Source organism: Rhipicephalus microplus, chromosome 4 (genome assembly GCF_043290135.1).
Source record: "Rhipicephalus microplus isolate Deutch F79 chromosome 4, USDA_Rmic, whole genome shotgun sequence".
Classification (NCBI taxonomy): Eukaryota; Metazoa; Arthropoda; class Arachnida; order Ixodida; family Ixodidae; genus Rhipicephalus; species Rhipicephalus microplus.
The window spans coordinates 160507696-160579784 of NC_134703.1; the positions used below are offsets into that span (position 1 = coordinate 160507696).

Below are 72089 nucleotides of genomic sequence, written 5' to 3' on the forward strand. Positions count from 1 at the left end.
CGGAATAGGATGAACATACATTCGTTATATCATTACTTGTGTACTAGTGTAGACTCATTGCTAGTCTCATGCCTCTTTGGTAGTTGCTTATCCAACGTAACATGCCGACGGCTCCTGCACCCTTTCCAGCGGTGTATTCATTGTGTTGGCGCTAGTTCAGAGATGCATTAAAAATTACCCGAAGATATTTAATCAATTCTATCTGCGGTGTGTCCTCACAATGTTAACATAAAGAAATGTGCATGGGATGTACAGGAGAATACAAGAAGAGCACATTTACTCGGATTTAGTGAAAAGTGATTGTCATCAAGCCAGTACTCTTGGGTGTTAAGATAAGACTACAGGCGGTCGTGTAGCGTCAGAATGGTGTCTGCCGTGGCAAAGAAGGTGGTATCACCTGCATAAACAGAAGTTGTTATGTCCTGGGTACTTGGAATGACGCTCATTATCACATTAAATACCACTGGAGACAGCACTGAGCCTTGCGGTACTCCTCTCGTTTGTGTGTGCACAGTTTATGAAATGTCGCCTTTGAAGCAATAGAACTTCCTGTCCAAAAGAAATTTATGAAGCCACATTACTACGTATGACGGAAAATTAAGGGATTCCAGTGGATATATCAGAATAGCATGGTCTAAAATATCATATGCTTTAGCGATATCTAAAGTAATTAAAGCTGCATATTTGTTGTCCCGTTGGGCTAACTGTATACGACTTTCTAAATCAACATGAACATTCTACATGGAAAACCCAGCTCTGAACCAGATTTGACAGGGGCTTAGAATTGACCCTTTGTCAGTAAATCTATTGATTCGAGTATAGATAATTCTCTGAATCAATTTCATCAGATTTGATGTCAAGGCAATCGGCCTTATGTTGTCCAATGTGGACATGCCATCTTCTTTCTTCAGCAACAGTATAATTTTAGCTAGTTTTCATCCTTGCGGCATCCAAGAGCTCTTCATCAAATAGTTGACAATATTAAAAGAACATTGAGTGATTCTTGAAAGAAAGCTTTTAACATAAAATTAGTAATTCTATCTGGCCCAGGGGCAGTATTTCGTAAACAAAGTACAGTTTCAGTGAATTCAGATACGGTAATTTCGGTGAAATTATGCATAGATATCGGCATGTTGCGAATGGTCGTGAGATCTGTCCTAAAACGACGTTCTAAACCCTTAGCTATCTCTTCCAGAGAGACAGTCACATGCGAGTACAAGACCATCATCATCATCATCATCATCATCAGCCTGACTACGTCCACTGCAGGACAAAGGCCTCTCCCATGTTCCGCCAGTTAACCCGGTCCTGTGCTTGCTGCTGCCAATTTATACCCACAAACTTCTTAATCTCATCTGCCCACCTAACCTTCTGTCTCCCCCTAACCCGCTTCCCTTCTCTGGGAATCCAGTTAGTTACCCTTAATGACCAGCGGTTATCCTGTCTACGCGCTACTTGCCCTGCCCATGTCCATCTCCTCTTCTTTATTTCAACAATGATATCCTTGACCCCCGTTTTTCCCCTAATCCACTCTGCTCTGTTCTTGTCTCTTAAGGTTACACCTACCATTTTTCTTTTCATTGCTCACTGCGTCGTCCTCAATTTACGCTGAACCCTCTTTGTAAGTCTACAGGTTTCTGCTCCGTAGCTAAGTACCGGCAAGATACAGCTGTTATATACCTTCCTCTTGAGGGATAGTGGCAATCTACCTGTCATAATTTGAGAGTGCTGAGAGTGCTTGCCAATTGTGCTCCACCCCATTCTTATTATTTTAGTTACTTCAATCTCGTGGTTCGGCTCCGTGGTTATTACCTGCCCTAAGTAGACATAGTCTTTTACAACTTCAAGTGCACTATTACCTATCTCGAAGCGCTGCTCCTTTCCGAGGTTGTTGTACATTACTTTCGTTTTCTGCAGATTAAATTTAAGACCCACCTTTCTGCTCTCTTTGTCTAACTCCGTAATCATGAGTTGCAATTCGTCCCCTGAGTTACTCAGCAATGCAGTGTCATCGGCGAAGCGCAGGTTACTAAGGTATTCTCAATTAACTCTGATCCCTAACTGTTCTCATTCTAGGCTTCGGAAAACCTCCTGTAAGCATGCGGTAAATAGCATTGGGGAGATTGTGTCCCCCTGCCTTACACCCTTCTTGATTGGTATTCTGTTGCTTTCTTTATGAAGCACTAAGGTAGCAGTTCATCCTCTGTAGATTTCTTCCAGAATGTTTATATATACTTCATCTACGCCTTGATTCCGCAGTGTCTGCATGACGGCTGATATTTCTACTGAATCAAACGCCTTCTCGTAATCTATGAAGGCTATGTATAGTGGTTGGTTATACTCTGAGCATTTCTCTATTACCTGATTGATAGTATGAATGTGTTCAATTGTTGAGTAGCCTGTTTAAAATCCTGCTTGTTCCTTTGGTTGATTGAATTCTAATGTTTTCTTTACTCTGTTAGCAATTGCCTTTGTAAATAGCTTGTATACTACAGAGAGCAAGCTGATCGGACTGTAATTCTTCAAGTCTTTGTCATCTCCTTTCTTATGTATTAGGATGATGTTAGCGTTCTTCCAAGACTCTGGTACCCTTCCCGTCAGGAGACACCTCATAAACAGGGTGGCTAGTTTTTCTAACACAATCTCTCCTCCATCTTTCAGCAGGTCTAATGTTACCTGATCCTCACCAGCAGCTTAACCTCTTTGCATGCTCTCCAAAGCTTTTCTGACTTCTTCTATCATTACTGGTGGGGTGTCATCTGGGTTACTGCTAGTTCTTATAGTATTAAGGTCGTGGTTGTCTCGGCTACTGTACAGATTTCTGTAAAACTTCTCCGATATTTAACTATCCTATCCATATCGGTAGTTCTTTTGCCTTCTTTGTCCCTTAGTGCATACATATGACTTTTGCCTATCCCAAGTTTCCTCTTCACTGCTTTGACGCTTCCTCCGTTTTTCAGAGCGTGTTCAATTCTCTCCATGTTATACCTTCTTACATCGCATACTTTACGTCTATTAATCAACTTCGAAAGCTCTGCCAATTCTAGTTTGTCTGTTGTGCTTGACACTTTCATGATTTGAAGCTTTTTAATTAGATTCTTCGTTTGCTGGGAAAGCTTGCCAGTGTCCTGTCTAGCTACCCTGCCTCCAACTTCCACTGAACACTTCGTAATGATACTCGTCAGATTATCATTCATTGTATCTACGCTAAGGTTGGGTTCCTCACTAAGGGCCGAATACCTGTTCTGCAGCGACACTCTGAATTCCTGCAATTTCCCTCTCAGTGCTAGCTTATTGATTGGCTTCTTGCGTATCAGTTTCTGTCGTTCCTTTTTCAAGCCTAGGCGAATTCGAGACCGTACCATTCTATGGTCACTGCATCGTACCTTGCCAACCACTTCCACATCTTGAACGATTCCTGGGTGTGCAGTCATTATAAAGTCTATTTTGTTCTTATTTTCGCCATTAGGGCTCCTCCATGTCCACTTCGGTTTTCTCGTTTTCGGTAGAAGGTAGTCAAAATCCGCAAATTATTGCGTTCTGCGAATTCTACTAGTAGCTCTCCTCTGGCGTTTCTAGTGCCGATGCCATAATCTTCTACTGCCTGGTCTCCAGCCTGCTTCTTCCCTACCTTTGCATTAAAGTCGCCCATCACTATAGTATACTGTGTTTTTACCTTACTCATTGCCGATTCCACGTCTTCATAGAAGCTTTCAACTGAACCGTCATCATGGCTAGATGTAGGCGCGTAAGCCTGTACTACCTTCATCTTGTATCTTTTATTCAGTTTAATTACAATACCTACCACCCTTTCATTAATGCTATAGTATTCCTCTATGTTGCAAGCTATGTTTCTGTGAATCAGGAACCCCACTCCCAGTTGTCTTCGGTCTGCCAAGCCCCGATAGCAAAGGACGTGCCCATTCTGTAGCACAGTATAGGGCTAATCTGTCCTCCTAATCTCACTGAGCCCTATTATATCCCATTTAACATCCTCTAGCTCCTCGAATAGTACAGCTAGACTTCCCTCACTAGATAAGGTTCTAGCGTTAAACGTTGCCAAGTTCAGGTTCTAATGGCGGCCTGTCCGGATTCAGAGATTCTTAGCACCCTCTGCTGCGTTGCAGATCTGACCGCCGCCGTGGTCAGTTGCTTCGCAGCTGCTGGGGACTGAGGGCTGTGAGTTATTTGACGTGTGCATGTGGGAGGTAGTGGCCAGATACTGCACCAGGGTGGCCAAACCTTCTCTGGTGAGGGAGTGCGTTCCCGGCGGTGGTTACCGGTGAGGCCGCACCTCAGGCCTCTTAATGCGGTTCCATCAACACGCGGATTTTTTTTAATTCAGTTGGGAACTGCGTGGCACCGGGATTTGAACCACCGACCTCTTGCATGCAAGGCGGAAGCTCTAACCACTACGCCATCGCCACACCCGAGTTCAAGATACATGATTCTAAAGTTAAAGGTGTTGGCAGTACCTTCCTAGACCGCAGATAGGCAAACAGAGCACGCTCATTGTTTTATTTGGAAAGATAATTAAAATAAAATTTTGACTGTCATATTCTGTCGCATGTTTAACATTCCTCCTAAATACGCTGGCAAAAAAAACTGACAGTCTTTCCAATTTGTCGGGCATTGATTGAGCAGAAGCTTCTTCCAAGCGGCTCTCCGTTTTTGTATTCGCGCGTACATTCATCAGTCCACTAACGGGAATATGGCCGTTCACTCAATGAAATAACGAACTCTAAATTTTTCCCACATCCATCTAGTATGGAGCGGATCTTATATGCGATTACCTGACCACTGTCATTCTCAAGTTTTGCAATGGCCGAACGCAGACAGGTTTAAAATTTCTTATGGTTGACATATACTCACTGCTGTTGCTCTCAAGTTGTTATTGTACATACAATGTCAAAAACTATCGGGAGATGGTCGCTGTTAGTTGCAGAGTCAACCACTGACCACGACAAGCATTAATCGGACTGTTACAAAAAGTCAAATGTAACACTAATTTAGTCTGACCACGAACAAATGTTACTTGCCCTTTATTTATACATGCGCCGCCGCGGTGGTCTAGTAGCTAAGGTACACGGCACCTGACCCGCAGGTCGTGGGATCAAATCCCGGCTGCAACGGCTGCATTTCCGATAGAGGCGGAAATGTAGGCCCGTGTGCTCAGATTTGGGTGCACGTTAAAGAACCCCAGGTGGTCGAAATTTCCAGAGCCCTCCACTATACGGCATCTCTCATAATCATATAGTGGTTTTGGGACGTTAAACCCCACAAATCAATGAATCAATATTTATACATGAGAAATTTTGGTCAATGGTTCACTCCCACGACTATCTACCACACAGGTCTGTCTTTCTGCTCCAAGACAAATGATGAGAATTGAAGTCACCTGTGAATACCATTTCTTTTTGACAGGCTGCCAAAGTGCTGCTAAGGTGACTTGTACTTTGTACACCAGTGGCGAAATAACAATTTAAAATTGAAAAAGGTGGTATCCTGGAATTTACAAAACTAACGCCATTTTTTCACAATCAGAGTCCAAGATAATTTACTTGATATTAGTATCATTAAACCGCCACCACATGTTTGGAAATCTAATCGAAATCCTGTAAAATAATAATTTTTATTAGCTGTAAGCCAAGTTTCTTGTAGAATTGTAATATCGAGGTTTAGTTGGTTAGAGGCGTAATGAGTGTCAGTTGTGGCTGAGATTATAGAACGGTAGTTCCACTGAAGTAACTTTTGCTGAGCCCTGGTGCTGAACGCACCGCAGAGGCGCATGCCTTGTACTTCTTGGTATCTTTTCTCGGAATAAACATCTATTTTTTTGTTTTTGACTTTAAGTCCTCAGAGATAGGCGATCGTATACGTTTGTTAGCTCGGATCTTAATTTCCGCATCTGATGCTTTACTTGTGCTTCGCTGAGGTGTACAACGGTTTGGCTGCACCTGTGATACAGGTTGCTCAGCATTATGAACATATTCAGACAATTTATCCAGCATCATGCTATGTAGTTCAGTGGCATCAATGGTGTCTTTTTGTTGAGAAACTGTTGGAGCCTGAGCTTGCACTCCTTGCATCATCTGAGTTAAAAGGATTTGCGTTAAACAATCACTGAGGTAAGATAATAACCTACCCATTGCCTTAGCCACTACCTTTCTAATGGCGTATTCAATGGCTTGTGAAAGGTTGGAGTCTAGACTAGACATGTTTCGTACTGCTGCACCAGAATAGCCGAAGGCCCTGTCTTTAACTACATCAATAGCTTCGCTGTGCGAACAGCGGCGGCGATCTAGAATCTCGATGATTTGTATTTCCTGAGAGCGAGCACAGCATTCGGAATGGTCTGCGAAGTGACTCCCTTCACAAAGGCAGCACTTTTCTTATGTTGCTGAGCATTCGCTTAAGGAGTGGCTTTCGCCGCAGACGAGGCAACAAAGATTCGACTTGAATCCTCTCAAACTATGGCAGAATCTGCAGCAGTTTTCACATTGTACTGAACGGGAAGCGAGAGGCTCTACGCGAAAGATAAGAAGCCATAGTTTTATTTCTGATGGTTAAAATGTGCCCACAAATGTAGCAATGACGGATTTGGTTGGTGTGGCCTCTTTATAATCAGGCGACTGCAAGGTAAACGGAAATTACGCCAGCTCCCGGAAGCCTGTCTAGGGTCTCTTTTGGACTCAGCTTGGAATCTACGCCCCTTACGAGGCCTTTAGTACTCGCAAGGTGAGGCAGATTAAAAGCATTTACCGGGGTGGACGCGAGTAAAGTACACTTAAGCAGATCCTGCACACAGGTCCGGTCCGGTGACCTACAAACTACGCCAACTCGCCCAAATTGGCGCACGCTGGTGATGGTCTGAAAGTGGTTCGATGTGGCTTTAAGTTCTTTTTAGACAGCCTGGGAGCTCGTGAGCCTGATGAAACCCCCATTTGTAGGCACCAGTGCGACAGCAATGTTGCTGACCCCACTGCGAAAGAATAACTCTAACGGCAATTCATTAGATTACAGTGACGCTGACCAGATGGTTCACGCTTGGCCAGGAGAATTGGTAGACTCTCGCACAAGAGATTGGGGTAGATTCAAAAGCACAGAAAATCAACTAGAGACTGTAAAAAAACTCAGAAAGAAGACCACTCAACACTTAGCCAACAACCTCACAGTGGAACCCGGCCACAGCAAGAGCAACAGGTGATCACAGTGGCCCAGGGACAGCACCCGATCCTGGCCCAGCCGCTTGAAACGTTCGACCTCCGTGACAGCAAGAGCTTCTTTTCTAGAAAAACTCTCTAGAAACTTTGCTTTGCTTTGCTATCCTAGATACATGGCACGTGCCCACTTTGGGTGATTGACCAAAAATGCAGCGTGGAGACTCCTAAATGTTATTTTAGCTAAACTATGAAATTTAAAACCAAACATAAGAAACTGAAATGGCAATTATACATAAAATATTCTATTTAACTACAGGTAATATGCCTTTGAGCCTGTATTTCTGACTGTCGTAATAACCGGACGGGAATAAATTTGAAAACCTAAATTTTAACCTAATGAAATGATGAAGAATTTTAAATACCGGGTTAAAATGGCACTCGTTGAGTATTTTTAATAAAATTACACTCGGCATCAAAGGCATCCTTGTGGCAGTATCCCAAGCCTGAGGTACCGAAGCTTAACATGTTTTCCTCCTATAAGTACAAGCCTATTTTTGTAGAAGGAGTAATTAGAAATCAAGTTATCATACGAGAATATCTTGCACATGTCAAAAAGTAATGTGCGGTATTTTCCAGTCTCTGCAGAATCGGCAGAGGGGTGATATCGTCAGACCAGCCCTGTACCAGTAAAAGTTTAATGGGGGGCACGTCATCGAAATCTGGTTATCGTCACTTCTGATTGTCGAGAATGGCTTCACTGCGATTTCCGTAGATATTTCAGGTGATTATATTCCGTCCACGTGGTTATTGCTTCCATCCTATCTTTGTGGATAACTGATCTTCTAAACCTGATTGCGGTTAAGTATTCTACCACCAGGAGAACCTGAATTATTGAGAGATCTAGGGATGAGCGAGCTAAGGCATCGGCCATTTCATTTATGTTAACCCACAATGACCTGGTACCCATACAAATTTCAGGTACTTCTTCAGCTTAGACAGAGCTAAAGAGCGTAACGTCGTTATGGCATGAGAGCTGCAAACACGCAAACTATGGCCACAACCCCCAAACCGAGTGCCCGCTTCGGAATAGCACGTGGACGGACCACTCTGCGTTCGAAATCTTCTTCTTCTTACAGAAGGCAGGCACGTCTTCTTCGTCCTTGTCCGGACCAATTTATGATGATGTTGATGCCTCCTCTATGGCTCTTGCCCACTCAGAGAATTGGCCAAGAATTCGTTCGCGAGCTACTTCTTTGTCCTCACTACTGGCACATAAGCACAGCACTATTCCCCTCAAAAAACAAAGCATCTTAAAAATTATTTCCTTAAAAAAGAAAACTATAGTCACTGAAGCAATGGCTTCATTCAAAGCACGTGAACGCTTTCTGGCGAATGTCTTCGGTGCTTTGGACACTGAGGGCTGCCGGGAACCATCTCGTAATTAACCTCACTGATGTGCCAGAGAAGTTTGTAAGGGCTGAATTATCTCCGCAACATTTTTTTTGGAGAGGCCACGACAACGAATAGGTTTCGAGGCCCACACTTCGTCACCCACATTGTATATGACGGGTCTGTGCCGGAGATTGAGTGCCAGGCGTCACCGCCCTGTTGGTCGATTATCCGCAACCAGGCAAGTTGCCGAGCTTCTTCTGCGTGAAAACATTAGCTTCCATCTCATGGGTGTCGATTTCATGGGGTAGCATTGCGTATAGCGTTGTTGTAACATCCCGGCCGTAAACGAGACTAAACTGCATCTTATGAGTGGTCTCATGACGAGCTGTTTGGTATGCGAATGTGACGTAATCACATTCGTGAAGTCAACCCACTTCCTTTATTTTACGTCTACGTACATGCTAATCATGTCAGCTAGGCTGCTGTCAGCCTGGTTAAGATGTTCAGTCAGCCCATTGGTCTGGGGATGGTATGCCAATTTCTTCCTGTGTGCGGTGCAATTTAGTTGCAAAACCATGCCCAAAAGGTCGGCCAAAAAACAGTAACTCCGATGGTGATAATGACTGCGGGAGCTCTATCCATTAATAAGATGGCCTCGACAAAGAATGGTGCCACTTCAGCAATAGTTGCCCGTCGCTGAGCTCCTGTATCGGCGTATTGAGTGAGGCAATCGGTGGCGACGATTATCTTCCTGTTTCCACCGGTAGACGTTGAAAGGGGACCGAGGAAATCCATACCCATTTGGAATAATGGGGTTGTCGGCACATGAACAGGCTGAAACAGACCGGCTGGTTTAACAGGTGGTCGTTTGCGGTGCTGACAGTTCGAACACGTCCACACTCAAGTTTTCACAACCATGGCAATTTTCGGCCAGTTGTAGTTCTGCCTTATCCTTTGCTATGTCCAGGTGTAGCCTAAACAACACGCAATCGGCTTGTTGTGGCAGGCTTAGAGAATTTCGCGTTGAAGCGACGATGAAACAACGAGCAAGTAGGTGCAAGTGCGCAGTTATATCTCTTCGCTCACGCGCTTAAAGATTTTGTTTACTTTGCATACAAGCCGCTTGTATTGAATGAACTTCTGCTAATTAGACTTGAAAAATGCACTCTGGGTGACAAAGGAGCAAATGTTTATTAAAAGTAAGCAGTTTGCTGCTGTGTAATTTGTTTGAAAAGTCATGCGTACGCACATGGAAGCTGGTAGCAACGAAAAAAATTCTAACTTGCTCAGAGAATGGACACACACGCTTGCTTTTACACCGTCGGGGTTGAGGGGAGGGCGGCACATTTTACCTGATGAAACTTTTATGGTATTGCCCGGCACGAGCTGTGCCTCAATGTATTTGAAGCTAAGACCTTTTATGCCGAAGGCCCTGCAGTGTCACTACTGCATGAAGCTTGGTCATGTCGGTAGCGTATGCGAACACAAGCGAGTATGTTCTCGCTGCGCTGAATCGCATTCAGCAAACAGCTTTAAAGGCAGTGTTCTGAATTGTTTCAATTCAGAACACTCGCTTCCCAAATGTATAAGGTTCTCAAAGCGGCGCCCTTTGTGCAGATGCATCGTGGTACAGCTGCCTCGGCTATGAGAAATGTATGCTACTTGTTGTTTGAAGAGTAGCGCGAGTCGACTGAACCAAATCAATGCCGAAAACTGTTTGGAAGCATGGGTGAGGTGGTTGTGTTGGAGTTGACTTGCCTCGTGCAGAAATATCACTGGAGCAAAAGGAGCCCATCCAACCTAGTGGCACAGCCGGCATTAGACGGCGATCAGGCAACCACCTCGAGTCCATCGCTGAATCTACCCCATATGCTGAGTTCTGGATGTGAACGCACCCTTTTCTTGCCCAAGCCATGTTCGAGGCATTGACAAGACACTAGCTTCGTACATAACAGAGAATTTAGATTGCCTTGGAAGCAGTGTTCGGGCTATCTTTGGTGTAGAGTGGTCATTCCTCTTCAAAGTACTCTCTGTGGATGCACCACTCTCCGTACAGGCGCATCCAGACAAGGTGATGGCCAAAAAGCTCTACGAGGCACGTCCAGACTTGTACCTGGACTCTAACCACAAGCCTGAGATTCATATTGCCCTGACGGGCTTCGAGGCCTTCTGCAGCTTCCACCCTCTACAAGAAATCACGTCCGGGTCCCCACTGTTGCGACCGAGGGAAGGAGAGAGACGTGAGAAGACGTCGTGTAGGCGGCCGACGGGGCCGTGCCGATTCTCGCCACTTCATTACCTTCGGGGCAATGTTCAGCAGCGGCAAATTCCAGCGTCCGACACGCCTGGTCGTATTGAGACAACTGGCGAGAGACCACTAAAAGGCACCACGAGGCCGCCCCAACCATCAAAAATCTCTGCAGAATAGCGGAGAGCGGTTACCTAATTTCATTTTGAAGAGTACTCCAAGGTATTTGCCATAAAAGCGGGCAATAACAGATTTCCGTCAACGTATGATGCAACAGCTATAGCTGAGGTACGAATGTTTGTGGACGGCACTTTGTGGCAAGTTACTGCTTCAAACGGTTGTCATGCGGCCCCAAATTGCAAATTTGGTTGCTAGAGATGATGCGGAAATTGGATTTGGTCAATCACATCACTGCACTTCGCTTCGAATCATTGTCATTGTCAACGTGCCACCACAACCTAAGTAGGCGAATAACACCGGCGCCATCATCGGGCACCGGTGACTTCTTTTCACTAGATGAGCTCGGACCAACAAGAAGTCTCTTTCTTTAGCTACTATTTGAGTATATAATGTGGCGTATTTTTAAAGCTCTTCGTCACAAGGTTTGACGCTAGCTGTTTCTTGAATTGCACGTCATGAGAGTGAAACGTAGTTTCAGTCGAACGGCTTCTGCGTATCTGCGTAGGACCGGTAATTTCGAATGCGCCCTTTTCCGTTTTTAGATGTTCTAAGACTAACGCGGCCGTAATATTGCTATTAATGAAAGAGGTCTGCCGCTGGAAATTGGCATAACATAAGTCTGTGAATACACTGAGTGAAGTATAACGGGCCCCTTAATTCTGGTGTTCGCATTCAAGGTCACACAAAAAAGGTAAACCTGTACGTTTCTTGTAGGGTGTTGCATATATATATATATATATATATATATATATATATATATATATATATATATATATATATATATATATATATATATATATATATATATATATATATATATATATATATATATATATATATAAGAGATATAACAGACAGTAATGCCAAGGAATGTACAGGGGAAGTTATTATAACCAATGGACTGTAAATAAGAAGAAAGAAAAGTGGATGAAAAAATTACCAACTGTGAGCTCACAGTTGGTAATTTTTTCATCCACTTTTCTTTCTTCTTATTTACAGTCCATTGGTTATAATAACTTCCCCTGTACATTCCTTGGCATTACTGTCTGTCATATCTCATTAATATTGTGTTAAGACACGGAAAAACGAGCCCTTAGGTATACACTTCTTTCCCTTATATATATATATATATATATATATATATATATATATATATATATATATATATATATATATATATATATATATATATATATATATATATATATATATATATATTGTGGGCATTTAGTATGGTGATCCAAACCAAGACTTCATAATATATATATATATATATATATATATATATATATATATATATATATGTGTGTGTGTGTGTGTGTGTGTGTGTGTGTGTGTGTGTGTGTGTACTCCAACTCCAAGCAGATACAGAAGAAAGTACTGTGACAAAATAGGCTCCGTTTTTTCTCTGCGCCCGCCGGAAAAAAAACAATCTGATGAGTTTTCGGGCCTAGGTAGAGCGATGTTAAATATGTCGCTGGGAGCCTTGGGGTGGGTGGGGTTCGCCATAGTTTTTTTCTGGTCAACATTTAGATTTTGTCCTGCAGTTTACTCCCCCTGGGCATTTTTGTAGCTACCTTAGACAGCATAATATTGGGCTACATGATCGAGTATCAGCAGCAGCTAGAGCCATCCCATGACCCTGTTTTAACACACATTCGTGAAAACCACTGCGTCGAAAACCTGCCTCAAGTTACAACAGCTTTTCTAAAGCCACCGAAGAAGAATCTTTATGCAAGGTATTTGACCTGGCATCCAACCATAGATGACTCATTATCAGAGGTTTTGAACTACTTTCTTCGTGACTACGTGTACAATTGGTATCTCAGCCTATGAAATGATGAGGTCTTCACGAACCACAACTTTTACCTCGTTCATCAAGTCATTGTCAATTTATCAATGAGCGCCAAAAATGTAGATTGGGTCCAGTCGCTCACCACTCAGCTAGCCGCCGATTTTGCGTTTCATCTGCGTCTTTTTCGTCAAGCGCAGTCTAGGCTAAAGCATAAAATACATGATGATCTTGGAACGAAAAGCCAAGATTTGCATACGCTGTTCTTCAGTTTAGAAACCACCATTGAGCGTAGCATGTGCCGTGATGTAGTCTGCATTTTGAAAGAACGGGAATTGGAGTACCTCCAACAAGTCAGAGAAGCGCTTTTTTACATCGTTTTGCCGCCAGAAGACTTCCAAAAGGAAGTCGTGAAGATTTTCCTAAGAGAGCATCTTGTACACGCAGTGCTGCTGCCTGCGAAAGACTTTGTCTCAGACCCTGACTATGTTAATCCAACCGTTGTCTGGATGTGTTCCAACTACATTCCCACAAGTGATGAGTTCCTGACTGTGTTGAAGTGCACTGACAACATTTAGTGAGCTGAAAGCCGTCAAAGAAATCGTCCTCCAGTAAATTGCCATTCAATGCTCAAAATACAATGAAGGCGATGAGATTACTGTGATGAAAAAGAAAATTGACAGATCCCACGTAGAGTGGAAATCGATGATATGCGAATCATGAATCAGGGGCCGAATTCATTAAGCCTCCTCTTGGCTACGCATTTTCTTAGCCCAGAATTCTCTTATCTGGAGGAATTACTATAGCGCAGGTACTAATTTAAATTATTCGGCACTTAGAAGGGCAAGGAGGACACACGATAGCCGATGAAACCACAAGGAAAGAAAAAACTGTGTGCCGATTATATTAAGGTAGCACGCAAAGCTTCTAGCATCGAGAGTATACGATGATAGCCTATGATTTGCTGCATCTAAGTTTTGGTTCCGCGAGCGTCTGCTACAGCGCTTACGGGATTCCGCATACGTTGTAATAGACGTCTTGGTGTGCTGTGCAAAGCCAAGTACTCGCCTTTCATCAACAACGTTAGCTAAAAAAATTGCTTGATGGCCTTAAGCCATCGAGCAATTCATGCCCTATCTCACCAAGTACAAGTAAACAACACTCCAGGTGCACCACATCAATGAAACCACGCATAAATCGGTGCATGCAATGTCTGAAAGTTCGCCTCAAATGTATTCTCCTGTTTAACGTGACCAGTTACCTCCTATTTTAATAATGCTTCGCTGCTACACAACTAATTCGGTGTAATCGAGCATGGTATAGTGGTTAACGTAAGGGTGTTTTGTACTTAGACGTAAGAAGTTGCCTTTCTTACAGTATTCTAGTTACAAGACACAGGATCGACTTTTGTGCCTGAGGACGAATTGTGCAGAAATAGAGAACAGCAGTAATCAAATGAAATTGTGAGCGTAATTTTGCTGGTTCCATGCACCACAGCATCATTATAAAGCCGGAATGCGAGAACGTGCATACGCTTACGCTTAGATATGTGTCTACGTGAAACGAGGGAGACTCGTCGGGAGGTGTCTTATTGCTAATGCTTTTCACGAAACATGGCGCAAGTATTTCGTCCAGCGTTGTTTGGGTAGGCAAACAAAGCAAGGGACGTGTATACGAGTATTGAAGTCGAGAGACGTTATCATACGTGCAAAAAAAGATGAAAAGAGAGAGAAAGAGACTCTCGTTTCGTCTCCGCGAAAGATTGAAGCTGATAGATAATAAAGACAATTTTCTTGCCCAGCAGATAGGGCATTCGCTTCTGGTTCCGTGTGGAAGGAAGTTTTGAGAATTCTCGCTCACAAGAAACTCACGCACCAACAATTATTTGGTTCCCTGCTCACCTTGGCTTGAGGGTCGGAGGCCTTCCCAACGTCAACGAGCTAGCCCACTCCAAGGCACGAGGCTTCACTTACCGCGCCGGGACTTGTGCTTCTCAGACAGAGAAGTCAGCCACCAGCCTTCATTTTAGGGACATTTTGACTACCTTCAACGAGATCACGAAGCATTATCAGTTAGGCCGTAGGTCATTTCCATTGCCACACGAAAAGTTGTCTAGGCCACAGGCAATCTCTCTTCGCATGCTTCAGACGGGAACATACCCTAGCCTCGTAACCCATAGCCATACTCCGAAATTTCAGAACTTTGTCCAGACTGCCAGAAGCGCAGTGTTTTTAACCACATGCTCTGGAGGTGCCCCTCTTTACAAAGAAAAAGTGAAGAATTTTCCGAGAACTCCTTTCATTTAATGCTCACGAGTCCGGTTCTCATACAACCACTCAAGGCTGTCCAGAAGGCCCACGATGCGGCGGTGAGGCTGGGCCTCCCCGTCTCAACGTGGGAGCGACCCGCGATCCTACCCCTATAAAATGGGGGTGGAATCCTTCAGGACCCCAATAAAAGTTTTTCATCCATCCATTCATTCATTGCCCAGCAGACGTATGGGAAAGTTTCCGCAAAGACACGTTGGATGCTTCGGAGAAAAAAAGTGAAGTACACCGTTTATGGGAGCGACAGCCAAACAGAAAACGAGATGAAGTGTGACTGTCTTCAGATGTGAGAATCAATGCTAATTATGATAGTTGTGAGTTAATGAGCCAAATCCTTCCTAAATAACTTTAACGGAAACAAACTGAGTATTCATCTAGTGAAAGTGACACTATAGTGAGAATGAATTCATAATAGTTGATAAGCGTTGTCAGAGGCCGAGTTATACTTTTATTTTATTTTAAATATATATATATATATATATATATATATATATATATATATATATATATATATATATATATATATATATATGTATATATATATATATATATATATATATGGCAAACTATGAGAAGGTAGCGTACGTTAGAGCCAGCTATCCCAACAGCATGACAGTAATGTACAAGATAAATAGTGTACGGCTATACAGCCACACGTGGCGGTTTCTATTTCTAGGAACATCGGGCAAACGCATTCCAACTATTTTTTCTATATTTGGCCAAGTTTCACCGGACGTTTTTGCATTTGGCGTCATTTGAAGCATTGACGATATATCAGCAATAGGGTGAACGCAAGCACTGCTGCAGTCGACGAGCGGTTGCAGCGCTAAGCTATAATCTAGGAGGTACTAGGTTCGATGTGCAGTGTCACTGAGCACTTTTTTTAAGAGGTTGCCCGGCCTGAAATTATGCGTGGCAGCGGGTAATAATTATTTGAGAAGGCGGCTCTCGTGCTTTTTTGTTTCACTCCCCTTTTGACCCAAAAGTGCGGTGCGTTCTCCTTCATAAACTACATAATGCAGGATTCATAATATTTTCCTCCATTCTCTCTTATCGCAGAAGTGCCCAGTGCTGAAATACCAATATATACCTGGTGTATTATTTTTTACGTGTTTGCATATTCGACCAGCAATCAGTCGTCACGTTACTTTGAAGAAAAACTAGACATGCAGTGAAGTAACTGCTTGCGGACAAGTTGGCTGCCCTTGTCGGGACACGTTTTCGTGTTAATTTGGTGGGCATCATTACATGCAGCAAGGCCAAAGAGCACGGACAGTTAGAGAAAACAAAAACAGAGTGATCAGTTTGTGTCTTCTCTCCCGCTATGTGTCATGCTGCGCGCTTCACTGTAATTTCACTAACAAGCGTTCAAATGAACTATAGCACTTAATCAATTTCTGCTGGGAGGGTCCACTATTGTCCCGAGCGGAACAGAACAATGGCAATTTGATTTGTGTCATAGAGAGATACTCTGCTTCTGGTAACTACAATAAATTTTCAAACCGAAGTTTCTTTTTTATTAACAACAATTCCAGTACAGATGAAAGATGCATGGACAAAATTCATGTATTCAGCTTGACTAGGTTTGTGACCTTAATAGTTATTGTCAACCGGTATTACGATATGCATAAATATCACACACATACAAAACAGCGGGTGATAGCTTGTATATTCTGATTAAAATTCATATGTTGAAATCAACATATTCAACCAACGCAATGTGTACAAGATTTGCCATATAGAGTAGGCACGCTCTAAACTAATCTTCACTGGTTGCTTTCATTTTACTCAATTTTTCGCTCACGACCAGTTGGCGAATAAAACAACTCCTGTTAATGCACAAATTTTCTGTAAGGTTAATTTTTTTTTATGCACTAAAAACAAAACGAAATGTGTAATGGCTCAGAAGAAAAAGAACTAGAAACAAATTAAGCCAATTACCAAACCTACTTATCAATGACAAATGGATTCTCATTTAAAAGATACACACACACATACATACAACGAGGTGTAAATAATAAGTAACTTACGAAAGAAATCCAGCAGCACTGTTATGTCAGCACTCGGTGTTTGTCAAACCATCTCAGAAAAGCTTGATGCATAGTTTCTGCTCCTGCCCAGTGACAAGCAGTTTTTATAAAAAACACAAGTATAAAACCCTTGACAAAAGCCCTTGATGCACAGTCCTTATGAAAAGGGCTGTGCATCAATACGTCGTACATGTCTGCAATATCACTCTGTTTATTTACATAGCTTGGCTCATTCACAACACAATAACAAAGCATGTTTGGACACTCGGGCAGAAAGTCGGCACAGCGCCAAAAAATTCTAGACGATGCATGAATAATACAATTATTCTAAGCTACTAAACTCCTTGGTGCAAACAGTGTTTATATTGACAGCTATAGACCCCATTTCCTTTCTCGAAGATACTCCTGAAAAAGACTTCAATGATAGCACATCAACCCAGTTCCCATACAGCTGTCTGTAAGTCTGCATGAAAAAAAATCACTTCACTGGTGGGCAAAGACTGTACACTAATTAGGTGAGGTGATGCTCCAGTGCACTGCATGTATGTCTTGATGCTAGCCTCAACTTCGATGTTGCTCAGCACGTATGTGTAAAATCATTACTAATACTATGCCACTGCAAAGTAGTTATGTGTCATTTGCATGAAACAGAGACGACAATAAATGAACATTTACCTTTACACAGTTAAGAAAATGTAAATACATTTTAATAGAGTTTTCACAGCTTATCCTAGAATAATAATAATGGTTATAAACACATTGTTACTTCCACTAACGAACTATTTTAAGATGCCAGCTTCAATATTAGAGTTTACCAGTACCTTTGTAGGGCTAAACAATTGTACATGCACTTAAAAAAAGATAAGTAAGTGCATGCTATAGCTACATATAAATGAAATAAATACTTTTATTTTTAGTCTGAGTAAAGCTGCGTAAATGATAAGTCTTTTGCATGGTACACAATTACATTATGAACAAACCTATTCGAGCAAAGTATAGAATAAAAAAGTTACACTTGCGCAGTAGAAACAGAGAAGTAGACTGTTGAAGGATGGACAGGCAGTGAGATAACAATACACAAGCACTAAAATTTACTGTTAGATATACTAGGAGCAGTGATGATCCTCCTCCTTCCAAATAAAATAATCCACATAGATTCCCTTCCCAGAGCTTATGCAGACATGGCATCATTTGTGCTACACAAATGAGAGTATACTTAAGGATTATACCGACTAAGTATAAGATTACCGCATCCATGGCTTTACTTCTTGTACACCAAAGAATGCAAACACAGTTACCATTGTCGACGATGAATGCTGTGATTTATGGCAGTTCAATGCAGAGACACGCAGTTACTTTGATTAACTTGCATGTTAAAAACTTCAGCTCAAAATTATTTGCCCACTAATGCTACAGCAGCCTTTAAATTAGTGTCACAGTTTGGTATCTTCCAGGCAAAATTTAAATAATTTAGAATCCAAGCAAAGGAACTGCTGATTATAGCACTGCTAAGAAGTTAAACTGCAGCTGCACAGAATGTTAGTACGTATACACTTCAAACTGCTTCTGACATTGCTCTTTGTGCTGTTGTAAACTTTGAGCAGGAGAACAGTTACTGGCAGTCCCTTTCTACTTGTAAGTCTTCTGTGCTCTGTTCTTGATATATTGTACATGACCGTGGAGCACCAAATTCCTTGTTACTGCTGAAACTTGGCAAAATACATATTATTGTTACAACCATGCTACATGCAAAAGTGTATAGTTGTTAATCATCTGCTCATATTTACAGATGTAGTATTTTCAAAAGCCAATGACAAGCCTCAACACCCACACACACAATGAAGACTGAAAATGTATGTTATCATTATACAAGAGCAAGACTGCAATGTTATAGATGAGAGCATAAAACTTCTGCCACGCATAATAAGCCAATAAAGTTTCTTCTATTTCAACTTTACACTAGATGCAAGAAGCAGACCACGAGTAAGTTCACTAAGAAACGCAAGTTAGACTGCATTACAACACAACAGGTAATGTTTATAACTTCATGGCTGTCTAACGTAGCCAGCTCACCATACCGTGTATAGGAGCAAATGGGCAGTCTAGAAGACACAAAGTATTTGTGGATTATGAGTGTGCTTGTTGCTCACATCTGTTATTCCATATGAAGAAAATCATTCAAAAATTCACTTCATCAGGGGAAAAATCATACGTAACAAACACAACGTGCTCCTACAGGTGCCACCAACACTCACCATTATTGTTGATATCAGAGTCTTGCCAGATGGATATGCTGTGTCCTGCACAGAACACCAAATGAGCGCTCCATGACTTGGCTTGCATGTGTGCTGGCTGCATCGCACTGCTGCTGTGTAGGCTAGCCACAGACAGATGAGAAGCCATGGCTTTGAAACACACTGGACGTCCCCTTTAGAGATCAACAATGCATAATTAGGTCAGGTACAATTTGTAGATAATATATATCAATATGCAATTGTGGTGAACACGTTCGGCTAAAACACAACATGCCCCAGCACTGCGAGAGAAAAAGCTACTACATCTTGTGAAAGATGCAGTTACCGGCCCTATGTCGTCTGAGGCTTGTTCAATAGGTAATTCTCCATTCAAGTTGTAAACAGTCAGGCGATTTTCACCCACTTGCTATCTCCTTCCAGACCACTTGATTCACACAGTGAGTCACAAGCTCGAGAGCTCAATAAAGAATCAAAGTATTTGTGCTCGTTCAAAACGCACGAGCTTTTGAGCCTCAGATGATTGAAGTTTCATTCATAAGCTGCAGGCTTTCAACTTTCAACATTATCAATTATCTCGCAATTTAGTTTTATTAACGTTCAATAAGCATTATGTGTGAGAATAATACAGGTATCCACTGCAAGGAACTATGCTTGGCTTTTCAATTTGTGCACAGTAAGTGATGTTCACTTAATCGTATGTATTAAAGAAAAACTAACCTTGCTGCCAGATGTTAGGCAGTTTTGTGCCCTCGAAGCTCCCAAGCAGATCGTAGTCCTTCCAGATGAGGCTGCGATGCATGCTTCCAGGCCACATGCAGGTCTGCTGAATGATCACAGTCCCAGCGGTGACATAGACTGGCACCGTTAGGGAGCACGTGTCCTTTATATTTTTGTACAGGTGCTCCATGTCATGATGAGGCTTGATGTGCCAGTGTGTGCAATCGACGCATCGCAGGACTTTAACAAACTAATCTCTGCGATCTGTGAAGTGCCAAAAACGAGATATTTAAAAACAATCATTAAGAGCACTCACTTCTAATACTTATTTGACGAAGCTATCACTTCGTGAAAGTGACCAAATCTGCTGTATTCACTTTGAAACAAACTGAAGCCTCACGTAAAATATACGTACCGCATTATATATGTCCTAGTGAAGTATAGTGCTACCACAGTGGTAATCATTTATAGAACTATTTTTTCAAAATAACAAATTCCTCAAGCGCAACCTGGCTTCTGGAAAATAAATTCACATTAACTTTCCAGCTATAAAACGTGGTACTTCAACAGGCCTATCCTAATAATGACACAAGAGCTCACATATATTAAATCACAAAAAACTGATGTATTTGCCCGCCTTTCCATAATATATGTATGTACATACCAGTAGTATTAAAATTTCCACGTTTAACCTAACATAGGAAAACATTACATCTGATCGGCTTAAAAACTTACACACATTATAGTACTGTCTGAATAGGAAAAATTTTGTTCTGAACGGTCAACGCACCGATGGCAGCATTTAGTATCCGTCAGTTTCATGGGGAACCAAGAGTGCTCGAGGGCCAACAGGCAGAGGACATCTGCAGACTGGAACCTGCCGATGACAGCAATGAAGGGCACGCCAGGCATGCACGTCACTTGATATAGTGTAAGACCTGGCCATAACCGGCTGTTGTCAAGGCTCTAGTGCCGTGCAAAATGATGGCCCGACGAACTCCGAAACCTGTAGTTAGCCGGTACAGGCCTACAACTACATCCAAAGCAAGCCACCGGTAAAATCTTTGCTCTTTCTGGGGACTGGAGGGAAGCTTGACGTTCACGGGCTCTCGCCGCCACATAGAACTCTCAAGTTCTTACTGAAGAAAAGTCTAAGTGCGCTGCCAAAGTAACACGATCCACAACAGAATGTAGCATCTCGCAGCTTTGGTTCATCACATCACAGCTCTAGAACTATGGTTACCGCAAAAAGGAGAAGTGACAAGTTAACAAACAAAAGCACCAAGCTCCACCACCGCAACTTCACAGGGCAAATTAGTTATCAACGCTGTCTTTCAATTTTTGGTCACACGAGCACAGCTTCTTCACAAGTCTTGGAAACTTCAACACAGCACCACTGCTCGAAACGAACATCGTTTCACTCCCGAACACTAGATTGCTCACAAGAAAATAGAAGCGTACAGGCTAACCAGTAGCGAAGCAAGAACCGAACAGAGCGCGTAGTTCATACGTTTCGGTACGTACTTGGGGTCACTCAAGTAACGTGCCAAAACGCGGTCAATGCAAAATGTTGCACAGCACCCAAATGAGAGGCTGGAAAGTCAAGCAAACGAACTATTACCAGCCCACAAACACACATTGCAGGCGTCTTGAGTGTTAGTTGCCGTCGATAACGCGGCGCCGATCCCCGCTTGATAAACACCCCGACGCACAGATTTCGCTGCGTTTCAGCGTACACCATTGCACTGCCGCAGCTTTCCGCACTGCTTACACGCACCGAAAGAGCTGCCGTAATCACAACGCGTCCGGTTGAACGCTGAAGTAACTCATGCGAGAAGCGTTTGCTGAAATTCGCACCGACCGATATGCTGTTTATGATGCCATGTTGTTTTCGACGACTGCGCAGCACGTAAGAGAGCTCTTTGAAAGTACTTGCACTTTTTTTCAAGGCTGAAAAAACTTGCTCCTAGGAGCGATGGGGCGATATGACGAACACGACAGGCGTGCCAGATGAAAGAAGTGTTTTGGCAACGTCAAGGAGTGACATGATGTTTAGGGTATTGCTTCACAACCAATCACAAGCTGTGCCTGTCGGCCAAGCCATCGTCTGCTCGCGTCTGTCGTCTGCTTCGATCAGAGCATGCGGCGGGGGATTCGCCTTCGCAACGCAAATATTCGCAGGTCAAGTGGCCGCTGCGTCGCACAAAATATATGTCAGTGGCTCGCTCTATCTTTGAACGATGTTCGTGTGCCAAGTTAAACGGCCGGTAATTGTCGCAAGGACGAATTCATCCAAGGTTTGCTCCAGAATATTGACGGTTTGCGTATTTGCGTATTTGTGGTGTCATTTAAAGTTACTAGGGTCATTTTACCCAACTGCTTGCCTTATTATCACGGTCCATATCAGTTTCTGAACAGTGAAGGTGCAAATGCTTGATTTGTTTGTAGTTCCATGCGTAATCACGCACACCCCTAATATGCTTCGGTTTACAAAGTACGCGCCGTTCCAGATCGTCCCAAAGTCTATCGACAGCTGTATTTCAGAGATCGCACCCAGCCGACAGTTAGAGCCAATCGAAGTCCACTATAGTACAAGCTTTATCAACCACTCAAAAAAAGTTTCTCTCATTTGTATTTCCAATAGCGTGCAAGGATAGCATGCTCTCTTTAACATCTTAGGTGGTAATTGCCACCAATGAGGCAAGGATCTCGAGTCATACGTTTAATTACATGAGATGGGGCGCAACACAACAACATAACAAATAAGGTTGATCCTATGCCGTGCCGCGTTCAAATGCACCGACCATTCACGTAGCACATTTTTTTTTAACCACAAATCTCTACATGCATAATTTCACGCCATTGACGCGACTTTACTGCGACTTAGTGTGACGCGACTTTTTTGCCATTACTGCGACTTCGAACTGCGACTTCGAACTGCGACTTTGAACTTATTGGACGACGGTGGTTGTCAACACCATCCACTGCGTAGAAGTGAAACAACACGCAAAACTCAAAGCACCAAAAGAAATAAAAATGCACCAGCAGTCATGAGGCACCCCTTCATGGGCGTGAATTAACTCAAAACCAGCCAGGGCACCAAAGTATACTGCCGCAGCGGCAGGTTCCAAGTAGCCACACTGTTCCGAAGAGTGTTCTGGACCACTCTTAAAATTTTTTTTTAGCCACGCTATTTTTGCGCAAAATTTTGCTTCGCGAATTTACTTACGATCACTTTTTGGTGACGTAAGCAAATATAGCAACTGCATCACTATCACTGACATGTTCCCGGACGGTCAGAGCACGCTTTATTTCAGCGGCCGATGTCACAACCATGGCCTCTTACGACATTTTTTTCGTTTCGTGAATCGACTTACGCAACAAAATTTCTCTTGCGCAAAATTGTTTTCGTAAGGGAGTTTTGTGAATCCGGTCCCTTAAATGTTAATATGTCATTTTGAGATCAGCACAACGTTACGAGGTGGAGATAAATGATGCGTACATGACTTTTGTTTCATGATTACCATGTTTGGACAAGTTATTTACATCACGTGATAACAAATTAAGTATATGTGGAGCTAGCGAAACGGCCGTGAGCACGCTGTGAGTGTGGTATGTTGTAATGTTCTTACATGACACGCTTGGCAGCAAGATCATGTTTGCACCAGTAATATATTTCATCATCCATTGACGTCACGTAACATCAAACTCGAGATAAGCAGAGCTAGCGAAACGACCGTGAGCGCATCATGAAGGGCCCAATATGTTCCAATGTTGCGTTGATGCGCGTGAATGCTGGGCTCAGTAACGCTACTTTACAAAACGTGAGCACTCAATTGTCTGACACCAGGCATGACCAGCGTCCGTCGGCGTGGCCCAACGGCAACCGGCGCAAAATGCGACATGCTGCATTTCATGCCGATGCCATAAAGTAACATTACTCGATGCTGATGCGTTACCTAGGTAACACTGGGTCTCCCTCTTTTCGTGACAGAGGGATGCTGGACGCGCTGAAACGCGCATGCGTCGAAGCAACGCAGAAAGGCACGCGCCTACGAGTATATGGCAGGACCGGCGCCTGGCGTGGGCTTGATGCAATGAAATGAACGCCGGTGAGAGCACGCACCGCGTCATGTCGAAATGTATTGGCGCCTTGACTGTGGAATGTAGTCATGCTCTCACATGACACGCATCTCATGAATAATATGTTTGTACCAGTCACATACTTTCGTCATACATCGGTCTGACATAATACCAAATCAAGCATATGTGCAGATTGCGAAATGGCCGCGTGCGATTCATGAGTGTGGTACAGTCATGTTGTTACATGACACGCATCTCATGTTTATCATGTTTGCACCAGTATCATACTTTCATCATGAATTCACGTCACGTAATACCAAATTTGGTATAGGTGAAGCGAGCGAAACGGCCGCCAGCGTATTATGAGCGTGGCATGTAGTCATGTTTTTACATCACACGCATTTCATGAATATCATGTTTGTACCAGTCACATACCTTCGTGTTCCATTCATCTACCGTAATACCAACTTTGGTATACGTGACACTACCGAAGCGCCCGTGAGCGCATCATGAGCGTGGCATTTAATTATGTTCGTACATGACACGCATGTCATGATTTTCATGTGAGGGTCTGTCGCTTGTGTGCAATCGTGCAATCATGTCATAGTATACCAGGTTTACAACTGCACATGTGAGCGAAACCACAGCAAGAGCTGCAGGATCATGCAATGTAAATCCAAACATTGATAACAAGCATGTAATGATTTTCATGTTATGACTAGCGAAATATGTTCTTCATACAGTAAAGTTGTGCCATACAAAGTTTGGTATTGATACCATTATCGAAACGTCCGTGAGAGCTAAAAGTCGTAGGCGCCTAGGTAGATAGATAGATATATAGATAGATAGATAGATAGATAGATAGATAGATAGATAAATAATTATAGATAGATAGATAGATAGATAGATAGATAGATAGATAGATAGATAGATAGATAGATAGATAGATAGATAGATAGATAGATAGATAGATAGATAGATACGCTCCAAGTCGCCGAAGCTCCCTAACAAATGCTTTGCATTTAAAAGCCGCTGAACAACTTGCACTACGTAAAAAAGCTTGTCACGAAAAGGCTGCCGTGTCTCGATGGTGGAAGCCTTGACACCGATTCCACGGGTCCGCCTTCGCAAATTGACTGAAATAAGCTGACCACTCCAGGATCGAAGGTACTCCAATCGCCCTTTGCTGTTGTCCTGGCTAATATTGCATTATCAAATTTCATTCACTACATGACCGGTATTGAAGCACAAAAAATGGCAGCATATCCACGAAGTGAATGATGGAGAGTGGGGCGAAGCATTCGTCCGTGAATTCGTTCTTGCTTTCGTCCGTCTATGCGTCCGTCTTTTTTGTGACCGTCCATGCGTTCATCCGCCTGGTCGTGCGTGCGTCTGTTCGTGTGTCCGTCCCTGCATTCTTCCATGCATCCGCCCCTGCGTCCGCTCTTGCGTCCATCCACTGTTCTTGTGTCCGTTTGTCCATCTATTCAAATATCGAAGTACCACCATCTCGCATCCTTTCACCATATAATCCCCATACAGAAGCACCGCCATCCAGCGGATATTCCAAGGACTAAACAAGAGGTGGCACACGCACACTTTCTTATGGCTTGCGCTTTGGGTCTACTTCCCACCTTTAACCTCCTCGAGTTCATGGTATATACTAGTTCGCTGTATTCATGGCACTGTGGCCCAACGCTCGCTAAACCTTTCTAAAACCAAAAAGGTTACGCCCAGCGAGTATAACGTAGCAACTTTTTCCTGTCAGATAGTGTTCAATGTACATGCCAATGACTGCTAATGGGGAATGAGAGACAGAAGAATTCGGCTTTTACTTTCTTACGGCTTGCGCTTCGTATCTACATCCTAAATTTAACCAACACGAGTTCATCCATGGTATAGACTAGTTCACTGTATTCATGGTACTGCGGCTCAATGCTCGCTAAACCTTCCTAAAACTAAGCAGGTTACACCCAGCGAGTATAACGTAGCAACCCTTTCTTGTCAGATAAAGCTCAATGTATATGCCAATGGCTGCTAATGGAGATTCTAGCGTGCGCGTTAACTAAAAGCCGAACGCTCCCTCTCTCAATTCCAATTAGCAGCCATTGGCATGTACATTGAGCACTATTTTTCATTGTTCAACAACGCACAGAAGAAATCTCTCACTGGCACTGCCTTGGAGATCAAAATGTTATACTTGTTACATACTACAACGGCTACGAGGGACGAACAGGTGTCGTTATAAGGAGCTTCGCCCCTAATATACATTTCATTCTACCTCCATGCTGAGGGTTTTAAAGTGTCAGCGTAGCAGCCGCTAAGCCAAACCCATACGGACAATATAAACACATTTTTTTTAGTTTCTCAGGGAGCCCGCTGCGAACATCTACGACACGTACATCTCAGGGACGGCCACAGGCCACATCAAGAATCAACGTTAAAGAAGTACTGGCTAAGAGGCTGCTTGGAAAACTTCGAGTTGAGACACCAGATAAGTTCTGGTTTGATGATATCCAGCAGAAGGTGGCTCAGATCGTGCAGCAGGAGCAACGTTTTCCTAGTTTCATGAAGTCCTAGGGCAACATCAAGTCGCTAGCTGAGCTTGCACTCCTGAGAGATTTTGGGTCCAAGTCAGATGAAGAAGATTCCTTGAGTGGAATCAAGTCCGCAGGGAGTGGGGATGACTGTGGGAGTCTCAACTCCCTCGAACCGAAGGAAGAGCCTAGTGAATTTCTTAACAAGAATATGCCCCCAACAGCACCTGTCCTAGCCGCCAACATCAAAACAGCAGAGTGCCTGCGTTATTGCCAGCATATACAACACAGGAATTTAGCGGCAGTCCAGCACTGTTCATGCTATTCATGCAATATCCGTGACACGCCGGGAACCGCAGATCACAGAAGAGCGTTAATGCGTCTTCAGGAGGTGCAGCTTTTCAGACCACTTTTGTAATCTTGTCTTGGAAAAGTTTCCAAAGTTGTATAAGTTGCCTGTCTCTGGAAAGAATACCTTATCAACCTGAGTCGTCAGGTCTTAGAGCAGAGGCAATCACAGCTGAACGAGTTTTTCCAGCAGATCCTGCAGCCTGATGTCCTAACGGCTAATACAGGTCTTCGCAACTCAGTGTTGCATTTCTTTGAGCCAGACACCTATGAAAATAGAAAGAAGCAGTTCGCAAGAACAATGGGCTCTCTAGTCTAGTCGTTGGCGCGAAGCATGGGCAAGAAGATGAAAAACGCCCCTGAGAACATGCTCGACGGTCTGCGCGACAGCATCATGAATGTTTTGCACAGTCGACCCACCGCTTCACCCATGGAAGCCATACAGCGCAGTGGGAAAGTGGTTGCTGGCATTGACGTTGAGACACAAGACAACATTCCTCTGAGAATCATACAGCTGCTCATGGACGAAGTTGGTGCAGAAGACTGAGGCGCAAAAAACATATCGTGAAGCAGAAAGAGCAAAAGAGAAGAAAGGACAGTGCCATTCTTCTGCTCTTCCTGCTTTATGATATGTTTTTTTGTGCCTCAGTCTTCTGCACCAAGTGTGCACCAACTAACTCAAAAACAAGTCCTCTTAGACGAAGTGTTTGATCTAAAGAGCAAGAACCAATGGCTTAGGTGACGAATTGTGGTCATCCTAAGGGAGATAATCAAAGCCACATTTGAAGACACCATAAACAGAAAAATTGTCTACAATTTGGAATGGATGTCATCTACTGAAAAAATCGCTGAATACATCACACCATTCAAGAACGACCTGTGGCCGAACGGCTTTGCGGCTGAGATAAGACCAGAGAGGGACCAGAACACCAAGATGAAAACGAGGGTGGCAGCCAAGATGATCATGCTGTGCAGCTTCACAGACAAGCTGAAGCACGTAATCAGGAGTGACATGACGCGGAAAGCTATGCTGTGCGTGTTTGAGATGTTCCAGCATGCACGACTCAATGAGAGGCTCACCTATGTCCTGCTGGAGGACTTCCTGGCAACCCTGTTCCCATAAAACCGCTTCACCGAGTTGTTCCGCAAGATGCACGCTGAGTCACCCACAATATCCACTACCTCGCTGTCTTCCACATCCGATCGGGACGTCATCAGCATCGGCGCCAGGCGCATCGAGGTTCAGCGATGTCTATGCAACATTACTGTACGTCGGTCGACGGCATTAGTTGTTACTCTCTACGACCCTCGTTTCCCCTGAATCTCTCTTGGCTTCCACCAATGTCTTTGTTGCTCATTTAATATCACCGTAAAATTCGTTTCTTTGTTTTTTTTTCTTCTCATACGGCGTTGTTGTCGGCAAGCAGAAAAGCCGTGTTTACCCGGCTATGCGCGAGTTTGGATTGAAATATATGATAGCTCACACGCACCTTTTGCAGCGAGCCCTAAATATGAATTCGCCTTGATGTGAGGCCTTGCCTCCATTCTTACGTTGCTCCAGGATGAGAAGCGTGCCTCTCACTTCGTTGTCTCGCAAACATTGGCAATAGTTTAGTCACTGACTTTGCTGGAACTGTGAACTGTCAAGAGTCAACAGTGACGCAGCACCATTAATTATTTTTTTTCTTTGGACACTTAAAGTACAAATCACGGTTCTCTCGTTTATTAGAGGCGAAGCTCCTTAGGGTGTGGGTCTGTCCTTCCTCCGTTGTTTTCGTACGTAACCGCCGGTGGCACGTACCTTCTCTTAAGCGAGTATGTGCCACAGGGGATGCGAAATGGGAGATAGCGGTACTTGAAGTGTTCACTAGGTGGACGCACGGACGGACGCATGGACGGACAGAGAGACCAGCGGACGAACGGACGAACGGACGTATGGGTGGACGCGCGGATCGGCTATGTGCCACAGGGGATGCGAGACGATGGTACTTTGAGTGTCGACTGGATGGACTTACGGACGGATGGACAGACATACTAAAATACGGACGAACAGATGGACGGACGCGTGGACGTTAGGTCGAATGGAAGCAAAAACATATGTATGGACTCGCAGACAGACACATGGACAGACGAACGGACGCATAGATGAACGCACAGATGGTCGCGCGGACAGACGGAAGCAAGAACGAACGGATGGACGGAAGCACGGACGGGCTGATGGACGCTTTGCCCCTCTCATCGTCATTCACTCCGTAGAAATGCTGTGATTTTTTAGGCGTGAAGGTTCTTAGGGTGTGGGTCTATCCTCACTCCGTTATTGTCGTACGTAGCCAACAATGGCACATACCCGCTCTAGAGCATGTATGTGCCCCAGTGGATGCGAGATGGCAGATGGTAGTATTTGCATGGACAGACGCTGGACTGACGGAAAGACAGGCTAGCAGACAGACAGATGTATGGACGGACGCGCGGAGTGGGTATGCGCCACAGGGGATGCGAGATGCGAGATTGCGGTACATTCAGTGTTCACGAGACGGACGCACGGACGGTCCGACAGACATCTAAAAGCCGGACGGACAGATGGACGGACGTGTGGACATACGGACGGATGGACGCACGAACGGACGGACATACGGATGGATGGACTCAAGGATGGACGCACGGACAGACGGACGGACGTACGGACAGACGAATGGATGCATGAATGAACGCACGGATGGTCACGTGGATGGACAGAAGAGCGAACGGGCTGACGCACGCTTCGCCCGACTCATCATCATTTACTCCGTGGATATGCTGTGATTTCTTTTGCTTCTCGTGAATATATAAAACGAACTTGTATCGTGAATGGCTGATGCGCGATGGACCCCAAAACATTTTGGCATGTTCCGGCGCCTGATGGTTTCTACGAGTACAGCGCACACGTTTTTTTTTCTTATAGCAAAGATTGTTTGGCTCTGAGGCAACCTCGGGCTCGGAGTGGTTGTTAGCGTAGCCTAAAAATCAGCAGGTAAAAAGATTTTTAAATGGGAAGGCGTTTCTTACTCAGTCTATGTCAGGCATCTGTCGTGTACCGCGGGGGCGTCCGCGCGCGCTTATCATAGCCCCTAGCAATGGGAGCATGTGGTGCGAGAGTGTTGAGTAGGGTAGGTTGAGTGCTTCACCACTTCTCTTACCGTTTGCTCTCTCTCCTCCCTGCGGCCCACTATCTTGTCCGCTCGCGCCTCACTCTCTACCATTTCCCGGCTGTGCATTTATTATCTGCAGAACGCTCAACGCATGGCAACCATTGTGGCACGCTAATGGCCACACTCTCGAAAGGGCGCCGCCGTGACTTGCGCCTAGCAACGGCCGCCGTGCCTCATGACGAAATACTCTCGTTTTCGGAGTGTGCCCTGAAGGAATCCATAATGGCCGTTGATTTTAGTACAAGATGGGAAAAGCTTGCCTCGTTTTGTTTAATGCACTCGCGCCCCGTGGAATTTTCGTCTCCGCCTGTGCACCGTGGACTGCTCTCGCGTTCACTGAGAAAAAGGTGGTTGGCATGGGGTTCGACAAATTTTTGGTCTTGCATAGTCCCCTTTCCCCCATATGAACTATATGAAGAGTAGGAACTGCAGTGATAAGCTTCGGTCCACAAGACCAACTTTTAACATTGTGCCGATTCTAGGAAGTATCTGAGAGAGTGCCTCTTTACTACCTCCGGTTTGGCTGATACAAAAGCAATTGATTGGCTGAATATTTAGTAAAATTGTCTCACTAACCAATTACTATGCCAGTAAACTAACTGGTTATATCCTCTTTTCTTGGAATTTGGAAAGCCATCGAATTTTCTGCACAAAGTAGGAGCTTAAACAAGTAATAGCTGATGGTCGCTGCTAATCGAAATGCAGAGCTTGTGCAGGCTGTACAACTTTGATCCCTTGTTCAAATTTCAAATGTTGTGGCAAGCCTCTAAGATGAGTCCACGGTAGACAATATAGCTTTGCATCAAGATTGGCATTTTCCGTGATTTATTTATCCTAATGATGTCATTGCAGTCACTGACCAAGTGAAAATAAAAACACACTAGAGACACCCTGAGATCTGTAAGAGCCTTTTGATTACTACTAAGAACCTGTACTAGTCTCGAAGCGTCTCTCATTTGTTTTCGCCTAAACTTGTTGATTAGCTGGAACTTCACTATCATCTTTTCTCGCCACCTGAACTCTCGTCAAACTCTCACCTACAAGCTGACAATGTCATTATAGTGCGTTGGTCATGCATGGAGTTAATTTAATGAGTGCGTTATTAGCAGTTTTGTTGTGTTATTTCTTATAGATTCCACCTATGAAGAACTGTCTGTAAATTCGTCGAATTGCTACAACATGATTTCAAGGCTGTGTATATTCTATTACAGCAACATTAAATTTATATTACATTGATTTTTGTATTTTATAGCAGTTATGGAGATTGAGCTTTCATTAAATATCTTGTTATTCTAAATCCATTCATATTTGATTTTTGTATATATAAAATGAAATATGAGACTAGAAATAAAGTGGAAATCGGCTTCTCATTTTTGACATTAAAAATATATATATTTCGTTGTGGATCCAGTGGAGTACCGCATCTAACGACTCGTCGACATTGGTAGTGCTTCCAGAAAAGTGATTATCTGCAACAGTATGGTCAAAACTGAAGTTAAATGGTACAAGTTTATTAGGAATGAGGTTAATTGTTTCATGTAAACCTCAATGTATCTTTCATTCTTTAAGCCCCTAGTTGACACAACTAGAAAAAACAAGTGATGTACACAGTTGTGTACAAAGCGTCTAAAAGGGTTATACACAATTTAAGAGGATTTGTGCAGGCAACTAGTAAGTGCTCATGTAACTGATCTATTTGTCCTTTGATCACATGGCATTTGCAGGCAGTGCAGATCACTTTCGTTGCTGCTAATGTCACTGAAATTCTAAATTCATACTGCTTTGCAGGATGGTGTTCCACAAAATATGGCACTGCAAAAAGTAAAGCGTGAAAGATCATTTGGTGAGGCTGCAGCACACTGCCCAGCTAAAATTGTTCTCAAGATCTAGAAGGTCAACAGAAGGTCAACATCCAGCGCCGTGCAAGAAGATTGCACTGACCGACCGGCTACGCTTTTGCGCCCGGCACCCTACCACGTGACATGAACCACCCCTGGCCCTTCAAAAAGAGAGCGGCAACGCCTCCCTCGATCACTTGGCAGTAGGGAGAGCATACGACGGGGATGCTCATTGCTGTTGTTTTCCCAGGTTAGGCGTTTGCCCTCCTAATTTGTATAGTTCATTCGCAATCCTAGTGCTGTCTCTGTTGCCTATTTCAAAGTTCGTACTTGTTTGCCCACTGTTGAATCTGTGAACTGGCCTTTTAATCATGGATACTGAGTTCGTGGACTTCAAACGCGACATTAGGAAAGACATCAGAGAGTTAAATAAAAGCCTTGACTACATGAACAAAGACTACAAAAATATAAAACAACAGTGTGCTGAAATTAGAAAGGAAAACGCTGCTCTCAGGGCGTCCCAAGAGGCGATGCAATGTGAGATAGACCGTTTGAGAAAGTTGGTGCAGGAAAATTCCAGGCGCCTAACTGCTCAGAATCAATACTCTCGAAACAAAAATACTGAAATTAAAGGGACACCACGTGCCCCTAATGAAAACCTTGTGCAATGGCTTGCCAAAGTTGGTGACGCCTTGGGGGAGCCAATAAGTGAACAGGACATAGAAATATGCCACCGTTTGCCAGCGAGGAGTGCCGCTTCGCAAAGTAACACGGCACCAGACACAGGTGTTGCAAAGAACAACGAAGTACGCCCTCGTGCAAGCGCTGTTCCCGATCGGGCTAGCAGAGCAGGCACTGACGCCCCCCTGAACGAAAACATTGTGGTTGTTTTCAATCGCCGAGCTAAGAGGGATGTCATCATTAAGAAAGCACAGAGAACTCAATTCACAGCTGAGGAACTGGAATTCATAACTAAACAGTCTGCTTTCGTAATTGAGAACCTTTGTCCCCAACTAAAAAAAATTGCTGGGCATGACAATTTCTCAGAAACAGGAAATGAACATGCGCTTCGCGTGGGCAAGTAGTGGCAAAATATTTGCGCGTAAAACGGAAATATCTCATGCAGTTCAAATCACAAGTGAAGAAAGCTCCATAGCTTTAAGCACCAGTCGCGCCATAGCTTTAAGCATCTATGTCGCATCACCCACCACAAAACTGCAGTTGGCGCATGTACTAAAGATGAAAATTATCTGAACACACTCTATGTTGACGGCGGAGAGTGTTTACACCTGAATTATTTTTTGTATTGTGGTGTGTACTAGGAGAGGAGCACCTACAGAATTTGAAAAGTGCTAGCATTTCAACGTCAACAAAACTGTCCTACGTTTATAGCACTCTCATGTAAGAGATCCCTTTAAAAGAACAGTGAAAAACAAAGGAAACTCTTAGGCAGGTTTGGGTTAAAATGTCAGCCCCCCCACCCCGAATACAAGTGCCTTACCACCAGTCTATATGCGCGCATGCTAGATGAACTTTAATATATGAAACTCAACTATGCGAATTAGTTTTACCCATGGTCCAAAACAACGGTAAACGAACACTTCCTACTAAGACATTACTGAATTTCATGAAAGTGGAAAAAAAGCCTTCTGTATGAAATCATATAAATTCTGCATGGAAAACAGCACACATCAGGAAAATTTAGACTGTAAAAATGTGATTCTGCGAACCTTATTCAGTGCTTCTTGGGGGCACCTTTTAAAAGCCCATTCATGACACTGAAAGGAACATGAAGCAAGATAACAGATGGCATTCTGAGGCTGCCAAAGATAACAATATAGAGAAGGCTGCAACTATGTAACGAAAATCTACGCTTACATATTACATACGCAACTCTTAAAAGCGAGCAGAACTTTTTTAGAGACCGAATAAATGTGTATGTGACTGAATAAATGTGTGAATAGATGATACAAATATATTTTTTACAGGAAAATCAGTGAACGAATTAATAACACATGCAAATCTACTGTTAATAAGATTAGAAAAATGGACAAGAATAAAGAGTCTAAAAATAAATGTTGCAAAGACTAAGGCTATGGTATTTCATGCTAAAATAAAGCGGAAATTGTAAAACAAACGATCTTTTTAAATTCCACCCCTGTCGAGATAGTCCCTTCTCTTAAAATATTAGGAGTAATATTTCAAGAAACATTATCATGGGATCACCACATACACTTCTTAGCTACGAAGGTCTCTCAGGTAGTCGGCCTTGTGTACCGAAACAAGCACTTGCTTCCTCGGAATATTTTGTTGTTAATTTACAATATCTCATTTTTATCAAGAATCAATTACTGCCATCTAGTTTGGCCTCTAACTTCTAAAGAAAACATAAACAAACTTCATATGTTGCAAAAAAGGTTTGTACGGGCGGTAGAGAACCTGCCACGTACTTATCATACGCGTTCCTTATTTGAAAAATACAACCTAATGCCAGTAATAAAAATGTATGATTTTCTTTTGTCCAAGAAATATAAGCAAGACATAAAAAACTCTAACGCGTTTCTAAAGCAGTTGGCAGATTTAATACTCAACCAGCCTAAGTATAATACGCGGAAAAATGAAGTGTGGACTGTTCGAACCTTTAGAACCACATACGGTGTTCAATCGTTGGGAAATAAACTTCCAAGGTTACTAAATGAACTTAGGGATAACGAAATTGACTTAGAAAAAATCACCTTTAAACAACTGCGGAATAATTTCGTCCAGACGTCATGATCACTCGTTTCTGTTACTTGTAATTTTCTAAAGAATGTATTTTTGTATTTTGTTTTTGTTGACGTGTGTTTTGTATACTGCTTTGTGTTTTTTTTCACGATATGTTTCTTGGTTTCTTGTTTGTTTTTTCTGTTTTAGTAATTGAGTATTCATTTGTGGTGTTGCCAAAGGAATAAATTAGGCATATTCTTTTATGATGCTTTTTTCTGTGTTTTGCAAGGCAAATGCGCCTGTATTTCACATTTGCGAAATTATTTGTTTATAGCATTATATGTACCAATATGTTACACCTGTACAGTGTTGATTGCTCATTTTTGTCGTATACTTGTTTGGATGCTTCGCTCGGATGTATTACGCAAATGTTTCCTTTTTTTAAGGCAAATACGCCAACATTTTTTGCATCTTTTGAAATAGATTTTTTGTTGTTGTTGTTTAAGCATTAGACGTTTCGTTTTATCACACACGTACAGGGATGATTTGTTTCTTGTCATACACCTGTTTATTTTACGCGTATGATCCCGAATGTTTTTATGAAAGTGTTACCGCTGCTGCGATGTGTTCGGGGAGGGGGAAGATGGGCCTGCGGCCTTGTCAAGCTGGCATCACGCCAGCTTTTTCTGCAGGTCTCCTGCATCATGTCTGCTTGATGCGAATTAAAGTCATTATTATTATTATTGTTTAGGACATTTCAAATGTATACTGGTATTTATCGGAACACTACGAAAATGATGATGTAGGTAGTTGTATTAAACATGTGCCTTGAATTACCTTTGCCAGAATATGTATGCGGATAGCCCCTAAAAGCTGGAAGAGGCTATGAAGAACCTCGAAGACAGCTGTATTACAGCATACGTATCACGTGTGCAAACATTTTTACCCCAGAAGGAGGAATGGGTGCTTCTGTATTGCACAAAATTAAGAACACGCGGCCACAATACAAACTATTTTGCAGAAGCCTTTATTAGAGTTTTAAAAGACATTGTGGTATCTAGAACTAAAGCATTTAGAGCTGTTGCGCTGATCGAAACTATTTCGGATGTGTGGGAACCATACTTTAGGAACGGCATCTTAAAACATGCGACAGCCATGTCTTCGCACACCAGCTGCTATATGACAGTTCAATCAAGAAGACACCTAACGACAGTGAAGCGTGTGTGATTTCTCATGGAGAGAACTGTCTTTCTGGGTGATGTTTCGAGAAGAATGGTGAAACGTATGAAGTGTGTGGTGACATAGGCGCATGCACTTGTCCATCTGGAGGCACAGGTGCCTTTTGCAAGCACCAAGCACTTGTACACAAGGTATTTGGTGGAATTTTCCCCACTTGCCTTGTGCTAGCAACACATGACCGCCATAAATTGGAAAAGCCCTTGGAGATGCGAGCCCAAGCGTAGAGTTTTTTGCAAACTCCAGGGATACCATCAATGCACAAGGTGAGCAACACGACCCAGTGCCACAAAATAAAATGACTGCTGCTGCTCCGCCCAAGGATGAAGAGATGTCAGACTCTGAGCATGTTCTTTACACAAAGTCATGTGTGTCAATTTCCCACCTTCAACAGCAAGAAAATGAGGTACGTGTGAGCGTCCAAGCTCAAGTAAAGTAATTGTGTGTGTGAGGTTGATACATCACTGTAATCTGTATAGGAAGCTAGAAGTAACTGGCTTAGTGGTAAGTAATTGAGACCTGCTTGGAACTCATGACATACAAGAACTGCATAAACTGATTTGTACAAAAATGTGCGATAGCTACTACCTTGTGCATGTGTATAAATTGCAGGAATAGACGATCTACTGAAACCTCTATTTTATGCACATTGTCTCAGCTTCTGCTTATGAAGCGATACACATGATGAGGATGTGCTGTGGATTTTTATATGCAAAGCAGCTTAAAGTCGAGCTCAATCCGGCGTGCCGCGTGATATCTCTTACTATACATGTGCGTCCACCCACCTCTCTATCCTCTATGCATACCTCCCCGTGGTGTTTACACTACCTTTGTGCATGCGCCCCCCCTCCTACGCTCCCCCTCTCTCGCTATGCAACACCGATGTAGGCAGTGCCTGCTAGTGAGTTTCTTGATTGGAAAAAAATGACATGCTTGCGTTGCGCAACTGTTCACGGGCCACTGATATATGTAGCCACTGGTACTGCAAGGTAGTTGCAGTGGGAGATTTCTCCTGTGCGTTGTTGAACAATAAAAGTTTGCCCTGTCGGTAATAACCGTAAAAGCGAATTGCAGGTTGTTTTTCCAGTCAAAGTCTTCTGTCTCTCAATACTTATTAGTAGCGGTTGGCACGTTCTAGTAGGAAACACCCGTTTTTCACTGCGTGCTTTGTGTCTCCTCAGGTTTTTCGCCTGTACAATGACGCCATGAGCGCCACCATGAACGTCGCCACTATTGTAAGCCTAGAGCTCGCTGCTTCGCATCTAAACAATTCCCTTTAGTGAGAGATGGTATAAGTTTTTTCTTTATAGCAATATTTATGCAGTTCAATTAGTGAGTGTAGCGACCAAATATACTTACTGTGGAAAAGTGGGTTTAAGGCAAACACTTCATGAATTGAATTTCTCGCAGCAAGGAAGCAATCTTTTTCTCGCAAGTGATCTCCAACAGCCACATTAAAGACTTTTTATGCGCATAACCAATCTACAAACATCGCTCACTAAAGGCAGCCAAGAAGCGCCATTTATGACGGCTTGCCCAAATGCAGTGGCATTTCGAAGCTGCTTGTGCATGTTAAATGTTGAAAATAGGTGTACTGCTGCAACTGTTTTTGAGCATAAGGCAAGTATAAGATGTATACAATGGAACAGATAATTTACAAAATATGCGTGTGACTTGACCAATTTACCTGAAATAAACTAGTGGCTTGACATGGTTTAGTGCTGGATGGTTGCGTAAGTATGATAAGTCTCGCTACATTTTATGGGAAGTGAACTGAGTGTACAAATACTGTGTGCCAACTGACCCCATTTATCATTTATTTACTAATAATTTTTAAATGAGTGCTGACATTATTTATAGTAGTTTCTGGCTTTTTAAACAAAAACATTTCTGTTGAGAACTCCAAATAGAGTGTCAAAGTACCTAGAAATGCAATGAATTTATTTTAATACTGCAGCTACTGCAACCTTAAACCAGGATTTTGATTGTGGCATTGTGAAGGCAGCTTTGCATGAACATGTCAACAGACGCTGCCACAAAAAGATTGCGGCTCGCAACATAGTAGCAGCTGCTTTCATTCTGCTGTCAAATGCACAGGTTCACCTAAATAATAAATAAGTTGTCATCCAAAAACTCTGATAGCGAATTCTCCTATTTAAGCTGCTCAAAAAACGTTGGCTTTGCAAACTCAGTGACTGTGTTTTCCTGTGATATTGTCTACTGCGCAGGGACTGGCTTAGAGATGCTGGACAATAAACACTTTGAAATCAAGTTTAAATATTTCATTCATGTCGCCTGGCTCTGGTGTGCGGAGAGTGTTAATAGCGCACACCATATAAATGAAAAATGTTCTTTTTCGGAGTCTTAAAATTATGTGCGTACTCCTTTACTGCTTACAATTGTAAATTATTATGTATTATTGCTCCTGAAATTAGGCGGTCTATCTCGATACAAAAGGTATCTTCAGTGTTCTTCATAAGTACTGAAGTGTGTACTGAGAGACTATTGAGAAAATACTGGGCTTCCAGTATTAGAAAGCTTATATTTCGATGCTATACCTAATGAAGTGACGATTGTGTTAGGATGTGCACAACAGCCTTGCAGCGCTTCTCGAGTAGTTTCGGCGAGTTCACACAGAGGAGAAAAGCACTGCAGCATACAGAAGGCACCTCCGCAATGGCACAAAACGCCTTTGAAGACTACAGGAGCAGAATCACGGTGTTGGTTCCATGATGGCAATGCATGCTGCTTTTGGTCAGGAGTTACATTGTGGACGATGTATGAAAGTGCAGCCTACAGCAATTTCGAGACGACGTCCAGGACTAACTAGAGGCTCCAAGAGAGTAGCCACAGGACGGCCAGCGAGTGGCCCTTCACTCAAGCGGGCAAAGAAGAGGCGCCATGTGCCGCAGCATATTGTAAGCCAGAACATCCCCCATGTGAAGCTACATGGCTATGGTCATTGATGTGAAGTTCTAGTGAGTATACCTAGTGACTACTCGGGGTAGAATATTTTTTTTGTGTGTGTGTGTGTGTCTGTGTGTGTGTGTGTTCTTGTGTGATAATGCGTGAGCGTGGCATTTCTGGCTGAGGCTGAATGCTCCCATGGATGCATATGGTCATGATCATGCTTTGACAGGACAGCAGCCCATGGTCCAACCTTGCAGGGTTGTCCCTTCTTGCAGGCCATATACAGTAGACTCTCATTGAATAGAGCCTGAAGGGGCCAGGAAAACGTGTTTCATTTAACAGGAGTTCTGTTTACTGAGAGATGAAGTGGGTTGCAGCATTCCAGTATTAAACCAATCATATCAAAGAAAGTTGTTCCATTTAGGCAGCAGATCTGTTTTACAAGATATCCGTTTGCTTAGAGTCTAGCGTATGCTAAAAACGACAGAAAATCAGGCATGAAGGCAACCTCAGTACAAGTTCAACATCTTTCCCACCAGCCTACGGAAGAAGGCACTCAAGTCGGCCAGCCTCTCAGATTTGTTTCTGAACTATTCCAACAGCCTTTTCTTTTGTCAACTCACCTGCAGGCACATTTAACGAAAACATTGGAATGAATGAATGAATAAACTTTATTTAAAATAAAGTCTGGCAGTTTCACCGGGTGGGGGAAGTTGAGCACTTTCTTTTTGTCTAGGTTGTCGCCCTGGTAAAGGAATTCTGCCGCCCTGTAACTGATGCCCACAGGATTAGCAATAAATGGGTCGTCTTTGAAGAGCTGTAACAGACGCCATGACAGCAGCCTAATGGTTGTATGGTGTTTTATGCGCAATTGCTGGTTGCTAACCACTTTCTAGGGCGACTCCTCTAGATGGCTCATCAGGCTTGCCAATCACTATTTCTGATGCCTGCTGGTACGGAATTTTCTCCCATATTTCGTGGCTGCTTCTTTCCTTGCACCTATTCATTGTGCATCACTTTCTTGAGGAGCCTATTCTTCTTCAATGAACTGGTGCTGTACCTTGGGCACCAAGGAGGACGATGTTTTCTCTATGTCATTATAATTTTCGTTTTCTAGTACATTGTACTATTTTTAAGGACTGTCCTCGATTTGTTCTAGGCTATCTGGGCAAATGGGTCTTGCGCTAATTTTATGAAGGCTCAGCAGTTTCTTAGTGGTGATAACAAATAACCCTTTATCTTAGTCAGCATGGGGTCAGAAAATTTTACTCATGTGACACTCACTTGTTTAAGTTCATTAATTATATTTGCTTTAATATGGGCATGAAGCATCCTACCAATTACCCCTTCTTTGATTCCACTGTGCGCCCAATAGTTAAACTAAACACCATTTGATTAATACATTGTATGTCCTTTGTATTCATTCATTACCACCATCTTGGCTACAAAAACTTTCATTTTTGATGGCTAGCTACATCTCGTTTAATGTTTTCGACATCACGTGCTATGTTGCCCAAGGCAGTGTGCTAAGTCGTTTACAGTTTGTAATACATTGTTATGAGTGATTGTGTTTATTTACAGATCAGGTGAAATGGCGTTGGGAAAGAGCAGCGTACTTCTTAGACCGGTTCCCCAACCACACAGTCCAAGCTTGCTTTCTTGCTTGCTTGTTCTTTTCTTTTGTGGCTCTCACCCACTAAGGGGGATTGGCCAGAAAGCCGGTGGTTAATGCAAGTCAATACCTATAGATTTTTTAGATTAGGGGAATATGATTACTGTGTTTTGAATGTGAAAACAGTCCAAGCGCCGCTCCACTATTCTTCTTCTTCAGCGCCCCGTAGGCTCGCGCATCTTCGTTGCATTTCCCCTGGCGGAATACAAAGCTCGCCGAGCGAGTTAGATGTGCTTATAATGGTAGTGTTTGAGGCTGGCTACGTGAACAACTTGCGTAACGCGTGACCGCCGGTTATTATCTGTGACTCGGGTGACATCGTATTTCACGTCACTGAGACAAGTGACTATCGCAAATGGGCCGTAATAGTTCGGGAAACTTCCAGTACAATCCTTTTGTACGAACAGCAGCCCACAGTCATACGTAGTCGCCAAGAGAAAACTCTACGGGGATATTCTTGGCATCGTTGTGACTCGTGCTGTGTTCTTGAGAAGACAATGTTCGAAGGCACGCTAGTTGACCTACTTCTTCAGCACGACACAATGTTCGAGCGATGTAAAGATCTTTGTGATGCGAGAAAGGTAAGAGAGTGTCCAGAAAACTGTGTGGGTTTCATGCGTAAGACATAAAAAGGGTGAATATTCAGTAACTTCATGCTTGGCGGTGTTATATGTAACATATGTATATTAACATAATATATATGTGTTATGTATAAGTAACAAACGATAGGACGGCGTCCCAGTTCCTGTGGTGAGTATCAACGTACATCGATAGCATATTCGTAAGAGTTTGATTCATTCTCTCAGTGAGACTGTTATTTTGCGGATGGTAAGGGGTGGAGTGGCGATAAGAGGAGCCACAGAGGTGCAAAATTTTTTCATCCACATCAGCGATAAATTGGCATTCACAGTCACTGATGACAACCCGTGGAGCACCATGACGCAATATGATCCGTTGTAACAAAACAGAGGAAACAGCGGTTGCTGTGGCCGATGTCAGTGCGACCGTTTCGATATAACGAGTTAAGTATTCTACGCACACTTTAACATATCGGTGGCCTGATGGGGTCTTAGGAATGGGTCCGAGCAATTCGATTCCAGCTTTTTCCAAAGGGGATGTCGGTGGAGAGATAGGTTGAAAATAACCTGCCGGAGCAGTGGTGGATTGCTTGTGGCGCTGACATATAGCGCAGCTTGCGACGTAGTGTTTTGTGGTCTTCCACATTTTTGGCCAGTAGAACTTCTCACGCAGTCAATGTAGCGTACGTGTGAATCCGAGATGACCGGATGTTATGTCGTCGTGCATAGAACGAACGACGACGCGCAGGCTTTCCGTCACCACTAGAAGCAACGGGAGGCCGTCGGCTGAACAGTTTCTCTTGTACAGCAAGTCGTTTGAAATTGTAAAGTGCTTGTCGGCAGAGTTATGTGCAGCTTCGAGCAAGAGTTGGAGGGTAGGGTCATGTTGTTGCTCACGTTTGAAGCTGCTGGTATCTGGGAAGTCAGACAAGACAGAAACTAAATTGTCATCAATGTCATCATCGTTAGCATTAGTGTGTACTGAAGGAAGGCGGGATAAGAAGTTGGCATCCGTGTGACATCATCCGCTCATATAGGTCACAGAAAAGCATTACTCTTGGAGGCGCAACGCCCAACGAGCCAGCCGGTCAGACGGGTCATGAAGTCCCACAAGCCAGCATAGTGAGTGATCATCAATCGCTATTGTTAACTCGCGACCATGTAGATATGGTTCAAACTTCTGAATCGCTTGTTTGACTGAACTACTGAACTTCTGAAGTTAAGTCAAAGCATCAAAATCAAAATGCTTCAGGATGGGTTCTGAACTCAATAAAAGCTTCTGCTTTTGAAATGCAGCCTCACATTTATGATCCCACAAGTACAGTGTGTCTATGAAAAAGGGACATCAGTAGGAGGGTAAGTTGTGCCAGGTTCGTAATAACTCGGCGGAAATATGAGCACGTTCTTCACTGTTCGTGGTTGCTCAAAGTTGCGGACTACTCCGGTCTTTTCCGGGTCTTGTCGTGCACTTTCTTTATCCACGAGAAAGCCTTATACGAGGGCTTGTTGTTCTCCAAAATGGCAATACTTTGAGTTTAAAGGAAGGCCAGCTTCACGTAACTATTCAAACACAAGTGACAAGCAGTGGTTATGCTCTTGAAAAGTCTTTCCGCAGATAATCACGTCATCAAAATGGCACATGCAATTTTCCGTTTTAGACCACGGAGTACTGTATCTATAAATCTCTCGAATGTCGCTGGAGCATTGCACAAACCAAAAAGCATAGACTATAAACTCAAAACGACTGTCTGGTGTTACGAAGACTGTCTTCTCTTTATCTGAGGGATGCATTAGAATTTACCTATACCCAGAACGCAAGTCAACAGAAGAAAAATAGGAGGTAAAATACAAGCAGTCGACGGCGTCTTCTATACGTAGCAAAGGGTAGATCTCTTTTTTTAGGGGCGAAGCTTCTTAAGGCGTGGGCTGTGCGTCCCCTGTACGTAGCCACCTCTCGTTTAGTTCTTGCAGTGTTCACTAGATTGCGGTACTTGTAGCTGACAATGATAAGATGCACGGTGTTATAAACTAGGCGTCACCTGTAGGGAGACGAGGTTCAATTGCTGGTTGACTTTGAGAAATAATTGTGAATATTATACTGCATGGGGCGCTCTAACGTTTGGCTATTGGCCCTTGGGTGCAGCGGCTACTGATCAGCAGTGTTAATAAGGGCTATTAGGGATCGCTACAGATATCCTTGCCGACAGACATATTTATGTTGAGGACGCATATAATGCGTTTTTTCTCCTAGTCTTTTACACGGCCCAGTTTCTCCGCTATTGGGAGGATGTACCGCGTACCGACAAGAGCAAAAAATTTAGCAGCTCACCGTAACAAGTAAAACACGTCTTTAACCCTGCCGCAAGGCAACAGAATACTCCGTGGTTGTCCACTCAACCGAATAATAACCTCGTTAAAAGCCGTTCACTTACCACTGGCGTAAGAATTTACTGGTAGCTTGATTAACGGCTTCAATCACGGCCGCTGGGAACGAGCGGCATTGACGAGCACTTCGCCGTAAAGACACACCAACAAGTCGACTGGAGAAGCTGAGACAATATAGCAGTATGTCCGCTTTGCTACGCTGTTATTATACGCATGCATAAAAAAGCAGACTTGTCATCAAGGGCTTCTAAAGAGTTCGTTTTATTTGTATTGTCTTGGGCGCCTGTTTTTTTTTCTGTCACAGTGTCATGTTAGAAAAAGACGGCTTCCCGCATATATGCCCCAATGGCTAGGTCCTGCGGAAAAGCTCAACCGGAAAAGTTAAAATGCCAACAGCGTGTCACCTACCAAAATGGATGTTTTCTGAGCTAGTGGTTATTCGTATCAAGTTACGATTAATAAATGATCAACACACAGAAGTGGACAATTTTAGGCTATTGGTAACGGTGGTACTGCAGTCTCTACTCTAGTGCGTACGTCGTAGTCCGCAAAAACAGCTAGTCGAAGAGCTTTCTGAAATGGCCCACACTCTGACCGTGGAAGGGCGCGAAGTCGTCATTTAGAGGTCATCAGGTAGCGTTGGGACTACTGGGAATGACGGTCCGCATGAGGCTTACACAGAAGTCGATCAATATCATTTCGTAGACAACCCACGCCTCAAGAATGCTCCGTGGCCTTGCTTGACAAAGCACGACGTCGAAATCGAAAGAGCCACACTTCAAGCATGCCTTATTATGCTTGTTCCATTCAAGCTTTCCATTTCCCTCTACTCGCAGACTTCTCCGAGGAACGTTGCGCTCATGTGTGAGATATGGTTGGGCGTTGATCAGAGCGCATGCGTTTGGCGTAAGCTAGGCCGACTCGACGCCTCAGCATGTAACCCCTGTATGATATATAGTTTCAGCTAAGTATACGGCACAGGATCTCAAAGCTCGGCCGATTGCACATACGTTAGGAATGATTACGCGAAGCATGCAGAAGGAAGGTGACCATGTTGTAACTTTTTGATTGAGCGACAGGTCAGAAAATGACACTAAATGAGTGTGTAAACTTTCCCCAAGCGAGGTAGGTAGAAACCCGCAAGGTGGCGGAAGGGATAACACATGGTTGGATTTCCTTGTGGCTCCTTGCTACCAAACGAGTGGTTGTCTTTTTTCTTTTCTTATGTATAAATTTTACACGCAGGGAATATTTTAATAATACAAGATATTGATATAAGCTGTTGTTTTCACTTGCACAAATATACCAACAGTAACATGAATAGTAGTAACACCAGAAGCGATAAGCTGATATGAAGCGCTGCTGCTCGTGAAGATGGTACTTTTTGACACTATTTCATAAATGAACTCCAGTGTACGACATCTAACTACAATTGAGGTTAACCCAACTTAGCGGCTGTATTAAAAGCGTACATATTTACACTTGATAAAACCAGATAGCCAGCGCTGCAACCACAACGGACGTTTCAAGCACACTAGGGTCTATTTGTTGATAGGTGGGATTTAACGTTCCAAAACCACCATATAATACGAGACGCCGTAGTGAAGGGCTACGGAAATTTCGACCACCTGTAGTTCTTTAACGTGTACTGAAATCTGAGCATACCGGCCTACAGCATTTTCACCTCCATCCTAAATGCAGCCACCGCAGCCCAGATTACATCCCGTGGTCGGTGGGTGAGCAGCCGAGTGCTTTAGACACTAGACCACCATGACGGGGCCCCTAGGGTCTATTTAAAAAAAGTTCAAAGACCTAGCATGGCTCTGTGTTACAATGTTTGGTTGCCACGCGGAATGCTTGAATTCGACCCGGCTGCAACCCAGACATCATTTTTTTTTGCATTCGTCGGCTGAACACAGCCGACGTCATGCTTTACTTAACGCTCACGCGTTAAAACTGCCAATGTGTGTCATTGATTGATTGATATGTGGGGTTTAACGTCCCAAAACCACCATATAATTATGAGAGACGCCGTAGTGGAGGGCTCCGGAATTTAGACCACCTGGGGTTCTTTAACGTGCTTTCAAATCTGGGCACACGGGCCTACAACATTTGCGCCTCCATCGGAAATGCAGCCGCCGCAGCCGGGATTCGATCCCGCGACCTGCGGGTCAGCAGCCGAGTACCTTAGCCACTAGACCATCGCGGCGGGGCGCCAATGTGTGTTCTTGTTGTTCCTGCGTACATCCTAAGTTTTAATGTTCGGTGGCACACACCCGCGTACGAGTGGTACATACATGCTACGGGTATGTGTCACTGTCTGGCGGAAAGTGTTTGATTACAAACGCGACAAGATTGGTATGGTAATAATGAGTTGACCAGCGATTCCAGTTTATCCTTCTATCTACCCTGCCGTACTAATTTACTTTCATTCAAAGATAAAGGGGTGATCACGAGAGCACCCAAATGTAAGCGGTTAGATAGACAGACAGATAGATAGATAGATAGATAGATAGATAGATAGATAGATAGATAGATAGATAGATAGATAGATAGATAGATAGATAGATAGATAGATAGATAGAAAATTGGCAGATCCCACGTAAATTGGTAATCGATGATATGCGAAGCACTAATGAGGAAAGCTGATATGTCACTTTAAAAACAGCTCAACGTTACGAGGTGGAAGTAAATTATGCCTTATGTGCTTTCAATATCATGATTATCATATTTATACTGGTTATTTACATTCGTTGTCTATTCGTGTCACATGATACCAAATTCGGTCTAATTGGAGCTAGCGCAACGACCACGAGCACATCATGAGTGTGGTATGTGGTCATGTTTTTACATGAAAAGCACGTCGCTATTATCATGTTTGCACCAGTCCCATATCTTCGCAATCTATTCACGTGAACGAATACTGAATTTGGCATATGTGAATCTATGGCAAAATGGCCACGAGCACGTCATGAGTGTGGCATGTAGTCATGTTGTTACATGGCACGCATCTCCTGATTATTATGTTTGAGCCAGTCACGTGCCTTCGTCACCCATTCACGTGCCGTAACACTCAATTTGGTATATCCGAAGCAAAAAAACGGCCGCGAGCACAGCATAAGGGTGGCATGTAGTCTTGTCGTAACGCGAGATGCATGTCATGAATTTCATGTTAGGGTAAGTCACTTCTCATTAGCGCAAATAATTGGACTATACTTGGTATTGCTTCATCTTTTAACTGAATAAAGGCGCGCACACTGACCGGCGCAATTTCCTGTTCCAGGTCTGTGCAATTTGCTGTTCTGGTGTGCGCACCTGTGTGTGCTCCTTTATCCAGTTAAAAGATCTGTCCCTTCTTCTGGCCATGAACACATGCCATAACATACCAGTTTTGCTACATGTAATGTGCATTGTGTAACTGGGTTTATTTGCAGCGCAGAACGCAGAAAGCGAAGCAGTCAGCAGCGTCCGGCCAAGCGCAGCAAGCACGAGCTTATACTGATGACGATGCCGCTGAAGCTCCTCTTCTTCACTACAATCGCCCTCCGCACAAAAAGACGCCATCCTGGTGGATTAGGGGGAACAAACGACTGATGGGTCGTAATATGGCTTGAGACGAGAGACGTGGACAGTGTCGCGGCCGCGGTAGCGTAGGTCTGTGGATGGGACGATGGGCTCCACGATATAGTTGACGAGTGACGTTTGCTCTAGAACGTGGTATGGCCCGATGTATTTGGGAAGAAGTTTTTCGGAGCGGCCAGGCGCGGTAGCAGGTGTCCGAAGCCATACCAATGAACCAGGTGGAAAGTTTGGAGCCGAATGGTCCCCAGTCTGGCGGGATTGCTGCTGCCATTGGTACTCGGTAGAAAAAGAGCGGACAAGCTGGTGGCATTCTTCAGCATGTCGTGCAGCTTCGGACAGAGTTGTACTTTCGGACTCACAAGGTTTATATGGAAGAATAGTGTCTACTGTATTTGAAGGTTCTCGTCCGTACAAAAGAAAGTATGGCGAAAACCCAGTAGTAGGTTGTACGGCAGTATTATACGCGTAGGTGACGAACTGCAGAACTTGGTCCCGATTTGAATGATCAGAGGCGACGTACATCGACAGCATACTGCCAAGAGTACGGTTGAAGCGCTCCATCATAGCATTCATCTGAGGGTGGTACGCTGTACTTGTGCGGTGCACGATTCGGCATTCGTTGAGTAATGCCTTCAAGGCGTCAGAAAGGAAGGCACGGCCTCTGTCACTTAAGAGGTCACGAGGGGTACCATGACGCAGAACGAAACGTTGCAACAGAAACGTTCCAACGTCACGGGCTGTGGTAGTCGGCAGCGCGGCTGTTTCGGCATAGCGTGTCAGATGGTCTATCGCAACAATAATCCAGCGATTACCAGCTAGAGTTGATGGTAGTGGTCCGTAAATGTCAATGCCGACGCGATCAAAAGGTCGACTAGGACAAGGAAGAGGTTGTGACGGGTAGACTTGCCCGGGAGGTAACTTTTGTCGTTGGCACTTGAGCACACGAGCGATTGAATTTCCGCACATAGTTATACTTGCCACGCCAATAAAATCTGAGTCGAAGCCTAGCGTATGTCTTGAAGAGGCCTGCGTGGGCGCACTGTGGGTCCGCGTGAAAAGCTTCGCAGATAGCAGCTCGAAGATGGCGGGGTATCACAAGGAGACACTTGCGACCGTCAGAAAGGTAGTTGTGTCGATAAAGAAGATCATTCCTTAGGCAAAAGTTGCTAGCCTGGCGGCGGAGAGCGCGAGACAACGAAGGAGTGAGAGGATCAGAAAGAATGCTTATGAGGCCACTGATCCAGGGATCCTTTCGTTGTTCCACCGTCATGTTGCGCAAGGCGGATGACGCAAGTGCAGGCTTGAGGGAAGAGAGGCAAACACCTTCATCCGATATGGGTGAGCGAGAAAGGGCGTCGGCGTCCATGTGCTTATGATCGGATTTGTAAATAACGCGGATGTCGTATTCCTGAAGTTTGAGCGCCCAGCGAGCAAGTCGTCCGGAAGGGTCTTTAAGTGTGAATAGCTAACCAAGGGCGTAGTGGTCAGTGACGACGTCGAATGCGTGACCATACAGGTAGGGGCGAAATTTTCCAAGGGCCCAAATAATAGCTAAACACTCTTTCTCGGTCACGGAGTAGTTAGCCTCGGCTTTCGTTAAAGTTCGGCTTGCGTAGTCGACGACATATTCACCAAACCCTGCCTTTCGTTGCGCGAGCACAACGCCAAGTCCAACACCGCTGGCATCAGTATGAACCTCCGTGGGAGCGGCAGAATCGTAGTGGCGGAGGATGGGTGGTGAAGTCAGCAGGTGGCGTAAATTGGTGAATGCATCGTCGCATGCTGGTGAAAAGGTGGAAAGATCCTTGTCGCCGCTAAGAAGGTCCGTAAGGGGCGCACATACAGAAGCAAAATTTCTAATAAAGCGTCGGAAGTATGACGACAAGCCGACAAAACTTCTAAGTTCCTTCAAGTTCTTTGGCTTCAGAAAATCGGCGACTGCTCGAAGCTTGGCGGGGTCAGGAAGTATGCCGTCCCGCGATACGACGTGGCCAGGAATGGTGAGCTGCCGGGCACCAAAACGACACTTCTTGAGGTTGAGTTTAAGGCCGGTGTCGGTGAGACGTGTGAGGACGTGCTCGAGACAATTTAAGTGGGGGTCGAAATCGGTGGAAAAGACAACTACGTCATCGAGGTAGCATAAACATGTGTTCCACTTGAGGCCTCGTAAATTAGTGTCCATCATTCTTTCAAAAGTGGCTGGAGCGTTACAAAGGCCGAAAGGCATAACGGTAAACTCGTATAACCCATCAGGTGTGACAAATGCTGTTTTGGGTCGGTCAGATGCTTCCATAGGAACTTGCCAGTATCCAGACCGTAAATCCAACGAAGAGAAGTATTCTGCTCTCTGCAAACAGTCAAGGGCGTGGTCTATTCGCGGTAACGGGTAAACGTCCTTGCGGGTGATCTTGTTTAAACGTCGATAGTCCATACAGAACTGAATGAAGCCGTCCTTCTTCTTAACAAGAATGACCGGTGACGCCCAGGGAATGTTAGAAGGCTGTACAATACCCCGCTGGAGCATGTCAGCAACCTGGTCGTCAATAACACGGCGCTCCGACGCTGAGACTCGGTGGGGGCGCTGCCGTAGAGGCGTAAGGCTTCCTGTGTCAATCTTGTGAGAGATGTTCGATGTGCGACTGAGGCCAGAAGCGTGGCTGTCAAAAGAAGCACGAAACTTTTCCAGCAGGTTCACTAACTGGCTTCGTTCTGAAGAAGACGTTGTGACATAGATGGAGCGGTGGATAGCGTCAAGGAGTGAGTGGTCAACAACAGAGTCAGAAATGAGTGCGCTGAGGTCCGTAGAAAGTAAACTAGATGGAGCGTCAAAAATGCGACGGGCGTCGATCGGATGCACGTGACTGAGACATTCACCATAGAATAAAGGTAAAGGCCCTTCTAGCGTATTGTACACGAGCGTCTTCGTGACGCCATGGTGGAGAGTAAAGAGAGCAATGGGCAGTGGAGAACATTTGCGTTGAATGAACAGGGCAGAGGGCGTAAATAAAACATCACCGTCGGAAATAGCGTCACACGACACAGTCACCAGCAGAGAAGAGCGCGGTGGTAGGGTGGTGTCGTTGGAAACAAACACTTTAAAACACAGCAGGGAGGCTTCGACAGCGTCTACATCAGGAAGTGCAGATAGCTCAAGTTCAGGCGACAGCAGTCAATGACGGCAATATTATTCGCAAGGAAGTCCCAGCCGAGTATCATGTCATGGGATCACGAGGGCAGCACTACGAATTCGACGATATACACAATCCCTTCGATGACGACTCGTGTGGTACAGGCTGCGAGAGGTGTTACACTTTGTGCGTTAGCCATTCTAAGAGAGAGGCCGGATAATGGCGTCAGAACTTTGCGGAGTTTGCGGCACAGGTTGATGGAAAGGACAGATAGAGCGGCTCCGGTGTCGACAAGCGCCATGACGACGATACCATCGACTGACACTTCAATGACGTTAGCTGGACAGGGGCGAGGACTTGTGCATGGCGACGGGGACGCAGTTCGTGCCTCGGGAACTGCAGCCGTTAGTTTTCCTGGTCGGTGGGTCCGGAACGGCGACGCATAGGGGAAAGCGAACGTTGACGTGGAGATGGGGAGCGGCGGGTCGGGCCGTGTGGACGATCAGAAGGAAAGGAAGAGGAAGGAGGGCTTGAAGGCGTTGAAGAAAACTGAGGGTCGAAAGAGGGCATTCGTCGAATGTTCTGAGCAGCCTGGCGACGACGACAATAACGTTCCACGTGGCCAACACCACCACAAGAAAAACATCTGGGACGGTTGTCGTAGGTCCGCGATTGGTCAGAGTAGACTCCGACTTGCGGCTGGGGGGCAGAAAACTGCAGCCGAGGTGGTATTGGCATAGGCGGCGGTGAATAGGTCGGCGGTGAAAAGAGCGGCGGCGAAAAGGGCGGTGGCGAATACATAGGCGCTGGCTGGAAGGCATTCTGTCGAGGTCGAGCAACGGCCTCGGCGTACGTGAGAGGGGCGGCGACTGGGGGCGGTTCACGGGCGGGAGGAAGAACTTGTGCGACCTGGTCTTGAATGAAGTCGCGGAGTGCAGATGTTAATCTGCGTGGTTGATCGTGTACGCAGGACATCAAAGAGAGCTGACGAGCGACCTCAGCGTGGATGAACTCTTGGATCTTGGAGAGAAGAGGGGCATGGTCTTCTCCTATGCCAAGGGTGGAAAGGCTGGACAAAGAGTCCTCGAGCACCGAGGGACGTCGGGTGGAAAGACGTTGCCTGCGCAACTTGTCAAAACTCTGGCATAACTCGGCCAGTTCTAGGACAGTGCGAGGACTCTTAGAAAGCAACATTTGGAAAGCGTCGTCCTCAATGCCCTTCAAGATATGCTTGATCTTAAGCTCTTCGGACATCGACTCGTTGACTCGCTTGCAAAGGTCCAGAACGTCCTCAATATAGCTTGTGAAATTCTCACCAAGCTGCTGGGACCGAGTATGTAAGCGTTGTTCGGCACGGCGTTTGCGTACCTCAGGCCGCCCGAAAACTTGTGTGAGGCTCGTTTTGAAGACGGACCATGTAGGGAGTACCACTTCGTGGCTTATAAACCCCAGCTTGGCCACGTCCGACAGGTAGAAGGAGACGTAGGCCAACTTGGCGGCGTCATCCCATTTGTTGTGAGTACTCACTCGCTCGTACATTGAAATTCAGTCGTCAACCTCCTTGTCTTCTGTGCCTGAAAAAACAGGGGGATCTCGCAGGCGCAGAGAACCGGCGCAGAGAACAGTAGGCGATGCCGGTGGAGGAGTTGGAGCGGCGCTTGCGTCGGTAGGCATAATGAATGAGAAAATGCGATTCCGAAGCTCCAGGGTGATCGAAACCCGGCAGAATCCACCTTTTGTAACGGGGTTTATTTGCAGCGCAGAACGCAGAAAGCGAAACCGTCAGCAGCGTCCGGCCAAGCGCAGCAAGCACGAGCTTATACTGATGACGATGCCGCTGAAGCTCCTCTTCTTTACTACAATTGATTGATTGTTATGTGGGGTATAACGGGCCAAAACTACCATATCAATATGAGACGCCCTAGTGAAGGGTTCTTTAACGTGCACCGAAATCTGAGCACACGGGCCTACAACATTTCCGCCTCCATCTGAAATGCAGCTGTCGAAGCCGGGATTCAATCCCGCGATCTACGGATCAGCAGCCGAGTACCTTAGCCACTAGACCACCACGGCGGGGCTATGTGATGTGGACAAACCAGCGCACGAGAAGAAATGTAAATCATGGCATTCATGAATCTTCACATACATGCCATAATTTTTCTGTTATGTGTAGTCACTTAAGCTCATTATGCAGTAGTGTTATGCCATACCAATTTTAGTATCGATATTATTACAGATACAGCCAGGAGAGTTAAAATTGGTACGCGGATAGATAGAAAAATAGATGGATAGATAGATAGATAGATACATACATACATACATACATACATACATACATACACACACATACATACATACATACATACATACATACTGTACACTCTAAGCCGAAAACGGCCGAAATGGGAGTAACGGCTGTTTTTACTCCTTCAGACCGACTGTTACTCTCCGAAAAGACCAAGGGGAACAAGATGGCCGACTTCTTCGAGAATGTGGGAGCAACGGTATTCATCTTAAGTTGTAAGGGAGCAACGAAAGGAGGAACCGCTGTAAATGCTCTCGTCATGCAACGGTTACTCCCCGGCAGGACACCGCACACAAATATGCATGCCACCCACATTGATATTCATGGGCCAGATTATTGTTTGTTCCGTGTGCCAAACTTCACCAAACCAAAACAGTGATTTATTTTTAGCATCCGTAGATAATAAGATAGCAGCGCTGGCTGAACACAGAAGGCCTGAAAATACAGTACGGCAAGTACCTAACACACGCAGCAGCAGAATGGAGAGTTGGTAAGTCAAAGCGGACCGAACGCCGAAACACGTGCAAAACAACGATAAAAAAAAAAGCCTAGACACGGCGTTCGTCCGCGAAGTAAGGGCGTCAAAGTCGATCAAGCACCGAAACACGTGCATAAGGAGCCCCCCCCGCCCCTAGATATATCGGAGAAGAAAAAAAAAAGCGGACCCAGACGCGCTTCTCATACACTTAGTAGCAGGCTTCACCGTGAGGGCAGAATGACAAATCTGCGCCATCTGCGCCATCTGCGCCCGCACGACAAGTGTGGCACTAGTGTAGCAAACGATGTAAGTTACAAAGTAATTTTTATTCAGTGTTTATGTTTACTAGCACTAAATAAAAATTACACTCAATTTTTTATTTTTATTTATGAGTTTTAGTGTACCTCAGTTTTTTTAATATTTGTATTAGGAGAACACACTGAAATCATTGCGCTGACGCCTGTGCTGCCACTGCTCGACGTTTTTTTTTTTTCGGCGCAACTAGGTTCGCGTTCGCACTACTAATTCATATGATCTGTGGTCGGCGAGCACATGGACGTGCGAGCTTGTGAGCTATGTTTTGATCGCGTGTGTGTGTCGCAGATTTGCGTTTCTACTTATTCGTGATAAAGGTTAGTGTATATTTATCTTTATGGAGCGCGAAGTAGTTGTGGATTTTGCTGCTTGGTGGAACAAACACATCGTAAACACGTCTTCAGCTATCTGCAAGCCTGTTCGCTCGTCGGACAAAGGACTGTGCATGCATCAGCGTGCAGGTGAGTGGCATTTCCAGCAACATTTAATGCTCTTACAATACATTGTTGAGTGGTTGCGCTATTAAAAGAGAAATGATTTGCTCTTATTCACCGTATCCATTGCTAGCCGTATCGGACTAAATTACCTCTATTACCGCCTGCATATCCTCTTGCTTCCCCTATCACTACTGCAGTGCCAGTGTACTTTTGCAGTTAAAAGTTCATTTCCGAAACACTACCTCGCTTGAAAAAACATTGGGGTGGGGTTGTAGCTGCATTCATACTGGCACTTTTCTACCATTGGCTTTATGTAATGTTAACGGCTGAGTGTTGGGGCCTTGGGCCGCATTTTTTAGAGCTGTAAAGTGTATGTAAATCAGTAAGTGAACAAATCATTGTCGTATCACTTCACTGGCATAGCCAGGCGGTTGCGCATAGAATTTTTCAGGCCGGGCGTAGGGAGCCCAAATTGACGACCATATTCGCTTGCCCGGCCTATTCAGATAAGCGAACCCCCCCCCCCTCCCCGCACGCCTAAAAAAAAAATCTGCCCACATCACTGCGTCACTTGCTTCACCTCTGCGCTGAACATACTATTTTGTAAGCGCACCATCAAGTGAGCAGTTTACATATGAACAGAACAATTGGAGGAGGAATGACCCAAATCTTTCAGATTTCTTTAGTGATGCAAAACCTTAGCAAAACTGAATATTGTAAAAGACAATCATAAATGCTGTATGTTCTCGTTAGCGTTGTCATTATTATGCATCATGAAATCTTTATGCGCTGTGAAAACTTGGCATGCCGTTGAAGTCGCATATCGACGTTAATACCAATCGACGAAAATTTCGACAACCTCAATAACGCCGTTTGGGATTTGCCGCATGCACATAATTAGGCTGATTCCCACTTGGCTGTTTTTAACCTGACTTCACTGCTACCAAATGAAACAATATTTGATGCATGTCTTTTACTTTTTTTTCAGGGATATGACACAAATTTGGTTATACTGCAGATAAAGATGCTCCCAACGATGCTAAAGTACAGAAAGCAAGTGAATTTTGGTAAGTGCAGACTTTTTGTACTACGTATATGAAAGCATCGCTTTTTAGGGGCAAACTGTGCATGTGTTGGCCAGAGAATAGTTCGTCGTGCCACATGGTTACTCTGGCACTGACAATTTGACATGGCTCCGCTGGCCCGTGTGTGTGCTCACACTGTTACAGTTAAGATAAAATGTTTATGTTTTCATTGCAGGGATTGCTGTTTGTACTAAAAAGACAACTGCCAATATTTGTTTACACTGGTACTCCTAAAAGTACGCTTTCCCTATTTACATGGATTTTGGCTTGCACAAAGCATAACACTTGGGCCTAGATTCATAAAGCTGTCCATGCGCAGGCCTTCATAACAGCGTTTCTTGACTTGCCTTTACCCTGTTTTCTGCAGATGTTTCGTGGGTTTAAAAGTGCCACAGCATGTTGACCTCCCCCACTCTGAAATATTCGTGTTCAAAGTTCCGCAAGAGTGGGCTTAACTTTCTTGTGCACCTCTTTGCTAGTCCAAGATACTGAAGTGTTATGCTCTTACTAGAGGTGACAGTGTTTCTAATGTTTGTATTTTCATCACATTGACCAAGTATGCGATCTTGGCTTGACTGGTAGCACATCCTCAACAAATGTCTTTGTGGCACATGTAGAAGGCAGTACAAAATAAATAGGCAGACATTCACACCGGGAGCTAACTTCTAATAATGCTTTTTTTTTAAACCACGGTGTGCTTATTCCAATTTGTCTAACAAAGCAGTAACCTGTTTGGCTGTGAACCAACAAGACGTTGAACTAATAAAAGCTTCACATCTTGTTGCTCTCAAATATATATGTATTGGCAAACTATCTGTGACACTGTCAAACAAAGAATCAGAATATCTGTGCATGCCTTAAGATATCTTGCTTCGTTCACATATCTCGTGGCTGTGACTCGACAACCGAGTGAACAAATGCACCCTAGTTTACTAAATTTAAAGCATTTTTTGAAGGTAGCACGGTCTACATTTTTTGTCTATAGTTTTGTCCAGCCGTTTGCGTCAGGTACAAAGAAATATACTGAAGATTATCATGTAGCCTCTGCAAATGGTTTCTTTCAAGCAGGCTTTGCATGCTTGGCTTGTGCCTACAAGTATTGCACAATTCAAGACGCAGCAGTGTATGATAGAACAGTAGAATCGAGAGCAACTATGTGCACGAGCCAAATAAGTATTTTAACATGAGCGGACAGTACGTGTTATTGGCCACACACATGATCTCACTTAGAATGGCCATTGGTGAATGGGCTCATAGAAATGTCACTCAGCTGTGTATAGGAAACAAGTTAACTGAACCTAAGGGTATCTTTAACTGCTACAAATATGCCTTGTTGAGGTGCTGCACATTTTCTTCCCGAATATTGCTGTCTGAGACATCATGTGAAGAGCGTCTACCACATCAGCACTTATATGGCTTGCCAAGTAACGTTTGGCCGAACCTTCCTTTTTTTCACATTTCGTTTTGCAGTAGACATCCTAGAATGTAAGCGCTGCTGCAGTGTGTGTGACTAATTGTTATGAATTGAGTCTGGCATGTTTAACCTCACACTTCTATTTTTTTTTCTTGCAGCAATGAGATGCTTCGCATATGCCTGCGGTGACATTCCGCTGCGCTAGCCTGATGGAAACACCAGCTGCGAAACTTGAGTTCTTCAGAATTGGAGAAGTTGCCCTTCTCTCACCAATGATGACACAGACTGCCCTATGCTAGAAATTCAAGATTGTTTTTCCACGGATGACGCAGAAAACCTTTGATGTATTATGGTGTTTGTTTTGTGCTGGCTGTGGTGTGGCGAAGTCTACTTTTACGTGTGGTCACACGTCGCCTCATAAAAAGAACAATAAAGCATTTATTTTCCTTTCAATATTGTCCACTTTTTGTGTTAGAAGCACCCAAGCAGTGCTCTTGCAAGGAGCTCTCGCCATGTGTTAAGCGTGTGACAAGCATACTCGAGATAAATACTCATTTCCCCAAGGAGTAACTGAAAGCATGTGCAGTTGGTTTTCAGAGAGTAACTGCGAACACGTGGGAGGAACGGTAAAGAGTAACTGTTGCTCTTAGAAGAGCAACTGGTGGGAGTAATGGTTGGTCTGCAGGGAGCAACTGGTGGGAGTAACTGTTGGTCTGCAGAGAGGAACTGGAGGGAGTAACTGTTCATCCCCCGAACGAGGAACTGAAAGGAGAGCAACGGTTCCTCCCTCTGCAGTTACTCTTTTTAGGGGAGTAATGGGAGTGGCATTGCAATTGCTCCCTGAAAGGAGCAACCCCTATACCCCTGTTGCTCCCTTTTGGCTTAGAGTGTAGTGGGGAAGAGGGAGAGAGACAGTATCTAGTTGGAGCAGCTGAAAGACGACTACGACGAAGAGCTGAGCTCGTGACAGTGACTGACGCCTCTTGAACCAGGCAGTTGGTTTTATTCAATAAACCCCCTTTTAATCTGGTGGAGGTGCGGGGTACCTTGGGTGGAGGGTTCTTCCGGCATCGCTGGCACTGCAGGTAAGGTGCGACTTCGTAGTTTCAGCTTCCAAGGTTTTATTCAATAAACCCCCTTATAATACATACATACATTCATACATACATACATACATACATACATACATACATACATACACACACACATACATACATACAAACATACATACATACATACATACATACATACATACATACGTACATATGTACATACACATACATACATACGTACATATGTACATACACATACATACATACATACATACATACATACATACATACATACATACATACATACATACATACATACATACATACGAGGACAGATGTCAAAAGTGCTTACTGTACGCAAAGAAATGTCTCGCATTTATTACACAAGACAACAAATATTTCTAATGTCAGTCACTAGCAAATCTATCTTTTTTTCTCTTTTGCACCATCTCTGTCCTGTGCTTTTATACTGCTGGCTGTGAAAAAGTTCACGATTGATCCCAACCAACAGGCCCAGCTTACTGTCTTACGCTCAAAGTCGCTGAAATACGCTAAAAAATGCTTCGTATTTAATAGATAGGTAGGTAAATGATAGATAAATAGATAGATAGATAGATAGATAGATAGATAGATAGATAGATAGATAGATAGATAGATCGATAGATAGATAGATAGATAGATAGATAGATAGATAGATAGATAGATAGATAGATGGATAGATAGATAGATAGATACCCATACAGCTGTCAAAAGTGCTTACAGTAGGCAAAGAAATTTTTTGCATACACCAGTCAACAAACATTTCTAATGTCAGTCAGAAGGGAATCCATTCAGTAGAAATAGCAGCTTTATAGTTACAGTTAAAGTCATTCTTTTATGCGGATCAAACCGAGAGCATTATTAAGGGATGGACATCCTGTAAATGAGCTAACTAGGGGTATAATATTTGACAGCGACAGGATAAAATCGCAATCGTCTAATTTTCAATAAACTGTCAATGCACTTAAACTTGTTGGCTGAGTCTTCATTGTCCACAAGGTCCTAATGCCGTGGTAGAAAGCATGCGCTGTAAAGAATCTTCGAAATCTTGCGGACGTGTGTCGAAACATCGGTTGATCAACTATAATTTCAGGTCGGTTTGCCTTTTCAAACTCCATCCATAGAGCTAGCTGCAGTTTCCAACGCATATCTCACGTCATAGCGTAACTTTACTTGGAACACTAGAAAGATTGCATGAATTATTAGACTCTCCATAATAAAAAGCACCACTTAACAGGTGGTTCTGAGTGCCTTTAACAAAAGTATTCTCTTTTTTCACAGGATTCTTTTTTCTCACAGCGCTCTTTTCTCACAGAAAAGAGTGCTGCGCTCTTTTCTGTCCTTGTTTTTTCGCTTCCGTAGTTACGAAGTAACTACTTCTAGGTCGCGCTGTTCCTGTATTCAGTTATGTCCTACCAACTTGCCCAAGCTTCCACGCTTCACAGGATTTATTCAGACAAACCTTCTGAAACAGTGAGGAAACAGTGGAGCACGCAATGCGTTTTCTCTATCGCACTGCATTGAATCAACAATACCAAGGGTCAGCAATCTGCGGCCCACGCGGAAGTGTTATGTGTCCACCAACGCGACTTCAACCTTTCCACCCTTTCTCTTGAGCATGCTCATACGAATGCTGACATAACAGTTCTGACCTCTATTGTGGTTTGTGTGAAATCAAACCACCTCTTTAGAAGCTGGAAACGAACTTCATCTTTGTACTATTTTCTTTTTAAGTATATAAAATAATTAACCAGCTATATAATATATCAGTATTTTGCTGTCTAGTTATTGTATGTTTAACAATTTTTTTTTTCTTTCCTTACAAAGTCTCCCCCGATTCTTAACTTCTTTTGCAGCCTGCCCCCTTGTCAGCTTCGCGCCCCACTGTCCCTCACCCTGAAATGATTGGCCACCCCAGAAAGAGCATTTCAGGGGCGAAGCACCTTATAGCGGCACCCGTTCGTCTCTCGTAGTCGTAGTAGTATTGTGTAACCAGTCTTACATTTTGAGCTCCATGGCGCCAAGGTGCCGGTGGGAGATTTCTTCTGTGGTTTTTGAACAATAAAAAATTCGCAGCGTGTGCGTTAACTAAAAGCCGAATAGTCCTCTCTCTTGTTCCCCCTTAGCAGCCATTGACATGTACATTGAGCACTATTTGACAAGAAAGGGTTGCTACGTTATACTCGCTGGGCGTAACCTCCTTGGTTTATAAAGGTTTAGCAAGCGTTGGGCCGCAGTGCCATGAATACAGTGAACTAGTATATACCATGAAGTCGAGGTGGTTAAAGGTGGGAAGTAGACAGGATGCGCAAGCCGTAAGAAAGTGTGCATGTGCCACCTCTCGTCTAGCCCTTGAAGTGTCCGCTGGACGGCGGTGCTTCTATATGAGGAATATATCATGAAAAGATTCGAGATGATGGTACTTGGAGTGTTGAATAGGTGGACGAACAGATACATAGACAGATACACGGACGGACGCACGGATGGCTGCACGAATGAATGGACGCAAGGACGAACGCAGGGAAGGACGCACAGATGAACGTGCGGTCGCACGAACAGACACACGCACGGACGGGCGGATGAACGCACGGGCGGCCACACAGACGCGCACATGGACGGACGGAAGCAAGAATGAATGAACGGACGGATGCTTCGCTCAACTCTCCATCATTCACTCAGTGGATACGCTGCTATTTTTTAATGGGACTAATTCTCCGACCATAGACTGCAGACGTCGCAGGCTGGCAGGGAACTCGGGCGTAAATAATATCTTTGAAATTTGTGGGCTTTAGCGAGGTATACAAATTGTCCTTCTTGATAGCACATTGTTCTCTTTTTCTTCTTTCATTCTATCTTTTTCGCTTAAAGTGAGGTAGCGAATTAAACACCTTTTTGATGAAACACTCAGCCTTTCGTCCTTCTCACCTTCTGTCTCTTCCTTTTATAGTTCAGGTTACTACTTGTCCTAAAAGGGTCCACCCGCTATGAAAGTGGCGGTGCGAAAGCAATCACGGCAATGTGTCGTTTTATGTTTAGCTACTAAACTTGCACACTAAAGGTGTGCAGTGTCAATAATTAAAAAACTGTCATGTAGATGACAGACGTCAGTACGTCATCAATGTTTTTTTACACTCAAAACTCTGTAGTCTAAAAGCTGCGAAGGCAAACTTGTGCATAGGCAAAAATCGGATGTATGCATTGAGGAACAAGAAAGGCAATGTCATAACCAATATTGATGGGATAGTCAAAACGGCGAGGAGTTCTACAGAGAGCTGTCCAGAAGTCAAAATAACCAACACAATATTGTGAGAAAAAATAATGGGCCAGAGGAATTCGACATCCTGCCAGTAACGACAGGGAAAGGAAGCAAAGCCCTAGAAGGGAATGCAAACAGGCGAAATTGATGGCGAGGATAAGGTAACAATAGACTTTTTGAAAGATGGCGGAGTAGGGAGGAAGGGAGGAGGAAGCAACAAAAGCGAGAAGGCAGGGAGGTTAACCAGAAAGACATCTGGTTGGCTACCCTACACTATGGGATTAGGGAAGGAAACAAGAAAGACGAAAAAGAGGGAAGAGAGGGAAAAGAAAAAAAGGGTGGGGGAGAGACTGACAGTAATTTTACTGCAGCGTGTAGAACTCTAACGAATGTCAGAGGCGTTCACACAAGCCTGTCTTTCTCAGAAATACAGCAGGGCTTTCACTGCCTTGTGGGCTGTCGAGGCATGTGGACGTTGCTGTAATAGAACCTGCACAGAAAGAGGCCGATCATCCAATCGCCGCATTGCGTTGGCAAGTACTTGTCTATCTGAGGCAAATCGAGCACAATGACACAGCAGGTGTTCGATATTTTTTGTCGTTGCCGCAAACATCGCACGCCGCACTGTCAGTAATTACGATTAACGTGATATAAGCTCTCGTGAAAGCAACTCCCAGCCAAAGGCGATAAAGAAGCGAAGCTGCACGTCGATGTAGGCCGGGTGGAGGCCGGAGTTGTAGTGAAGGGTTGAGCTCTTGCAGTATTGTACGTCTTATGCTTGGTGTGTTCCACTCAGTCAGTGTGGGACTGCGGACCAGTTGAGGGATCTGCCTCGCCGCATCCGCTCTTGAAAGCGGAATCTGAACGCTGTTCGCTTCTTTATGTGACGTGCGAGCAGCATGATCTGCAGAATCATTGCCGCCTGTATCACAATGCCCATGTAACCACTGAAAGACGATGTCATGGCTTTTTTGTATTAAAAGGTGGTGAATTTTCAAGGTTTGGTAGGTCAACTGGTCGTGTCATCCACGTCGAAGAACTGATATCAGGCACTGTAACGCTGGTTTTGAGTCAGAAAACATAGCATAGTTACCTGGTCTTTCCTCTGAATTGATGAGTTCCAGTGCATTGCGCAGAGCCTCGAGTTCTGCCGTCGTTGACGTTGTCACATGTGAAGTCTTAAAACACCGAGTTACCCCTTGTGATGGTATAAACACAGCTCTACCTAACTAGACGGCGTAGTAGAGCCATTCGTGTAAATGTGCACGTTATTACTGTAGTTTTGTTCCAGTAGGAATAGACTCAGTTGTTTCAGGGCATGTGACGGTAAGTCCGATTTTCTCCTCATTCCTGAAATCATTAAGTGAACTCGCGGCCGGCTCAAGCTTCAAGGAGGAAGCAGTGGCTTTGATGCAGGTGCGTATGGCTCAGTAAACGATGAACGATGCTTGTAGACAATAGTGCCGTATATCGTGCGGTGCCTTTCAGCAGCTAGGCTCGCCAGGTGGTGAGAAGGGGTCCTGGCATAATGCCTGAGGTGCATGCGCATTGTCTAGGTAATAATATGCGTCTTTATTGAGTGATCTTGAGCGATGGCAATGGTTTCAGCCGTGTAAGCACTGCGGGGTAATCCAAGGCATATCTTAAGTGCTTGGGCTTCAATGCTCCGAATTGCGCGCAGGTTGGTCTTGCTGGTGTTAGATATTGCCGGTAAGCTGTACCGTAAGAATCTGATAAACATCACTCTGTACAGTTGTAGCATGGATGGTATGGGCACTCTCCAATTCTTTCCTGCAAGGAATTTCAACATGTGGCATGTTGCGATCAGCCGCTTCTTCACATAGTTGACGTGTGGAGTCCACGACAGGTTTCTATATATTATGACTCCCAAGAACCTGCGGAATTCTGCTGAACAATATGTATTCTTCATTAATCGATATGCTGTAAGCAGACACTTGTTTCCGCGTGAATGCTATCACTGCACATTTTCCGCAGGACACCTCGAGGCCTTGTTTACGAAGGTAGCATGACGTCGTTGTTGCAGCCTTCTAAATACGGGTGCATGGCAGAGGAACTGTTATAGAAAAAGTAGCCACCTCATATACAAAGTGTCTCTTCACGGGAAGAGTACCAGAGTCTTGGAAGAACGCGAACATCATCTTAAACCATAAGAAAGGAGACGTCAAGGACTTCAAAAAAAAACAGACCGATCAGCTTACTGTCCGTTCTCTACAAACTATTTACAAAAGTAGTAGCTAACCGAATTCATGCAATTTAAATTTCTATCAAACAAAGGACCATGCAGGATTTTGTACCGGCTACTTCGAGATAGACCTTATTAATACTATCAATCAGGTAATAGAGAAATGTGCTAAATACAACCAGCCCCTCTTCCATAAATTACGAGAATGCACTTGACTCAGTGGAGACATCAGCAGTAATGCAGGCACTACGGAATCAGGGCATCGAAGAACCCTACATAATAATACTGGAAGAAATATACAGAGGATCCACAACCACAATAGTTCTGCATAAAGGAAGCGACAAAATTCCAATAAAGGATGGTATAAGGAAGGGAGACCCGATCCCTCCAATGCTATTCACGGTGTGTTTACTGGAGGTATTCAGGGCGCTGGACCGAGAAGCGTTAAGAATAAGAGTTCATGGAGAGTGTCTTAGTAACCTGCAATTCGCTTATGACATTGCTTAGATGAGTAACTCAGGGGACGAATTATAGGTCATTGTTACTGAACTGGACATGGAAAGCAGAAATGTAGGTCTCAAAATTATTATGCTCAAAACAGTCTCGGTCGAAAGCAGCGCTTTGCGATAAGTGGCAGAACGCTGTAAGTTGTAAAGAAATATGCCTACTTAGGACAGGTAGTAACCGCGCAGCTGAACCATGAGAGCAAATTAACAAAAATAATATATATTGAGTGGATCACATTCTGCAAGTAATCTGAAATCAAGAATGGTAATCTGCCCCTAACCCTCAAGAAGAAAATATATAACAGCTGCATTTTGCCAGTACTTGCCTACGGAGCAGAAACATGGAGGCTTACGAAGAGGGTTCAGCTTAAATCAAAGATGACGCAGCGAGCAATGAATACGAAAATGATAAGTGTAACCTTAAAAAGACAAGAAAACAGCAGAGTGGGTCAGGGCACGAACCGGGGTTAGGGATCTCATAGTTGAAATCAAGCAAAAGAAATGGACATAGTCCGGATAAGTAGCACGTAGGCACGATAACCACTGGTCATAATTGGTAACAGACTGGATTCTCAAAGAAGGCAAACGTACGAAGGGAAGACAGAAAGTTAGGTGGCCCGATGATGTGAAAAAGTTCGCAGGTATAACGTGGCAGCGCAAAGCACAAGACCGGGTTGTTTGGCGAATCATGGGAGAGGCCTATGCCCTGCAGTGAGCGTAGTCAGGCAGATGATGATGATGATGGTGGTGGTGGTGGTGATGATGATGATGATGATGACATTCTATGTGCAATGTAACAGTGGAATACCTAAAATCACAGTGCACGCTTTTGTCGCAAGAACAACTATTCATTCTTATTCACGCTTTCTACCTTTCAAAGCGCAGTTTTGAAGAGCACGACACTATCATGAGGGAAAAGTCCACGTGCTTACAGCACCACAAGAAAAATGAAGCACAGAAAAAGAGGGTTCTTTTTGTAGAATTTTATGCCTCTGCAATTTTTTTTCAGTATGTAGCCCCTACTAGCCCTGTGAGAAGTACTTCTAAGTAACAGGGTATCAGCTTAGACAACCTAGTAGATTTACAAAAAAGGCTGTGCGCTGCATAGAAAGTGTACAGCCTAAGGAAGTCCCCCCCCCCCATCATTTTCGGCAAGATTCTGATACTTACTGTGTACCAACTGCACAATCTTAGTCTCAGCTTATATAAATAGGACACATTGTTCACAGCCATATGAAGCATTGTTACTCAAGTGATCCTCATTATGGTACACGTTTTGACAGATTTCAATTAGCTTTATTCCAGACAACTAATGTACAGCAAAATTTATCACAAAAATTCCTAATTTTCTCAACAACAACGACGTTGTTCGAACTTTTAGAACTAAGCAACCCTAAAAATATTTAAAAATGTTTCAACTTTATTTCTGTTGTTTTATTTCACAGTGATTGTATTATCTAATGAAGTATTTCTTGCAGTGTCTGTACTTTTTATAATTGTTAAATAGCATAAAGTAGCCTTAAAGAGCTTCTTTTGCCGAAATTCTGGCATCCGTGACGGCGTCGTTGGTTGGGAGCAAAAAATCTTGTCCGTGCACGAAAATTCTAAAAAAATTCAAATAAATTCGAAAAATGTGTCCGCTTAGAGTGAGGATCTAGCCGAGGCTTATATCGTAACAATCAGTTGTTCTACCGCACATTCACGACTCGGCTTTGAAATGCTATGAAAACAACTTCTCCTGCTTAAAAGTGCCGTAAAAATGATATTTATACTTTACAAAAACACGCGTCTTGCATACAGAGTCAACATAACAAGATGTAATATCACAGTTATAATGCAGTGTAGCAGCATGCATTGACCGCGGCTATCAGTATGTATGACTTTCACAACGAGTTTCATGTTCAAAGCCAGCCAATTTTTACAAAAGGCACACACATTACAGCACGTATTAAGACCACATAGTGGGTGCAGAGCCAGTTTGAAAACATTTCACGAGCCTATTTGCTCATGGTGTAAACCTTGCTATCCATTACACATAAAACAGCCGCATGCAAAATTTTCACAGAAGCCGCTTCTCCCTCTTTAAATTCCATTAGGTAATCCTCAATTGAAAGTCATACATTGAAAATAAACACTTAAAAGGTCAAGTAGCGCCGCTACGCCGATCTAGTGGCTAAGGTACTTGGCTGCTGACCCGCAGGTCCCGGGATCGAATCCCGCCGGCGGTGGCTGCATTTCCGATGGAGGCGAAAATGCTGTGCGCCCGTGTGCTCAGATTAGGGTGCACGTTAAAGAATCCCAGGTGGTCGAAATTTTCGGAGCCCTCCACTACGGCGTCTCTCATATTCATATTGCTATGTAGCTGACGTATCAGCAGTCACAAGACGACAACGAGGAAGTGGTCTGTCGGTTGTGCGTGCTGTCTCCCATCTTAGTCGACGCCATACGCATCAGTTTGAATATTGATTTTAAATAGACACGCCTCGTGTCATTTTTACGTAACATCTTTGTGGTGGACGTGCTGGGTACTTCCCCGTCTTCATCACGAAGCTCCGCAACGGCCGCATCATCATAGGTCCAACCATGTCACAGGTTGAACTACCATCGTCTTCGCCACCTGCCGCTACCATGACTTCTACATACGTTGTTCTACTTCCAGCTCGTGATCCCGGTGTATTTTCCGGTCAGGATGGCGTTGACGTCAACAAATGGATCAACCGGTACGAACGGGTCAGCACAAGCTAAAGGTAAGACCCGATTATTATGCTTGCCAATGTGCTTTTTTACCTCGATGGCCCACCGCGAGTGTGGTTCGAGACGCACGAACCGGAGATTACGAGCTGGGACTCCTTTAAAGAGAAGATCCACGACCTTTTTGGCGACACCGTTGGACGGCAGATCGCAGCGTGGAATCGAGTGGCGGCTCGTGCACAGACGTCGACGGAATCGTCGTCTGTGCAGACGATGCATTTATTCTTCTAGTTTACAACAACGTTGTCACCGTCGACGCCATCATTAAAAAGTGTCGGCGGTTCGAAGAAGCCAAGAGCCTCCGTATTACTCAGCGATTCACCCGGCTGCCCAACACGGCCGCAACCTCATCGTGTGAAGCCGCCCGCCAGTCCCCCACGTATGACAACGTCACACGCATTGTTCATCGGAAAATTGAAGCCGCCTGTCCGGCTCCTCTTCAGCCACCCGTTTTCGCAACGCACGCCTCTGACCAACAACAGCCGTCAGTGGCGTTAATACAAGCTGTCGTGAGGCAGGAGTTTGCAAACCTCGGCCTTCCATCAGCATGTCCCTTGACTCACCCTGAAGTCCCGTCCAACTCCCGAGGACACGCTCGCCGTTCACCTCTAACAATGCCCTTCCGTAACCCTTCGGAATGGCGAACACCCGACGACCGGCCTATTTGTTTTTCCTGCCACCAGCCTGGGCACGTTTCTCGCTATTGTCGCCGCCATTGGTCAAACCAACCACGTCAGACTTTCTCTACCTCGGTGTTCATGAATCCGACGACCCCTCGACGTTCAGTCGCCGCACCCTTCAATTTCTATTCGTCGTCATCTTACGAGCCTTCCACTGACGCCCCTTTGCCCGGTCGCCGCAGCTCTCGCTCCCCGTCACCACTACGTCACAGATCCCGCTCTCCACCACCTCGGCGCTTTTCCTCGCCGAGCTTCTCTGGACGGCCGCAGCAGGAAAACTAGATATTGCAGCTTATAGAGGTGAAGCTGCAATACCAATGCCGCCCGAAAATTCTCTACTGACGCTTCCTACGCACCATAGCCTGCTTGAAGTACAAGTCGACCATGTTCCTGTGACCACCCTCATTGACACAAGTGCGCACCTGTCTATTATGAGCGCTTCTCTACGCTGCCGCTTCCAAAATATTATGACGCCATCTTTGACGCAGGCAATACGTGTTGCCGATGGCGGTACTGTTCCAGTAATCGGAATGAGCACTGCTCGTGTCAGCATTGCCGGTCGTCACGCCATGGTCCTTTTTGCCGTGCTAGCCTGCTGCCTTCATGACCTCATACTTGGCCTTGATTTCCTTTCGGCACACTCGGCCTAATTGATTGTTCGTCTGGTACCCTCAGCCTTGATCTACGAATCTTTGCCGACTACTCTGCAAAGCCCACCAGCCGCTTGAGCCCAACCACTTTCGTTCGCCTGCCACCTCGAGCCGTCACGTACGTGTCTTTGTCATCGACCCCTCCCGTTCCTGACGGTGATTATATCGTTACGCCAATTACTGACGTTCGGCTCACGCGCAGTGTTACTGTACCCTATACCATCGCGACCATAGCGGATAACTGTGTGTTACTTCCGCTCCTTAACTTTGCTTTCAACCCTCAAGTGTTTCCCTGCCAGATGTCTCTAGCCCAGCTAACTGCCATAACAGAGGATGATGTCAGTGTTGTCGCTGAATCTGCTCTTGATCGAAGCGCAGTCTCACGGTAACCCAGCTCAGACAATGGTATTTTTCGAAACATGATTGGATCAGAGCTCTCGCCTACCAGGCCGACGCTCTCTGCGAAGTTTTGGCCTCATCCAGTGACATTTTCGACACCGACGATCGTCCCTTGACTAAAATTGTCACTCACCGAATCAACACTGGTGACTCTGCGCCCATTCACCGTCGGCCATAGCGCGTGTCAGCGTCCGAGCGAGAAGTGATTCAGAAAGAAGTGGCCAAAATGTTTACTAAAAACGTAATCGAACCATCAACGAGCCCTTGGGCATCTTCCGTAGTATTAGTAAAAGAGAAAGATGGCTCATGGCGTTTCTGCGATGATTATCGCCAACTCAACGAAATTACCAAAAAAGACGTGTACCCTCTACCACGCATTGACGATGCCCTTGATTGCCTCCATGGCGCCACCTTCTTTTCATCTCTCGACCTCCGATCTGGCTACTGGCAAATTGCTGTAGATGACATGGACAGAGAAAAGACCGCCTTCGTTACCCCTGATGGTCTTTACCAATTCAAGGTCATGCCATTCGGGCTCTGCAAAGCTCCAGCGACCTTCGATAGAATGATGAACACGCTCCTACAAGTATTTAAATGGTCGACATGTTCGTGTTACCTGGACGACGTGATCATTTTCTCACCTAACCTTTGCAACCCACCTTGAACGCCTTTCGACCATTCTATCCATACTTCGACGGGCTGGCCTGCACCTCAATTCTTCCAAGTGCCACTTCGGTCTTCGTCAGATTACCGCATTGGGTCACCTTGTTGACGCTGCCGGCGTACGGCCAGACCCGGAGAAAGTACGCGCTATAACAAACTTCCCAGTCCCACGCTCTGTCCACTATGTTCGCAGTTTTGTGGGCCTCTGCTCCTACTTTTGCCGGTTCGTGAAAAACTGTGTGGCACTCGCTGGGCAACTCACTGACCTTCTCAAACAGGACGTTCCATTTTCTTGGGGCCCTCCTCAAGCTGACGCCTTCTCTCAGCTAATCACCTCTCTAACGACACCTCCTATTTTTGCACATTTTGACCTCGATGCTCCTACAGAAGTGCGAACAGACGCGAGTGGTCACGGAATTGGTGCAGTTTTGGCGGAAATTTAGTGGGGCAACGACCATGTAATCGCGTACGCAAGCCATCTGCTTTCTAAGACTGAACACAATTATTCTATAACAGAACGGTAATGTCCCGCTCTTGTTTCGGCGGTTTCGATATTCCGTCCTTACTTGTATGGCCGCCCTTTCCGTGTCATCACAGATCATCGCGCGCTGTGTTGGCTTTCTTCTCTGAAGGACCTCACTGGACGACTTGGTCGTTGGGCATTACGCCTACAGGAGTATTCCTACTCGGTTGCTTTAACTCTTGAGGTCTCCATCTGGACGCCGATTGCTTATCCCGCTACCCCGTTGATCAGCCCGACGAACCAGACATCGAGCCTAGCCTCAGCGTCTTGTCAATGTCCCAGTTTCTTCAGATTGGTGATGAACAACGTCGTGATGCTTCTCTGTGACAACTTATTGACCGTCTCGAGTCTGCTCCGAACGACACGTCACTTCGCATGTACGTCCTCCTAAATGGCACGCTGTACCGTCGTAGCCTCCAGCCAGATGGCCCAGAGCTCCTTCTTGTCGTACCGAAAAATTTGCGTTCAACCGTGCTGCACGAGCTTCACGATGAACTAACTGCTGGTCATCTGGGTGTATCTCGGATGTACGACCGCGTGCGTCGCCGCTTCTTTTGGCGCAGTCTCACCTGGTCCGTTCGCCATTAAGTGTCCTCCTGCGATAAATGCCAATGTAGGAAGCGACCTACTGCATCCCGGCTGGACTTCTTCCACCGATCTCCATCCGAACCGAACCTTTCTTCCGTGTTGGTATAGATCTTCTCGGTCCTTTTCCCGAGTCAAAATCGGGCAACAAGTGGGTCACCGTTGCTATAGACTACGCGACTAGGTATGCCATCACTCGAGCGCTCCCCACCAGCACCGCTACTGACGTTGCGGGCTTTTTGCTCCACGACGTCATCCTACACAATGGCGCTCCTCGCCAATCACTCACGGATAGCGGCTGCACATTTTTGTACAGTGTGATCGACGATCTTCTGCGCTCTTCCTCGACGCACTACAAGCTGACGACTTCCTACCATCCCCAAACAAATGGCCTTACCGAACGGCTAAATCGGATCCTAACGGACATGCTCACGATGTATGTGTCCTCCGATCACCATGACTGGGACCTGGCGCTACCTCTCTTGACCTTCGCGTACAATTCTTCGCGCCACGACACTACTTGTTATTCACCCTTTTATTTGCTTTGTGGCCGTGATCCGAACTTACCACTCGACACCCTACTTCCAACCACTACAACGCCGTCAACCGAATATGCATGCTACGCTATCGCTCGTGCCGACCACGCACGTCAGATCGCTCGCTCTAGACTTTCGGCTTCGCAAGGCACCCAGGAAGCCATCTACGACAGCCGGCATGCTGACGTTCACTTCTCACCCGGTTCTCTTGTTCTCCTGTGGTGCCCAGTTCGTCGAGTTGGCTTATCAAAGAAGTTGTTGTCTTGCTACATGGGTCCTTACCGTATCATCCGCAAGGTAACCGACGTCACCTATGAGATCATTCCTGCATCTGAGACCACAAGCCTGCCTGCAACCACACCCGGTGATGTTGTGCACATCAGCAGACTAAAACCTTACCGCCTGCTTACTGAAGACCGTAGTTAATGTGCACCGAGACGGCGCTTTTACTGCCGGGGAGGGGGGGGGGGGGGTAATACTACGTAGCTGTCGTATCAGCGGTCAGAAGACGACAACGAGGAAGTGGTCTGTCGGTTGTGCGTGCTGTCTTCCATCTTAGAGGACGCCATACGCATCAGTTTGAATATAGATTTTAAATAGACACGCCTCGTAACAATACGGTGGTTTTGGGACGTTAAACCCCACATATCAATCGATTAGAAGTTCAAGTACGCACTAAGGAGCGTATATTGCTATCACGTCAAACGTTTTAAGGCGAAGCTTCAGGATCTGCCTATTTTCTTTCAAATGTGTATTTCACTATTCGTACATCAGATTAGGTCATCTGAGTTATTATTTTTTTCTTATCTTGCTATCTCCAAATTTGTATCCTTTGTAGTGTGATATTTTAAAGTATATGTTTGATACACGCTTTTTATTTTATGAATTTTCTTTATGTCTTCAGTAAAAAAGAAATTTCAGTATTTTTGTTTCAACGCTTCTAGAGGAATGCTTGCCCAACATTGATAATCTGCCTTTCGTCCTTTTAACTCAAGCAATTACTTTATTGTTGATATAAAGTGAATGAATGAAGTAATAAATGTTTGTCTCAACTTTCTGGTCACAGCAGCGAATGTACTTCAACGACTTGCGTTCATATTCCTGTGATCATCCAGTTGAATAGCATTGCGCTCACATTTTGATGTTACTGACAACTACGGCGGACATTCTAGCTTTATGAAGTCAATGGGTAAAAAATAGATATCTATCTCTACGAATGACAGACAAGCTTTAACGCTTTACAAAAAAAATTGACTTAGGGTATTGTCATATTCATCCCTAATTTTGTACTTTTCTCCTGTTACTTTGTTTTCTTGCGTCTAGTTTTATCATTTTCGCAGCTTTTCCGGCTTTGTTTTTGCAACTATTCTAGCAGTGCAAATAGACCTCCTTTCTTTTGTAATTTCAGGGTTTATAATGTCCTTTTATTTAGAGCAGAGCTACATTGCAAAATTATTAGGAAGTAAGCCTTGATGTTCACGTTTGTGTCCGTTCGTGTCGGTGATTTTTGCTCTTCTTTTCTACTTGGTCTTTGTTTAGTTGGCGAAAAATATTTCTTTCAAAAGCGCTCAACGTTAGGTCGCTCGCTTCTCACCACTCTGAAACTAGGCTAATTGCATGGCCGAGCTTCATTAGCCGTAGCGAACGTGCTCTCACGACACCATCAGAACGATAGGGCATCCCTGTACAACACTGTCATATTTCATGGCTCTCCTCACTTTCGTGCATTGTCATTCTTGAAAGGTCGACACCATTCGCTCCTGTCGAATATCGCACTCTGTAGTGTCTGTGATGAAACATAGAGGCACAAAGGGAAAACAAGCAAGTAAGTAAATTCTATCAGGCACGTATTTTCCGTATGACAAGCCATAACGTCAAAACAACGATTTGAAAAAAAAAACGCCACAACAGTTAAAC

The 72089-nt window shown here is 44.5% G+C and overlaps 1 pseudogene; it reads left to right on the plus strand.

Moving 5' to 3' along the window:
- The first annotated feature begins 12454 nt into the window (after positions 1-12454).
- On the plus strand, positions 12455-38280 carry LOC119172934 (sorting nexin-13-like; annotated as a pseudogene).
- The last annotated feature ends 33809 nt before the right edge of the window (positions 38281-72089 follow it).